The sequence below is a fragment of the Anopheles ziemanni genome, chromosome 3 (assembly GCF_943734765.1).
Source record: "Anopheles ziemanni chromosome 3, idAnoZiCoDA_A2_x.2, whole genome shotgun sequence".
Taxonomy (NCBI): domain Eukaryota; kingdom Metazoa; phylum Arthropoda; class Insecta; order Diptera; family Culicidae; genus Anopheles; species Anopheles ziemanni.
The window spans coordinates 18118561-18190287 of NC_080706.1; the positions used below are offsets into that span (position 1 = coordinate 18118561).

At 46.5% G+C, this 71727-nt stretch overlaps 5 protein-coding genes across 5 annotated transcripts; 3 read left to right on the forward strand and 2 right to left on the reverse strand.

Moving 5' to 3' along the window:
- The first annotated feature begins 5536 nt into the window (after positions 1 to 5536).
- On the forward strand, positions 5537 to 13629 carry LOC131288613 (putative uncharacterized protein DDB_G0268364). The gene is made up of 3 exons (XM_058317765.1): positions 5537 to 5554; positions 11562 to 11824; positions 11886 to 13629. The coding sequence occupies exons 1-3, from the start codon at positions 5537 to 5539 to the stop codon at positions 13627 to 13629; spliced, it is 2025 nt and encodes a 674-aa protein (XP_058173748.1).
- A 2597-nt stretch (positions 13630 to 16226) lies between these two features.
- LOC131286958 (probable cytochrome P450 6a23) lies at positions 16227 to 17802 on the reverse strand. The gene is made up of 2 exons (XM_058315969.1): positions 16722 to 17802; positions 16227 to 16645 (listed from the first exon to the last, which is right to left on the reverse strand). Exons 1-2 carry the CDS (start codon positions 17800 to 17802, stop codon positions 16227 to 16229), a joined length of 1500 nt encoding a protein of 499 aa, XP_058171952.1.
- A 2636-nt stretch (positions 17803 to 20438) lies between these two features.
- On the forward strand, positions 20439 to 26471 carry LOC131286957 (titin-like). The gene is made up of 4 exons (XM_058315968.1): positions 20439 to 20483; positions 20888 to 21047; positions 21384 to 25569; positions 25637 to 26471. Exons 1-4 carry the CDS (start codon positions 20439 to 20441, stop codon positions 26469 to 26471), a joined length of 5226 nt encoding a protein of 1741 aa, XP_058171951.1.
- A 10706-nt stretch (positions 26472 to 37177) lies between these two features.
- LOC131288408 (histidine-rich glycoprotein) lies at positions 37178 to 37843 on the forward strand. Its single transcript, XM_058317539.1, has 3 exons — positions 37178 to 37192; positions 37312 to 37545; positions 37643 to 37843. Exons 1-3 carry the CDS (start codon positions 37178 to 37180, stop codon positions 37841 to 37843), a joined length of 450 nt encoding a protein of 149 aa, XP_058173522.1.
- Positions 37844 to 38615: 772 nt separating this feature from the next.
- On the reverse strand, positions 38616 to 39295 carry LOC131288010 (uncharacterized). The gene has a single exon (XM_058317106.1). The coding sequence runs from the start codon at positions 39280 to 39282 to the stop codon at positions 38701 to 38703; it is 582 nt and encodes a 193-aa protein (XP_058173089.1). The 5' UTR covers positions 39283 to 39295; the 3' UTR covers positions 38616 to 38700.
- Positions 39296 to 71727: the final 32432 nt, after the last annotated feature.

The window sequence follows — 71727 nt, forward strand, 5'->3', positions numbered from 1 at the left end:
TTCCTGTTTCCCATATCAAGACCATCGGAAAACCACGAGCGTAACGCGACCTCGCGCAATAGGTCACGCAAATGGCGCAAAAATCGTTACGGACGCATTTTGGGCCACCACTTCTGGGATCTCATGTTCGGGGGGGGCGCTGTACCGTGGAGGCGCTGCTGGGGTCAAAAAGTAAATTAGGCCAACGGTGAAGAAGCGCGCGAAGCCAAATAGCCGAAGCCAAAAACAAAATAGTAAGATTTGTTCGAACCCAAAGGAGGTGCACGTGAAACGGCACTTAACAGCAAAAAAGCGGGGAATTAATGAGATGTCCCACGAAATTGGAAGTTTGCACGCACCCGCACGTCGCGCACACCAGACGCGGTACCATCGACACGGTCAGCGTGATTCCGGTGTTACGTGAAGGGGGTTAATTTTGCGGTATGAGAGATTTTGACATGATGCATTTCACACGACCCGAGGTGTTGCGTGGCTGTCGTGAAGAGTGTGAGCATCTTCCAAGTCTCCCAGGAACCCTGGATTTCTGAAGCTCTGTAAAGGTCATAAATAATCATCCATATGAAAATAACGCATTAAAGGAGATGGACTCAATATCTTGCATTGCAAGTTAAGAAGCTAAGGTAAAATAAAAATGTATATGGCGGTATCAAAGTAGTTTATTGCTGAATGCGTTCCTAACCATTTCAATTCCCGTTAAATGCATGTCATTTTTAAAGAAAGCGCCTTGTAAACCTCCTGCTCTTTTTGTCCCGTCAAACATTTACGTAAACCACGATTTCGCAACCGGGTTTGTCGAAAGCGACTGTTCCGACGCAATGGTGTATCAAAACAATGCACGGCGCCAGGTTCAGGGTCTCGGGTCGTTACTCGGTTGAAATGTAAAACAAACCAATCCCAAACACGACGCACACGCACACACACACCATGGGCGACGTTATTCTGGCTAACATTTGTAGACTTTTGTCCGTCGGACATGTCCGAAACGGAGAATTCTTTCCTCTCGGGCTCGGCTGGCTAAACAACCGAACAGCTGTACGTGCCGGTTGCGGGTCAGCAGTGGTGCGTCCGGAACAACACCGCCACAAAACCACGGGACGCGGATATTTAAGATATACCAGCAGCAGGGAACGCCTAGCCATTTCATTTGCCGTCGAGCGATAGTTGAGTCGGTGCCGGGTACGAACAGCGTCCACTTGGAATAAGAGGTGGCGTTGGTAGGAAGTGCGTTTTTAAGATGGCCGATTGGATGCTCCGTGCCGCGGTAGTGTTGTGTGGAATCGCACTCATTCCGAACAGTGTCGACGCCCAGTATGGCCTGCGTAGAACTCCGCATGTACTCAGTCTTGAGGACTTCGACTCGGACGAGTTGGTACCGGTGGTGCGATCCGTTGTACCGGTTGCTAAAGATGGCGGGTACAGGCGGAACTACCGGTCACATCCCACCGTTGGCAAACCGACAGTGTTGACTCCGGCCGAACAGCTACCGCTCTCTGACGATCTGATCGAGCATCTGGAGTCGCTGCTGCGGATGGCACAGCAGAGGCGGAAGAGGATGCGCTCCAAGGCAGTGGCTAGTCAATCGGAAGGAAACTCGGTTGCCACAGCAACCCCGATGCCAACTACCGGCGAGTCGATAAACCGCACGACGCCAGTATCTGCTGAGGTGACCCCGACACCCACGACCACTCCCGCAAGCTCCAGAGAGATTGGCAAGAAATGGTTCCCGGTGCTGCTGCAGGAAGCGATCGAGAATGTGCTCCGTCAGAATGACACCGACGACGAGCTGGATGAACTGGTCGATCACATTGCGGCCGGCAGTGGAACGTACCGGTTCGAGACAAGGCCGGGTGATCGTTTTGACGACGACTTCCAGCAATTGAACGAGCATCTGAGCTCGCGTCGGAATGAATTGCGGCGTACGGAGGAAGCGTCCGAAGGTCGGTACAATCCTCTACCCCAGTGGAGTAATGTCCAGCACCAGCTTGGCTCGGGAGTTCCGTACGTGGTGAACGTGTTCAACAACACCCATATCGGATATATCGTCATGAAGGTATCGAACGATTCGGAAATTGTTGTTCAAGAATCCCCCGAAGGTGAGATGGACGGGCCCAATAAAGGCACGTCCGGTATAGACTTGGGACGTCGAGCGCGTAAAATACTTCCCCCGGTAGTGGAAGAACATCTGGTACCTCGGAGGAAGTCTTCACTGGCGAAGGGCTATCAGAAGTTGACCACGCATGCTACGTTTAGTAGCAACCCGCGACAGCATCCGTATGTCTACAAGACGACCGCGGGAGTCCCGGGGGGACCACAAACACCGGAACCACCGTTTTTCAACCTCCTCAAGACGCCCGATACGGAGCCGATTAAGTATCGCGTCCTGTTGCGGAACAACAATGATATCCAGCCGGACAAAATGAATATGCGGCTTCCGCTGCACGGAAAGTCCAAGATCCAAGGACGCACGAACCATGGCCGTGGGAGACCAACGGTCCCAAAGCATCCGTCGATGCCCATACTGTACAGCCAAGGGCCAGGTCCGGTGATGGAACGGAAACACAATCCACTCGCTGCCATGGTAGATGTATCTTCGGTGGAGTTTGCCGTCGATTCAAGGCCGGCTGGTGGACATGGGCGCGTTGTGCGCCGATTCGACTACGAAAGCCTGGAAGAGGAACTCCCGTACGAGGAGGCAGAGTTCACCTACCCGGACACGGTGACCGAGCCGACGGCAAAACTTCTCGCGACCGGAAGGCACTCCCCATCGAAAAGTAACTCCATCGACGAACGGACGCGTGGGACCACCTGGGAACCGTACGCAGAAACCCGGAAGTACAACCTACGGCGCACGTTTGGCCCGTCGGGTTCGAAGGAACCCTCGGAGCGCCATACTAGCCCCACGCCACCCACCAGCCCCGTCACGACACCCGAACCGGACTCCTTCGAGGAGGATGAACCGTTGCACCAAGCCACCACGAATGTGTTTCTCAAGGCGAAGAAGGACTGGAAACGGGGCGACGGCCGTTCCCGGAAACAGCTGCAATCTGAAGACGCGTCAGAAAACAGGTCCGGCCCGCTGAAGGTGACCTTCGACACCAGGGAAGATCCATTGAGCAGTTTGTTCGAGACGGACGTAGGGAAAGGCAAACGAACCTTCAAGAAAGCTGGAAAGAAGCGACTTCCGTGGCAAAGCTCGGAGGAAATGCACGACGAGTCGAGATCGTAAGAGGAAGTCTGGCTTGGTCGATATTTTGTAAATACTTCATGCCATAACACGATACGTCCAGGTGGTTGTTATTGTTGATTCTAGGATTAGGTGATATTAGAGCGTTAGATCGACTTGTGGTGTAGTAAGGTTTTTATAAAAAATAAAATTTAAAAAATACAATACTAAAACATTACAAGGGATAATTATTCAAATAACAAAGAAGAAAAACATCACTTCACTACTTTTATTTTGAAAATGAAATGACGCAATCATAACGATGTGAATGTCGACAGATGTTATTAAATTTTGTAAAATCTATTCATATCATTCTGCATTCATTCTTACTCAGAATGTGGTTCCTTTTTCACTCTTCGGCATGAACAAAATGCCTAGAACAACAAACCATTTTCAAACTTTGTTGAAACAATACCCATGTACGAATTCACTCATCTAGATAGTCTGCAAAAGTGGCTTGTTGGCACGATATTTCAAGATACAAAGGGAAATTGTAGAATTGTGAATCTAAACATAAAAATAAAAATATTTAATACCTTCAATATCTTTTGAGGGACTCGTAAAACTTTATCTTGATGATCAAAAGGTTTCTTTTTAGAACTGTCTGTTGTTTATCAAACCATCCAGTTTTTATTAAATTAAATTAAATTTGGCTTGATTTAAACGCCTAATTTTCGTTCTACACCTTTCAAGTGCCCCAGCATGGTTTATTTTGTCAATTCAATAATCAAATGTGTTATTTATAAATAGGTCGTTCTGTCGAAGATGTAGGATTATCTAAAACAAGAGATAAACTAACACTATCTCGTTTGATCTGTGCAACTAAAGCACACAAGTCTTATTAATGGTACTTGTAGGTGGTTACGGACATCACCTTGTCCTAGCCATTCAGAGCGTGTACACTAACCGTTCCTTTTATCGCCATGTAGCAAAGGATGACGGCCCAGCGCTCCAGCACATGCCACATCAAGTTGCATAAGCATCATGTGGCGCGATAAAACCATCAAAGAAACGTACATTCTATGCTCATCCCGACGCGACGCTTGTCGCCATTGGCATAAAATGGAAAAAAAAGTGTCGCAATGCTCTCGGCATCAGTTTCATTAATCTTATTACCACTTGTCGCCACGGCCGATGTCGATTACTCACTTATCGTTCGTACCGATCGCGGGCGGCCATCGCAAGCAGGTGGCGTTTTGCGACGCTTTTTGCGAGCGACTACATTTGCGAACGCGCGAACGGTTAATTTCCCCGCGGTTACGTGAAGACGGATGCACCACCCTGTGACTAATTTTCCCGCGAACCGCGAACCGAAGCGACGAATGAAACGAACCACAACCGGTCGATCGCCGCGGCACGTCCCAGTCGAAGAAGCGACTCTCCTCCCGAAATCTCCGGCAGCGATCTTCGCTTCTGCTTTCCCTCAAACGGCCCCAAAACTCTCGCTGAGTTCGGTGGGGTGGGAGTCCGATGCGACAACGGTTGGCTCGTTTGGGGGAATAAACGGGACCGTCCCTTGGCGGAGGTTGGGGGAGGGACATTTCGCTCCCCTTCCGAATGTACGGAATCGAAATGGATGCACCCGGATTGAGTCGAGAGGAATCGGATTCGAGAAAGGGTGAATGAAACGAACGAACGTCTGCAGCGAAAGGCTCTACGGTCTCCCGGGGTGGGCACTCGGTGGTAACCCTTTCCCCCTGTCGAGCGCGACCCGTTCCAAGAGGCGCCGAATGCCGAAGAAAACCGTGCCAAACGCCGCGCAATTCGTTTAGACGCAAGCGAGCGGCCGAGGCGTAAGTGCGTGCGCATCGTTTGCTCCGGCAAACCGAACTGGAAAACTGACCGCGTAGGCGTGCTGCGTGTGTGTGTGTGTGCTTGTGCTTGGGTGTAGGTCCGTGTCCAAGTTGTAGTTCGCGAGTGTTGTGATGCACGAAAAGTGCACCGGAAGCTCTGGCCAATTTTTCCTGGTGTGAACAAAGTGCGCAAAACGTGTGGAGAAAACTTCCAAGGGGAAAATACCAACAGAACAGTGTCCAACGCAATCGATTTCGTGCGACGTGAGTTTTCCGAACCGTGTGGTGCGGAAGGGTTTGGCGGGAAAAAACCGCACGGACGGGTCGTGGCAGGAAAAACGTGTGCAGTGTAGTACTTTAGTACTTAATAAGACACCGAAGTTGAGTTTTTAGTTCCAGGCGAAAAAAGAACCACCATAAGGGATTTTCTTTGTGGCACATCGTCCTTCTTCGGATCGAAGGACATTCCACGGATACAAGCAGGTTGCAGATTTGTTGGAGCGAACGAGAACTGTGCAACATGAGGTGGCTAATTGTGGTAGGTTTCTAAAAATAAAAGTTCTCAATCGGGATGCAAAACATCCTTGTAAGCCAAAATAACAAAACAACAAATATGTAGAGTTGTGAACAAATTTAGGGATCCTAAATTGTTTTATTAAACGACCTTACTATCATTTGAAAATACGCGCAATTTTATCTTCACCACCTTCACCTTTCCGTGAGCATGGCCGGAAGTAGTTTGCCTGCCATTTGCCTTTTTTATTCGGCTGCTTCCGTTTCAATGTTGAACATCCGATTGGAAATTGCTCACTAATGGATCGCCACAAAACGGGTGAAGGACGATTGGCGGCGTTATTTGATATGTCGTGGTGGAAAAATGGCTCGATCGCTCGATGGGAAACGGTTTTGTTTCGTTCTTCTTTCGATTGCCATTTAGTGCTTTTTTTTTACTGTACCTGTGATCATTTGCATTTCCGATCGTTTTGGCGTCTCCTTGAGGATCACAGCATATCATTAGGCTTGTGTAGATTACTTAACACCTTTGAGGCTGTTGGGAAGCTGTGAATTCAATCAACCCGAACATATCATTTGAAAATGTTAAAATGTTTAATGAAAAATGTACATTCAAGTATGCTGGATAAATGAGTGAATTGATTATACTTGACCGATGTTTTCCTTTCGTATGTTTATCCATTCTTTTATTTGATTGTGTAAAATTCAGAAGTGTGCTTGCTCTGTAATGTCCAGAGTTAAATGTTGTTCTCTTTTTTTGACTCAAGCAAAAAGATGACCCCTTTTATATGAAGAAAAGATGTTTTATTAATGCATGTTTAAAATATTGAAATTTATACTCTCTTTGTCGATTATCCTTTCTACGACGAAAGCACATCTTCAATAAATGTGTTTCTCTACTTTTGTTACTCTATATTCATCTATTAAGCATACGACTGAATCCTCCATGAAACGAAACAAGTGTTTGTTTCATATTTCTTTTGATGCGAAAAGAAGCCCTTTTAACAACACTTCAATTTTTTACAAATCTCATGCAACCATTGAATAACGACCGATACAATGAAATGCCGAAGAAAATGGCTCCACTGACACACAACTATTGTTTACTCTTCCACCGAGCCCTGGATCAATAGTTTTGTTGCGACCATAAAATCCTCCCGACACCTTTGTGTCCGTAATCCAACCCAGCCTCCCGCCAACCCGTGTCCGAGTGGTTTTGCTAGGCGATATTTGAATGATAAAAAGGCGTTTACATCTTGATTCGAGCGTGTTTGCGCTCACGGTTCGACATCGGGTGGCGTATGGCATAACGGAACCAACCTCCTACCGAGTCAGGGTGCCCAGGAGGGGAGGTGGGTGAGCATCACACCTGCTGCAACCCTCTTCCTGCGCCAACACCGTGGAAGTTGCTTGCGTAATTGTAATCGATGGTCGTGTGCAACAACAATACCGATGCTATCGAGCCTGTTCAGGTTCGTCTTCCGACTTCACTGATGCCCGTGGGGGGTTGTATTTTTTTTTATCCCCTCGACGGAAGCGGCCATATGCCAAGTTCGATCGATTACCGGTTTCTGAGAGTAAAGCGGGCCCGTTTGCAGAGCGGCGCACGGTTGTAATCTGCCGTTGCAATTTCCCAGCCAAGATTAATGATATTGATTATGTTTAATATTGTTGATCATGCTAACAATGTTGGATCTTTGATAGTTTTCCTTGTGTACTTTTACACTGTGGTTTAAGGTTCACCAAAGATTTTAAAGAAGGTCGAAGACATCTGAAAAGCACTTTTTTATTCCGTAGATGCAATTCGATTGGCTTCTATATTTTGTAACAAATCAAAACAAAATGAGAAATTGCTCCAAGGGATGCTTTTCCACCCCGTACCTCCCCATTTTCCCTCGTCAACCGTGTCTATTACCTTTTTAAGTTTTTTACGCAAGTAAATGTTTCCGACAATACATTTTTCACGCACCCCAAATTTTTTGAGAATTTGCATTTTCGGTAGTTTTTTGTTTCTTTTTATTGCGTTGCCTAATTTGCCTTTCCGCCTGTGTATGAAACACCCCCGGTCCCTCGGGGAGACGGCTCACCTTTCCCCTTCCTAAGGGTAAGTTGTGCCACACTTCACATTACAATGATGCGTAACTTTATTTGAACTGGCCTGAAGCTACGGTGGAGTTTGCCGAAAAGTACGCAACTGACGCACCCCGGAGCTGAAGGGGGGTAAAAACCGCCGATATTCATCGGCAAAGAAAAACCGCCGACCGGCTGACAGCTTTTCCGCAGCGTCGCTTTGGTTGCTACGTGTGAGTGTGTGTTTTTTTTCTATTCAATTTTTCCTTTTCTTAACCTCTGTACTTTTGCATCGAGAGGGTGGTTGTATACGGAAGATTATTTATTTTTCGTGCTGCCTCGAAAAGAGCGCTCTCCATCGCCCTCTCGCCCGAACGCGACACTCCAACACGCCGGCTCCCGGGTCGTCTCCTGAGGCACCGGATGGTTCGGCGGAGAGGAACGAGGGAAACCCGCACGCAGGGGCAACACAATTAAGCCGCCGAAAGCGCGAATCTGATCTGACTCCACAACCGGTCGAGTAAGCGAGCGTGTGTGTGTGTCTATATGTTGTGAAATGGATGCTGGTTTGTGAGCTGGCGTAATTTTCCTCGGGTCAGTCAGTCATTCGTTCAGTGAGGAAAGTCTTCAGCACCGAGCAGCTCCAGCATCTGTCGAAGAAGAGATCAGTAAAAGTAAAAGAAAATAAAAACCAGGCGGAAGATCACCTCCTTTGAAGATGCGCCTACGTTCGTTTTTGTTGTTGCAGATGCTTTTGAGTCATCTTCTACTACAACCCATCCAAAGGGGGGGTGGGAGTGCTAATTAGAAGCTCAATTAGATTTCCTAACATCTTATGACCCCCCGACAGGTGGACGGTTTTTGCTCTTGGGTTGAAAATTTTCCAGTCAACCGGGAAAAGTGAAAAGATTCGTTGCAACTTGTACCCTACCTCCGTGTGGTGTGGAAATACTTAAGGGTGAAGTGGAAAAACTCTTTGTGAGTTTCGCAATGCGCGGTAAATTTTGCAATAATATAAAAATCGGTTTGATTGACAGTAACCTATTAATAACTGTATCAGAACGAAATTAATGTGAGTGAAACAATAAAGTTTATGATTTTTTTATTTACGTATTTACTTTGGAAATTGAATTTATATTTGGAAATTGAATTTATATTTGGAAATTGAATTGAATTTGCAATTCATTTTGACTTTCTTAATTGACACTGGTAATGTTTTTGCTCATCGCAAATTTAATCAATGTTTTGTACACAGAATAAAATGTCATAGGAAGACAATTATCAGTCTAACCAAAAATGTACAAAACAGAATCATGAATTGAACAACTTTGTACCCAAAAAAAGAGATATCAACTGCTCTCCAATTACTGCCTAACACAAGACGTAAAACCAATCTTGTTGACAGACCTCAAAAACTAATCTCAACCTGAGCAAGTCCACCTTTGAATGGATGAGCTTGCAAAGGACTTACTGTTTATCTGCTAATTAGCTGATCGTGGAGCATGTGTGGTTTTTTGCTGCTTCTATTACTTCCATTGCTTCTGTTACTTACCCACTCACTCAACTCCTCACACATGAGCGCTTTCTTTCGTGTATCTAAGCACGGACCAATTAAACCCACTCGTCGCGGCTCGAGTTCGCTAATGACCTTGTCCTTAATTGAGGATCGACTTCGGTGCGTCCTTCGAACTTCTTCAGATTTGGCAGCGAGCATCAAACAGGCGGTGGCAATTAAATTTAGCAAATGTGCCCACGATGGCGAAGCAACTATAAAAGGGCACGCAATGTGAGGAGCTCAGTATGACAGGTTGTTAATGTGGTTCTCCAAAAGCGAAAAAAGCCCACAGAGCGTGCGAGCAGAGCCGCTCTCGAGGAAAATTGTTTCCCTCCCGTGTGGAAGCATACCGCAAACACAGCATAACGATTGCGCAACGGTGATAGATTTTACAACGTCGTCGAAGTGCCTGACGGTGGGGAAAAACCAACGAAGAAGATGCGCCACCAGCTGGTCGATATGGCGGACAACTTTCGACTCACGCGATAAGATCGTGCCCGGCAGTTCCCCGAGGTTGTAATAACGTAATTTAAAAAAAACAACATTTCTCCATGCGAAAATCTCCAACTCTGGTGCAGGGGGGATGCTGTTGCTGGAGGGCAACAAAATGTTTGTGAAAAACCGGCTTCAACACACCGGCGTGTCCCAGCGCGAGGCCACACTTCCTGCTTGGCAACTTTTTCTTCGGACTTTTCGGACGTCGTGCTACTCCGAAACTCACCACCTTCGGAGCGGGTCGGTCCGCTGTGATCTAACGGTTGAAATCAAATAAAAAAGGCCATTACCCACCCGACCGCCTCGCTTCTTGTCAGGGAGAAGGGTTTTCACGCCTCCTGAAAATGTTGTCCCGCGCAATTCTGCCCGGCCTTCTACCGGTTTGGCTTTTCATAAGGAGAGGGACGTTTAATTCAAGTGTGTATTTTTCGAACTACAAATCGTAAGTCTGTTATACAATCAAATGCCAGGTAGGGATCGTATAGAATGTACACAATCCTGTCGATAGATCTCGACCCGAGTGTGAATAAGGAACAAGCTCAGCCTCAGCCAGTAGCACCAACTCCAACTCGGTGGTGAATTTCTCCAACGTCAAGGTGGAAAGTCGCCCACCGTTCATCCGTAACGTGCTGTACCTGGTTGGTGCACCCAGATGGCCGATCTCTAAGTCGGAAAGTATCGATTGCTGGGTTAAATAATATGTTATCAATATCACACACCCAACCAACGGTGTCCACCGGTCCGCGATCAGCTCCGGCGCTGTACTCTCAAACTCTGACCGTATCGTGGGTTTCACTTTTTCGAACTCATTTACATAATAAAGACCAGATCGTGGCCCAGGTCGGACACCGAGCTCCGCGCGCTCCCCAATGCCGGTGCTGATCTGATCTTACAGCGACCGAAACAAACGCGACGTAAAAGAAATCACATAATCTCGGCGTTCCGTTCACATATCGTGCGCCCGATTAAAAAGTCGTTTTCGGTGCGTCCGATAATTGCTCTAGTTTGCGGATTTTTATTGAACCGTGCTTGCGGAGGCCGATCACGCACGGGTCGAAATTTTCCCTCCGACCGACGACGACGACGACGACGACGTTGGAAGCAGTGAAGAAGCGTGACGAAGAAAGTGGTCAGTAGGGTTGATTGGCGGGGAACGAAAATCACGCCCAATAGCTAGAAAGACCCGTTTATTTTCTGCAACACGAAACGCGTGGCTTTGCGCTGAACTCACGCACGGAAGCAGTAAAAGCGATATGGAAGGTGCGGTTTCATGTCAATTTAACACTTTGTACTACGGTGTGTTTTCATGTGTGCTTCGAGCTGTGATAGCTGAACCTCTGGTGGGCGGGAACGGCGTGAAAGTGAAACCGTTAGTGGGATGAACGAAGCGTGTAGAGATAGATTCCTAGAATGTTGGTCCTTAAAATAATGCATTTCAAATTACCAAACAAGGGATGGATTGTATTTTTTAACTGTTTTCTTTAGAAATGTTCTTGAGCTCCTAGGCCTGATGCACTCCTGCAGACTGGCAGTCGGAAGATTCCTTCCGCCTTTCGAGTGTTTTGAACGGAACATAACACAACAGCTAAAAGTACAACTCAACAATCATTAGTATTTTAAAATGCACCGAGGCGGTAAATTATGCAATTTCACTTAGAAAAGTCCATTTAATACAATCTTATACTCGTGAAATGAATTTAAACATGGTGGTGTGCTCCTCGTTAAAATATTTAGCGTCAAAACCGAATTGCACCACTAACACGCTTCTTTTCACCACGAACCGATGAGTGTAGCACCCTTTGCATACTTTTAGGGGCAATTCGAAGCGGGAACGCTTTTCGGTCGTCAGATTAGAAATGCACCATTCGTAGCTGATTTAATCGTTACATTTATGTTTTGCTGCACTTTCCAGTTGCTTCTGGTGTCTGTGACCCTCGCCAGTGGGGAACGAAAGGTGGAAAAACGACCAACGAAAAAGGCCCACTCGGTGAAGCCAACGAAAACGCCCAAATCCATCGTGGAAGAGTTTACCGCGCTGCCACCGGAAGATGTCGACTTCATCAAGGAGCTGGACCGGCAGTTTAGCGAGCATGGCAACAAAATCCGCATCAAGGTGGAACGCAGCAACGGGACGGACGGGAAGAACATCAAGCGAACGATCGAGGGTGATCTAGGGTAGGACTGAATTTCATTGCAAGTATGGGCACTTCTTTATCACACTTATTATTCTTTGCAGTTATGGTCACTACAGCAATCAGGCTGAGACGGGGTATCATTTTTCCAAGCCGAAATACATGATCTACCCATACTCACAGCACGACATAGCGCCAGTCCGTTCGACACACAGCACCGAGACGGTGACGGACATCGAAATCACGCCCTCCCACAGCTACGAGCTGAAACCGATCGAAGAGGTGTACCAGATCTACCCGACGCAGCAGTACTCGCAGGAGCAGCAGCAGCAGCACTACTATCACCAGCAGCCGCAGTCGCAACATCAAGCGAAACAGCTCTATCAACAACAGGACACGCCGGTGATCGTGCTCAAAATTCCCGGCCCTTCGAAGTATGCCGCCCATTTGCAGGCTTTGCTGCAGCAGTATCTCGAGGTTCGTGCGGCTCAGCTGTACAAGGAACTGGAGGAGCATGAGTTGCAACAGCAGCAGCAGCAGTTGCAGCACCAACAGCAACACACTCAACAACATTATGTCCAGGAACCGGAGGCTGTCCAGCATCATCATCATCACCATCAGCAGCAAGAACAACACACGAAAACGAAGTACAGTCAACCGGATCCGGTCTACCCGACGGAAATTGCGTACGTCCCAATGATACGCACCAGCCACAACACGTACGTGCCCCTTCCGGAACAGTACTACGACACGCCGAAGGCATCGCCAACTGCTCGTCCTACCAAGCGTCCGAACTACCGGAAAACGACCGTCACTCCGACGCACGTCACGTTCCACAGCACCGCCCAACCAGAACCAGCCTACCACTACCAAACCTACCATCCGGAGCAGCAACATCACGCGCAAGTTCACGACCAGGGACACACGCAGATCCAATATCAGTACGTTGCCGAACAACCGACAGCGCAACAGGAAGAGGAGCACGAGCCGCACTACGTCTACAGCAAACCGGTGGTGAACTTTGTTACTCCCCTACCGGACGGAGGACATCACGGGCATGCCGACCACTACCATCAGCAGCAGGAGCAGCAACAGCACCACCAGCACCAGCCGGCACAGAAGTATCCCAACTTTGCCGAGTACCACCATCACCATCGGCCGCAGCAGCAGCAGGAAGAGGACTACCTGCCGGAGCCCAAGCTGGTCGAGAACTATCCGAGCCACAAGCATACGCGCGTCGTCTACAAAAGTCCCTCGTTGAAGGCGGAACTCCAACAGGAGGCGGCACAGCACGAACATCAGCAACACGAGCACTACCACCATCATCATCAGCTGGACCAGCAGGAAGTGGCCCATCACCTGCACGAGCAGCAACAGCAGCAGCACCAGCAGCACCAGCAGCAGTACATCATACAGGAAGTGTATCCCTCTCAGGCGTCCTACTTCGAGGACAAGTCATTCGTGGAGTCCCCTGGCCAGCAGCAGGTGACGACGGATCGCAGCGAGACGGTCACACCGCACTACAACAGCGAACCGGTGGTGGCGATCACGCAGAAGCCGAAGCGGCTCTACAACTACCACGCACACTCGTCCGGTCACCATGGCTCGGGCTCGCGAGGTTCACGGATGGCCGCCAGCTCTGGCAGTAGATCCCGAACGAGCGGAAAGAGTGCCTCTAGCAAACGGGACGCCGCTGGTTCACCTTACACCGAGGAGGAGTTCCGCAAGGTCAACAAGATGGTGCAGCGTATGAAGAAGAAGAGCCGCACCACGGTGGACGATTCCGGGATGACTACCATCGGCATGATGGCGAGTCCAACGAGCCCTAGTCCTCAGATGAGCGCGTAGGACTCAACCAGCCGTTAATAAGTGAAGAGTCTAGTGAATCCTTGCCTTTTTTCAAAGCTCTTTTCTGGCATGTCTTATAGATCCCAAGAGAACCGAATGTCACAGGTGACATTTGTTCCCTCCCCCACTTTCTTTCTATCGCTTACGTTTTAACTTCCAGTGTTCTTTTTGTATTTAAATTATTAGTCGTTAGTAGGGATGCTTTTAGGAAAAGTTTCAGAGCCGCGGTGGTTCAGGAACGTTCCGGTTATTGGCATTGTTAAATCAATATATTGATCGACATGTGCAGAGAAGATTGATTGACGCACAAATCAGAGAGTCAGTGGAATAGGGAAAGGAAGCAGAAAAAAATGCATTCGAGATTGAGGAAGAAAAACTCCGTGGAGTAAAGGAAAAACCTTGTAACTATTCAATTGTAAATGATACGCATACCTGGAAAAAATAAATAAATGTAGATAATCGTACAATTAAACAAATGATTTTATAAATGTCTATCAGATACACAGCAAAGTGATGGATAAATTTATCGAACATTGACGATTTATTATATCCTCCATAACGCTTCTGTATCTCTTGCAACAGGGAAAATCGAAAAAATGGAAGCCATAGATCAGGCATTTCGTTAAAGGTTGGATCCATAATTTGTTGTTGTTCCTCATAACCTAAAGCAGCTCCGCTATTCCATTCATCTGGACCCGGCTGGCCAACACGCACGTAGTAATTCCGGCCAACACACTACACGTTCGTTCGATTTAAAAATACCTAAATTCTCATTTCACGAACAGTGCCCGCACAATCTCAAAGTCCGACCATTTTCTGCGCGAAAGTGAAACGCGCGCACAATTGCGGCGAACTGAAACCCGACTCCGGCGTTCACTAACCTCACGAGACATCCGCACGAACAGAAATGGCCAAGTCCAGTGTTGGGTGGTGGCGAGTGAAAAGAAAACGCTAGGATTCGTAAAATCGCCGTCCAGGGATTCGTTTCGCAGACCCTTTGGTTGTTCGAGTGGTGTGCATATTAAAAAAAAAACAGCAACACATTCATGATGAGCTCCTCAACTTGGACGTTTTGTTTCGTTTTATCATCTACCCTGCTTCATTATATCGGCGGCACCGGTGAACATATTTTTATATATTTTTTTTTTTTCTTCTGTTCAAATCCATCACCAACCAACGAACCGTGCGTCCGAACCGAGCGTAGGCTTTGAAATTGTTTCTTTATTTTTTATATATTTATTTGATGATGTTATTAGCTGTTAAACAACACATAAAATAATGACCTACAAAGTGAGTTGCATGGACAATTGCAATGAAGGCATTTACAATATTGCTTTTCTTTGTTACAAATTATTTAAAAGATTGCTCTTCAGTTGAACTTGATAGCTTTTATGTTTTCATTATTTTGAAGTATGTGTAACAATCGAAATGAAAGCTGTATTGATAAGCATTTGCATAAAGTGGTTCCAATTTGTAACACTTTTGTATGCATTTACACAATTCGTTTGATCTTTACGTTAGAAGAAAAAATGTTAAATTGAAGAGTCTTATAGTACGCAGATAATTCGTCGCTGTATGATGCGACGAAGAAAAGCATCTACAGGAAGGAAAAGGAAAGTTGAGAAACCATATTTTGGCTGGTGGCTCAATGAGAGGATAAAGTGATTTGCCCGCATGTGCAGCCCATCGTGCCAGTAGCCGACTGCACGGACGCAAACAATCACGCACGTTGAGGGATGGCATTGCACTTTCTTTTCGATAAAAAAAAATGCTAGCATAAACCGCTAAGTTTCGCCACCGGAGACAGAGTGTTAACATAGGCCCCATCGTTTGGCTCATACTTGTTTTGCAACAACAATTCGACCGTGTTTGATGCTCGTACGATCAATATTATCCTTTAGCAGGGTATAACCAAACAACAAAGTTTTCTTCCGCAACAAAGATTCATCTGCAGGTGTACGACACTCCCTACGGGAAACTTCACAAGTCTTTGCCCCCCGGCGCCGTGTACCGGTAGGTTGGTTTGGTATCACGCCTTGCACGATAGCATAATGATGAAATGCTACGCTAATCAGCATTCGCATGGTTAGATGGTGGCAACGATAATGTTAGTGGCGTAGTGGTTCGGAACAGCCATTCCCGATCGAGCATCGAGGGAATTTCAATGGTCAATTGCGTAATTTATGAGGTGTGTCCAAGCAAGCAACATAAAAAGAGGTTTCTCTTCCCTACTCGGGTGAAACGAAGATGCGCAAAAATGGAAGGGATCAATATTGTTTCAAATTGATCAAGACGCTTCAAAATGAAGTGATAGTGAAATGTACGAGATAAGTTGACGACGTGATTTGACGATTGATTAAAAATAAGTCACATTTATCTATCAATGAAGTAATACGAACTAAAACTATACTCCAGCATATTTGATTTAGTGCAATAACAAATTTCATTTTCTACTTTAAATTTTATTAATAATGAGAAATTGTCCTTTTTATTTATTGTTAAAAATATTTAATTACTTCTAAATGGCATCAGTGCGTCTCGAAATAAACCTTACAAGTATTTGTTAAATTAATTTGACTTCAACTACTGTTGGATATTCACTTGATCTTCTCCACCTTCAACCACATGCCTCCTTCCGGGGACAGAATGAAACTTTTGATGTCTAACTTCATCGGCACGACGGTCTTGGTGCCGGGAGTGAAGCGGAAGTCCGTGAGCAAAAATGCCAGCCCGATCCGGGCCTGCATCATCCCGAAGCGAAGGCCCACGCAAATCCTCGGTCCCTCGCCGAACGGTGTCCAGGCGTACGGATGGCGCTTCGCTTCCTCTTCCGGTGTGAACCGTTCCGGATCGAACCGGTCGGGATCGGGAAAGTGTTCCGGATCGCGATGAATCGCGTACACCGGAACCATGACCGATGTTCCGGCCTCGAGCACGGACTTGGTGCCGGGCACCTGGTAGTCCTTGGAGGTGATCCGGAAGTGGATCGGCACTGGAGGATACTTTCGCAGCGTTTCTGGAGTGACAAAGAAAAATGAAATTAGTAACGCCAATGTTTAGTCACGGTAGTACTCGCTTATAGATGCACCTACCTTTGAGGATTTGATCCAAGTAGTCCATCTCCATGACGGCGTCGTAGGTAAGTTCTCCGTTGTGCTTCTCCAGAACTTCCTTCACGCATCGTCTTCCCTTATCTTGCACATCCTGATCCAGCGCCAACTCGTACAGTGTGAACGTGAGCAGCGTTGAAGACGTTTCGAACCCGGCCAGGAAGAACACGAATGCTTGCGCCGCTATCTCGTTGAAGGTGAGGGTGCCATCGTCCGATTTCGTATCTTTTTCGCCTCGCATTTTGATCAAGATATCCATGAAGTCGTTGCGCTGCACATTATTCTCCACCCGATATTTGATCGTATCGCGCACGGCACCCATAAAGAAGTCCGACACCTCCGGGTCCAGCGTTCGCAGGCCAATCACTTTGGCCACACTCGGCAGGGAGTTGATCAACAGGCTCTTCGCTTTACCCCTTGGCTTCTGGAAAATTTTGCGTCCCATCACGCGAAACTCGGCGTCCGGATTGCGCATACTGTTGCACTCGATACCGAATGCGCACATCCCAATCACGTCGGTCGTGAAGCGGGCCATCACATCCTTCAGCTCGAAGTCCACCTGCTCCTGTACGGTTTCCTCCATGAACTCCTTAAACTGCTTGCCTGCCGCCACGATCGTCGGGAACATCATCTTCATCTTGCCCGAAGTGAACGTGGGGGACAGTTTGTTGCGCAGACTCTTCCACTTCTGACCCTCGATGTTGAACAAGTGCGCCGTCAGGGGATCGTGCTTCTCGTTGTAGTACGTCCCGCGGTCGTGAAAGTACTGGAAGTCCTTCACAAACACACACTTCAGCAGCTCCAGATCGGTAATCATGGCGACCGGTTTGAAGAACATGTAAAACCCACCGAACGGATGCTTGCCTTTGAACTCGTGGTACATGTCACGAAATTTGTCCGCTATATGCATTTTGCGACCAACTTCTCGCATGTTGCCGAATATCAGCTCCGGCTGGGATTGCGGAACATCGCGTCCGGTCCAGTACTGGAATCGCTTGTCGAGCAGCAGGTACACGACGAAGCAGAGCATCACCACCGAGATCGCTACGTCCAACGGTTCCATGATGTGTTGATTTTGTGTGCCTCTTGTTTTCCTCACAGCGACTCAATCACTCGTACCGCACAATAACCGGAAGTATTATCACCACGCTCGTTGACGCACACCTCCGCCTTTCCCTACAACTTCAGCGGCACCAATAAAACAACCTAACGCAACCAGATTAACGATCACACAACGCGTCGCGATCCGCACTCTGCGACAGATAGTACTCGACTGACGGAGACAACAACCAATTATAGGTCACTTTATACTCCATCCTGCCGGTATATGCTCCCATACTAGCGCTCGAGAATGATTCGACGAGTTTTGTTATCTCTGTTCGTCGGGGTTGAAGTGTGGTTTAGGGGAGCCGGTGTCCCAGTAATTTTTTGTACTGCAACGTGCACCTCGATATTCATCGTGACGTGGCAATTTCTACCAACACCCAGCAGTACAGCATCCAGAGATGGTAGAAGTATAGTCCACATGGATTCGTAAATCTTAAGTATCTTACATTCCTTTCCTTAAGTCATGGATCCTCTTTACTAACAACATGTTTCAACAGATGATAAGAAAAAAAACATTGGATGAGACCCAGCGTGAATCACAAACCATGATACCTTTGCCTTTAAGTCCACTGCGTTGTTCAAATGGAATAGTCCAGGAGAGATACGCTGCGTTACAGATAAGACATGCTGAGATAGATGATTGACCATTTGTTTTTTGTTTTTACCTTTTTGATAATATTTCCAGTTATTATCATGGTTGAACTTTCTTCTTCGAAATCATGCTTATTATGAATCTCGTTACAATTCTCACCGAGTTATGTATTCAACACTCTTAAGGTACGAATATTTGATTGCTAAGTAACGTGCGTTTTTGCTACTGCACACCATAAACCCTTGTTGAAGTGGACGATCAATGAGGTTGAACTTAATCTAGTTTGTATAATGATAAACAAGTAATGATAAAGAAGATATCTAGATAGATTGAATATTCGTCACGGCTGCTATCTAAATGCAATTGAAAAATAATAAAAATTACAAATGTAAACAAATTTCCATTTAAAGGAGGAATCACATACGTTTTTGTTTATTTAACCATCTGCCGTCTAGTGATCATTTTTGACGAATTGAATTCATTTATCAATAGTTACGCACCCAAGACAATCCCCAAGTCTAGTCCCAGGTCAATGGAAACTCACGAACATTTATTTTTAACCATCGTTAAAATTAAACAATTTCGTATGCGGTTCCACCTAAACGTTATTCACCTAAACGGTAAACTGGAGGTGCCCATGGCGCAGTGGTAGCGCAGGGAAACTCCACGCCATCGGTGTAGGATTGAATCCCGAGTCGGGCACCTTCCGATATTACGAACGGCTGGCCACCGATCCAACTCTCTAAAAAGATAGGCTCAGTCCCACTTGGGGATGTTGTGCCTACTGCAGAGAAACTTTAAATAAACTGTATGAAAACAAATTTTATAAAAATAATTAGTTTTACCTTGATTTCGCTGTTGGAAAAAGTATAAGAATATTAATTTGAAAAGCAAAAGTTTAAACCTTATTTGTAAATGCTAAACATGACCAACTGATGTACTTTGAAGTATTGACATATAAAAATAAACACCATTTTTAAGTTAACAAAATCCAATCACCTCACAGAAAGTGAAACATTTCCACCGGCTCCCTACTACGCCAATGCCACATATTTTCCCCGATCGACGCACGCAACCTTGACTTTCCTTCGCCCTCCCTCCCAAAATCGAGTCCGCAACGGCCCGAATGGCCTCAACAAACCTTTCATAACCGATTCAAAACACATTTTGCATCATTTCCAATGGCGGCAATGAATGATGGTTCAAATTGAGCTGCTGATTAGCTGACGTGCGCTAAAACCACCCCCGTAAGGACACTTTGAGGCGAATGCAGAAATGCGAGCCATTGGCACGAGCGAAACGATTCAACAACCTCAAAACATACGGACCCGGCGGGTAGCATTGCCCTGCATTTGGCTGCCTTGGTAATCAATCCGGGCTGGGTTTTTGGGAGGGGAGAGTATGGGAAGGGGGAAGGGGTTTCATCTCCCATGCAGGGCCATGATCACCGCTCGTGAGGGTAAGTCGCATGCCGTAAGATTGTTAATCCTGCCCAAGACGCAAACGTCCGACGGACGGTAGGGTTGAAAATTTCATTGGGGGAAAATACATTGCGGAGGAGTTTTCCACATGAAAGGAAAATCCTTCGCAGGCTGCCCTGGCGTGCGGTGGGCACCCACAAACAGCAAACGCAAGCAGCGGCTAGCGGATTAATTTGTATTTCACACGAAAGGGCGCACGGGGCCGGCGGGAACCGAAGCGAGTGGGGAGTGCCAACAAACGCTCGAGATGCCAAAGACTTTTCTTCTCGCGCCCAGTCTGGCGTTACGGTGGGCGCCCGGGTGTAAGGGGGCCCGAGCGTATCGCAGACGGTCACTGATTTCTTTTGCACCGATTTCCCGGTAAAACGGAGAAGGATGAAGCAGGATGGAGACACCAACGGCACGGGCGGATCCTACCGAGTCCATCCGGCTGAAGGCGCAGAAGAGAGTTTATATAAAACACGTCCGGCTACGGTTGGTGCACAGTCAGCAATGGTTCGGCAACCGTGGCGCACTACGATGAGGACCACCAATGCTCGTGCGCTGCTGTTGATAAGCCTAGCCGTAAGTGTCGATTGGTGATTGGTGTTGTGGTGAAAAGCTCTGTGTTCTAGGTGTAAACAGGACAATATAAGGTGCTGTTGGAAAAGCAATCCATCGTGCTGGAGTTCGAAGATAAACAGTTGTGAAACAAACCTTCAATCTGTGAGACTTTACTGTCTTAAACTAGTAACCTGAACTGCTTCAAACAGTGAAAAATAAAAGTGGACAAACAGATCAAGTGAACATTCGAAATGGAACTACCAATGTTCCTCAACGATTAACAAACCGATTCGATTCTATGTTTCGTGTTTAAAATGTACCTTTTCTACTGATGTTTCCTTATAAAGCTTAATTCTTGTATTCTCTTTTCTTTCTATCTCTGCTTATGTTCGGTGTTACGTGCGAATAAACCAATATAAAAAAAGGTGCTAATTTGCGCGGTCAGCGGTGAAAGTGGAAAACACAAGAAGAAAAACCGACGATACGAGGACGACCGATCAGAACAGGTTTACTATGTCGATCAAATAGCATCTGCTTCTGCAATTTCACCCTGGACATCGAACCGCATCATCGCCAAAACTACTGGTAAGAATGCGTAAGAAACTTATGAAGTCCAAAGGATTAGACACACAATTCAAGAATTAGAAAAAAGTTGCATAAGAATGAAAATAAAAAAGCCTTTTCATTGCATCTCTCCCGTCGCAACATTTTGAGAAGCGGGTTCTCAATCAACTCAAGTTATTGTTTTTAGTCTAAAAACAATCTTAGTTTATTTAAAATCGTAGTATCTGCTTTAATTTTTACCTTCTATCCTTTGTCGGCACTTTATTTATGATCTATAATAATTTGCTTTCTTGCCTTGGGTTCCTATTTCACGACCTCTTTTTCTCTGAAATTCCCACTGATCACTGATCGACTCAGAAAATGGTAGAGAATCCCAGTACGTGATCAATGTAGCACCGGAGGACGAAGTAATCATACACGAAGGAAGCGCAACGGATCGCGTTTCCGACCGGGGTCCGACGGACGAGCAGACGCCCCAGGACTTTGTGCATGAGGCGCTCCGTCTACGCAAGCAGTACATGCAAAACGGTCCGAAAGGGACGACCGCGATGCCGGCGAGCTCGTTCGTGGAGTACACCACCGTCAAGTACGATCACTTCGGACCAAGCAAGGCCCCGGATCGGGAAGCGGAACCGCACGTGATCTACCATAGCAAACCTGTTCCGACGAAGCCAGTAGCGGTTCCGGTGCACGCTGCACCGTCCTCAGCGCCACCAGCGGTGCCAACGTACCGGCCGAAGCACATCAAACCGAAACCGACCAAACCGATGCTTGTCCACACCGTCACACCGTACGTGGCGATCGAGCAGGAGCAACCGGAACCAGCGCCAACGGTTGGCTACCGGCCGAAGGAGTCCAAGGTTGGCCCGAAGCCGGAGCACGTCTCGAAAACGGTACACTCGTCCGCGCCCGGCAAAGGTGCTCCGATCAAGCAGCAGGATACGGCCGCCTCGAACGTGTACGTGCACGCCGTCCGACCAGATGAGGCATCCTTCGGGAGCAGCTACAGCACGCATCACGACTCGGGTAGCAGCTACCAGGAGTTCCACAATTTTACGCCATCGGCGGCGGCGGCAGCGGCGGCTTCCGATTCCCATGGCAGTAGTTCCATTCTGGCCGTCCACAAGGTGAGAGCTCCGCTCGAGTCGTTCCGTCCGAAACATCCGTCTAAGCCACCGCGTGAAGCAGAACGCCATCGGGAGTACGTTGCAAAATCGCCGAAAAAACCCAGCGTGCCCGCTCCGGTCGAGTTGGGTCGGTATCGGCCGACCAAAGGTTTTGTGGAGGTGGAGGAAGAGACGGCTCCCAAGTACCGCCACGAGCAGACACACTACCAACCGGAGGTGGTGCCGAACCCACACGTAGAGTACGAGAAAGAGGTTGAGGCTAACTTTCACAAGCAGCAACAGCAACAGAAGCTGCAGCAGCATCAGCAGCAACATCAATACCATCAGCAACAAGAGCATCAGCACCTGCACCATCATCATCAGAGCTACGACACGCCACGACCTGTGAGAAAGGAGAAACCTACCGCCCAACCCACTGAAGGACCGAAGTACTATCCACCGAAGAACTACCACGCCATCGAAACGATCACGCAAGTACAAATGGAACCGGAACCGCAGCCTTCCGAGGAACCGTACCGCTACAAGCCGATCAAGTCACACCATGTGGAGAGTCAGTTCAAGCCATCGCCGATCAAGTACGAGCGGGATCCGGTTCCGGTTGTACAGCATAAGGAGACCTATACCTACCATCCACCGAAATCGTACCATGTGGATCCTCCCAAACCTCTTCAGCATGAGTCAGTTACGACAACCTACCATGGATCCAAGTCTCAAGACACCCAGGAAACACGCGTGCCCGAGGTTTCACCGGATTTTCTCAGGTTGGCTACGGCGCGTCCCGCTAAGCACAAGTTTGCCGACCTGCCCAAGCCTTCGCCGGCTCCAAGCTACTCCAAGGTGACGAGCTATCCGACGCTACAGTCTACCAGCTCCCAGCGGGACACTCCAGCATCGCACCAACGTGAAAAGGTAACGTTTGATCCGTACAAGTATCGTCCCAGCCCAACGCCGGAGATCTCGAGCGCTGGCCATGGCTTCCAGAAGATCTCCTCCTCTCCGGCAAGCTACCCCAAATATATCCCCGCAAAGATGCCCAGCGAGTCGGCACAGTCGTCGGAGTCGAATGCCGCGTACAGCTTCAAACAGGCGCACCCTTCTGCTGCCGAGTCGTTCTCTAGCTATCTGCCCTCCTCTACTCCGGAATCGTTCAGTGCAGCGCCGCAAGAGTTCCCGAAGGTATTCTCCGCCTCGCCAACGCCGTACACGAAGTACAGCGCAAGCCCATCCCCGCCATCGCCATCGGGAGAAACTCTGTACGAGTTCCCGCATATGAAGGAAACTCCGAAATCGTTCTCCAAGTTCCAGGAACCGAAGTCCTACTCCACCATCGACCCATCGGAGCAGCCGTTCAAAACGCTTAGCACCACCATCTTCATGAAGGCCTCGCCGTCGGAGGACAGCTACACGCCACCGGCGACCCCCGGCAAACCGATCCAGAACCTCACCACATCGATCGCCTTCAAGCCCTCGCCGAGCGATGCGACCAAGACGGAGTACTTTTCCAACCCCGAGGTGACCACGTACTACGTGTTCCCGAACGGAACCGAAATCAAGCTCGGGGATGAGCCGGCAAAGATTCCGCACGAGTTCCGCATCACCGCGGACGATGGCTCGTACCTGGATAGCAACTACACCACCAAGCTGGCCGAGGACTTTGCCATGAAGTACAACTGGGACAGCCTTCACACGGTGGCGGATGGCGAGTTCTACCTGGGGTCCGCATCCGACGCGACACTGAAAGCGCACAGCGGGTCCACCCCGAAGTTCCACGAGCCGATCGAGTACGTGGTGCGGGACAAGAAGAAGATGAAACCGCATGTCTTTGCCAAACCATCGCTGAAGCCAATCAAGACGGTGACCATCTACAAGTCGACCCACCGGTCCTCGGATGACGGGGAGGGTGGGTTTGAGCCGATGGTCGGTGTGGCACCACAGATGGACAAGAAAAGTGAGCTGCCCGGTGGGGACGACGAGTTTTACTACACCAACGAAGCCACCGACGCCGAGGAGAGCCCGTCGAAGGCATCGAAAAAGAATGCCGTGTTTATGCCCGGACATGGCATGGGCGGACGTATGCCAGCACCGGGAATGATGTTGAAGTTTGCTCCAGGACCCTCGCAGGCACCGCGCGAACCACAGGGCCCGCAACCGGTGCAAGACATGGACATGAGTGCGGAACCGTCGAAGAAGCACCAGTACTTTGTGCTGTACCACATCGAGGACAAGGAAAAGAAACCGATCCGCCAGCACGTCCCTCAGCAACCTCCGGCGCCCGTCGTACCAAAGCAAGAGATCCACTATCACTACAGCGAAAAGGAATCGGAGGAACCGGAGGTTACCCACGAGCACTACAACTACCACCACGAGGAGACGATCGAGGACTCGGACGATGACATTCAGCATCACTACGTGAATCCGAACTATGGCAAGTTTAACTACCGCCCGAACATTGCGCATCCCTCGTACCAGCGACCGCTGCGGGACAGTATGGCCGCCGGAAGTGAGACGACGCTGAAGGTGGTCGATCCGGAGTCGAAGAACACACGCCCGCTGGAAATTACGAAGCAGGAGTACATGCGCCATGTTCAGAACGCCGTCATGCGGTACATGCGACAGCTACAGGACGAGGGACGCTTGCCGGTGATCGCGTCCCGGGACTCCGATGACACGCACAAGATGTTTGAGGAGCTCGATCTTGCCGCATTGCTGGGTGGTGCCGCTGCTGGTGGCGGTGGCGCTGGTACTAATGCGAAGCAAAAGTTCCAGCTAAATGGACCTCTCCGGGCAAACGTACCCACGAACCCTAGTCACTACAAGCCTATGAAGTCAGTTCCGAGTTCGTCGACGTACAAATCGACTACTCCAGCCCCACAAAACGCCGTTAAGCTGGGCAAGAACACGTACACCGCCGGAAAGCCACTTAAGGTGGCGATCGAGAGCCTGCAGGATACGCTCAGCAGCAACGTGGATCTCACGGTGAAGGGTAACAAGCAGCCGATCAAGCCGGACCTGTCGGCGATCGACGTCGGGCAGTCGTACCTGCACGGACCTACATTCGAGCAGAGCTCCCCGAAAGAGTCCGGTCCATCGCCGAAGACCAAGCTGCATTTCAACCAGGCATCCCACCACGACATCAACTCGATGCTGAACGCCAAGGACAGTTCGTTGCGGACGGGACTGAAGGGTTCCTACCTGGACCACGGCTCCAACCATGGTTTCGGCTCGATCAAGGGTGGCTCAGCGAACGTGGGTGCATCGATTAGCTTCGGCAATGGAGGAGGCCTGGGCCTTCCGAAGGGCATGCAGGTGGCTGAAGACGACAACAAGATGGCACCCGAGGCGCTCGATGCACCGATACAGATTATCAACGGTATTCCGATAACAAATCCCTACAACATCGATATCAACACATTAAGGTAAGGCGTTATAAGTTGTTTGAGGTTTAATCTTATCATTGGTGGTTGTTTGATCTCCTTCTTGCAGGTACATGCTTGGAGGCCTGGCTCAAGCTCAAGCCGAACAGCAGCAACCTCACGCTTCGAAAGAACCAACGTTGAAGCTCAAGGGAACCAACTGGATGTCTCTTCCTACGATGTCCAGCCCGTCGCAGGTGTTTTCTTCACACATTCCCACCTACCAGCACCCACCGTCGGAGGTGAACAAATACAAGTATAACGCCGACTTCGACGCGAGTAACTTCAAGATCAAGTTCCCCAAAAACATGAAGCTGAAGAACGCTGGTGGAGCATCGACGGGTGGTGATGCCGTTGCTAGTGGATCTATGAATTATGCCTCGTGGGGAGAACCTCCTCGGACACCGGGGCAGGGTAATACCAACCATTTCCATGGCAACGCAGCCGGCAATGGTGTGAACCAGAATCAAAACCTTGCCATTGGAAACAACCGCCCCGTGCAGAACCATCACCATCAGCAGCAGCAACAACAGCAGCAACAACAGCAGCAGCAACAGGTACACCAACAGGTACAACAACAGTTCCAACAGCACATCAACCAACAGTTCCAGCAGCAACAGCAACACCTTGCCCAGCAGCACCATCAGCAGCAGCAGCAACACCTACAGCATCAGCACCAGCTGCAGCAGCAGTTCCTTCGCTCGAACCGGGAGTTCAACCCGGAGCTGTACCTCAACCCGAGCGGCCAGTTGTTCCAGGGGTTGCTGAAGCAGAACGCGATCATGAGCAAAAAGGCTGCCACCAGCGACTGGAAACCAACGACAGTCAAGCCAACGACGGGACCCTCGAAGGCAGTGAAGATCGATACTAACCTGCGGCCACCGCCACCTGTCGTGAAGGGTTAGGCGCGTACCATACACAGTATGGTCATCCAATATTCCAAAGATATCCGCCACATAGTGTGGTGGAGGTAAGTTAGGCCGCGTCCTATGCATTCCAAGACTTTTTTAAAAGATCCAAACGATAGAGGTTACAATGTTAGAGGTCCTTCTGGAATAAAGAGACGTTCCCACGACTCTGCAAGACTCAGAATGTAAAAGAGATAGAAAACAGGTAAAGGCCACTTCAGCATGATTTTTGTGTCAGTCGTGCAGACGATGAATTGAAAGTATTTACAACAAGATACTACGATATTTCTCTCCCACTTGAGATCTCCACATCTCCTTGACAAAGACTTTAGGACCCTCCGTTGGTGCAAAATCAATCAAAGTCTGTTTTAGATAGTTATTTAATTTATTACAATTTCGAATATTTAAAATTCAGGCCGCTTAGATTTGGGACTCTTTCGAGGTAGCAGCGACGATACGTGCGAGTGACTCAACTAACGCTTACTGAATCTGATATCTGATTTGTGTACCTATGATATGTTATAGCTAGTAGATAAATAAAAATAGATTATGTATTTCAACCGCTGAATGAAGGTGATTAAGGGGAGTGCTAATGTTTGCAGTGATACACCACACGATAATCACCGACTTTTCGGTCATTTCTTTTCTGTATCTCGAAACGATAACCCCTGTTGGAAGTATCTCTCGAGAGAAATTCGGTTTGGGATTAACTAAAAGATTTCGTTAATTGTGGGTTTCAAGAAATACTTTCTCCGAGATGACGACTGACAGTGAACTTGGCGACCATGAAAGCATGTAATTTAAACCGTATACTATCGTAGATCGCTGAACTTCCACGATCAGCATAAATATGTAAACTTATGGTTGAAAAACTACGCTTGACCTGCCTCTCGCCTTGCCTTACACCAGACGGAACATTGGTACAAGCCTTTGTAGTGTAGTAAGCGAATGTTGCCAACAAATCCCTCGCGTTGATCATCGTGGTGTACGAAAGTGAAAATCCCTAAACACCAACTCGCGATCCGAACTTGACACCGATCCTCAAGCGTGCCCAATTAGCGCCTCTAGTTGGACCGACGCTAGTGAAATGGGAAATGCTCAGCGGGCGTGAAAAGCTGTCCGTAGCGTTTTCCCGCGCAGCGATCGCGTGCGCTTAAACATTCAAAGGAAAATGCAACGGTCAAGAGTAGGCGTTCGTGTGTAGTGGCAATGAACAAGTGGCAGCGGACAAAGAGAGAAAGAGATGATGCCTTTGAGCAGGTCTTCTACATAAATTAACCAGCCTCAGAAAAGCGTGTGCAATATGTTTATGCATTCGTTAGTGCTTGTTTTGGGCTTGGTTTACTGTTTTGCTGCTGTCTGATCTGCTATGCGATCGTTCACAACGCTTTCATCCCGTTGGTGGCAAACGGAAGGGGCTAGGAGTTGATGCTGAAATACTCTTCAGGCTTTTTTCGGAAGCAGCCATTGCGTGCATTAGTCTATAATTTTTTTTAAAGTCTCCCCTATCATTTGTTTTCGTACATGTATCCTGCTGGTAGGTATTTTAATTTTATTCAACCCAACCCTGTACTATTTACACGTTAATCGTCTGAGCACAGTTTGCTCTTGAACGACCACGATGCACTGATAAGCTTCTGCCTGGGTTAGTTTTATCGTTGAGAGCTTCGATCAGAGCAGTTTTCGTTATCGACACAGACGAGAAACGGTTGCAACTGGAGCACAACTCCCTTTTATGGTTTCCGCTAACCATTGCTTTGGTTCATACTAACGGTTCGGTAAAGCTCTTTTAAATCATAACATAATAATTAATCTCCTGCAAATGAACTGACACAGATGAAACCCGTCACAGATTGCAGTTTTACGAGAGTGTTTAACTGGACCAGGTAACTATCGTAGGGTACACTTAGCTGGCATTGTGTATGAGCATCCTATTTAACATTGATGATGCGGTACGAATGAAACAAAAGTGTCTAATGATCTTACCAAGAGTTGTTCCAATCTTGTTGAACAAATCTAGACAACTTTTTGAAGTTATTTTAACTCAAAAAACAATACTTCTTCTAAGGACTAGATAAGGACATTCCAACTGTAAGGCACATTGTTCCGTTGTAACGGTTTGTTTAATTTGTAATTTTTGGTTTCATCTAAGTTGTTGTTTCTAACGAACATTTATCTATTTGGTTTTTTTTATTTTGTTTGATTTTTCCAGTGAACATCGGCCGATTTCTTACAGAATACCATAATTTTCCAGACAAGAGGGATGGCAAGATATCAACAAATGCAATCGAGCAAATAGTCTTCTTTTAGTATAGCATGCATCTTTGTATACATCTGTACTGTTAGTTCATCGATTTTTGGAAAACAGGAAAAATTTGAGCTTTCAGTGCAAGTTGCAAGGAAGATAGAAGCTTTCGGCCAAGAGCTTTCCCTCAGCATAAAAATCAGCGCTTCTCACAGCGACACTAATTTAAGCTTTTGTCTGTTTTTCCAACCGCATTGAAATGAAATTTGGAAACGAATTCTTTTCCGTAAATAGTAGATCAATTATTTATGGAAATAATTATCTTTGGAAACTATGGTTTAGGGAAAAAAACTATTCAATTATCATGGAATTCCGTATACATAAATACACAACAGGAATATTGTCTGAAGCATACAAAAGTATTTGCGAAAGATTGTACAATATGAGTAATATTTGTGTAACTACTACGGTTGAATCAAATCTAATAGGCCAAAACTATTTCATCTTTCCTGCGGAAAACGGTTCGTTAGACTGCGCGACCGAAACGTGACCGTGATGTGTACCTTCCGTACAGCTCCCGACCACCCTCACCCATTGGTGCTGGTATGCACCTCCGATGCATTTTAATGTGCACTAGGAAACCAAGCAGCCTCACGCGGGATGGAACCCACCGCGCTGCGCAAGAGAATGGGAGAAATGTGCATAAAAAAGTGAACTAGAAAACACAAAATGAAAGTAAACGTCGCTGCATGCTGGAGCGGATGCACCGCCGGTGCAACCGTGAACGTGTGTTCATTCGACAACCGGGGAAGCGGTTAAAAACGCGTTTCCTCGGCCGGTTATGCAACGACGAAAAAGATCTCCCGTTCCCTCGCGCGCGCGCGCGCTCGTTTTGAGTTATGAAAGCAGGGTTCCAAATGTTGGCCAAACCCGCGGAGATACCGGCGTGAAAAGCATATCCCGAGGGTGATGCGGGTATCCGTTCCAAATGCAATCGACGGTAGCTAACGCCAGCACCGGTTTCGATGGCTATTGCGCGCCAAATTACGTCCCCAAAATCCGCAAACCTCCAGAGACACATCGAATTGGCGACTCACCGGATGTTTACAGCCCGAGGCAGCTGGTGGCACTTTTGGCGCACCATTTTTGGCCCCGATTTGGGGCCTGCAATAACCCTGAAAAGCTTTCTAATTTCTTTTGGGGGGGATGGATTAAAACAAAACGAAAACCAAACTTTTAATCTGTTTGAATTTTTACGTTTTATGGCGATTCGGGAACCCTTTCGCCGCCGATGATCGAACTGATTAATATTATGCCCTCCGGGGTGATGGAGAATTGTTCGGAAAGTGGATCAGCACGTTTTATGTAAGCTTGTGCGATGATTTTTGCGTTTGTAATTTTGCCAGCTTCAACAAAACATGGTTTGAAAAATGATAGAAAAACCAATTTTTCAATTTTTTTTATTCACGATTACTGAGAAAATCCTTGATAATGAAGATTTTTTTTTTCAACAGCTCGTCTCTTCAGTTGTCAAATATCTTATGAAAATGACACTACACCTCATGATTAATTTTGCACCTTCACTCTAACGTCATTCACTTTTCGTGTTGACCAGACGGCCCACTGCTGCCGGGTGCACTTAAGGAAACCAAGCACGAACCCACCACGCTAACAACGCGCGGAGGACGACTTTCTTTCCTCCAATTTCCTTGCGAGCTGCCCGTCCTGAGGGCAAACCTGAGCAACATAAATTATGTCAGCAGACCGTTGATGGGTCTCAATGCAGCGAAAGGAATAAAAAGTGGAAAACAACGCTAATCCACGATCAAGATGCTGCAGCCCACCAATTTCCCAGCCTCCACCCGACCCAAACGCACAGTTGATCGACTGTCAACGTGATTCGTTTTCCTGCCAATCTTCAAGCGTGGTTCCTCGTCTGTAGACTACGGGCTATATTGCGAGCATGGGATGGTTCGTCCCAATTGCATCGAAGAGGATGGGAAAATGGTGGAAAAAATGGACAGTTTGTGACATGTCTTCGTTTACGCTGGTGCGAACGCATGCAACGAGTATGACAACGAGACGTGCGCATGTCGACTTCCTTATTTTGCTTTTCCTCTATATCCGCTCGCGTGCTTACATTCCCGTGCTGCGCCAAAGGTGGGAGGGGTTGAAGTGCGCAAATTAAACGAGCTCAAACATTGATCCGCCATATTTGAGACAGTACTTTTTCGATTGGATATGTCTAAGCAAAGTTGAAGACATCCGCAATAACCTTGCAGACCCGCTTTTATCTTTTCTTTTGAACGAAAACGTGTACTTTGCATGTTCTGGTCATGTTTATGTTGTGAATCATGTTCTGCCTGTCCGACGAACCCGGTGTCTTGCTGTGACGCTCATTGAACTTGACATTTCCTTGCGTAACGTCGCTTTCCACCGAGTCTCTCGAGTGGTCATTTAATTTTTCTCCTTTTTCCAAAGCCCCTCCCAGATTAACCACTCTTTGGTGGAGTGGTTTTTTTTCCGTTCCAACAGTACCGAACCACACCGTACAAGTTCCCGTACCGTCTGGGATTGGTCTCTCCCGTTCTCGAAACGATCAATGTGTTTTCGCTACTTTTCCACACTGCAAACAAACCGGCTTCAGCTTCCGGCTTCCGGCTCCGTACGCTCTGGCCAAAGATCGATAAATACCGTTTTCCGCAAGACCCGGCTTTTCAAACGACGGTCGACGGGTTCGTCGCTGGGAGCAGGCCGCACGAAGTCTCCGCGAAATGCAACCTGGTGGCCATGGTTACCACATGGCACGACGTTTTCCACATATGTTGCCGTTATATTTTTATCTTTTTTTACTTTGTAGCATTTCTGCTAATTAGTGGCACGATCCGACGCTCGGCCGCACGCAATCAAGGCGTTCGGGATGACAATGTTTGTTGTTTTAAGTATTTTCATGATTCGTGGTTTAATTGGATGCAAATGGTTGCATAAGCATGGTTTTCCTCGAACCTTAAAAAAATTCACAAATTGTGTTGTGATTTCCTAGTTCCACGAACATAACGGATATTCAAACAAATATTTGAATTGAAAAAGCAGCACGTTTTCGTCGCGTTGGTTGATCAATTAAAAATAAAAGATAAAAGTTTGACATGCAATGCATTAATTGCCCACCTGCGATTATTGATATCAGATAAAGATACTAAAATAATAGTTCCGAGATTGCCAACGGCTTCATCAAGAAGTTTCAGGTGAAGGTTTTGGCCTTTCTTTCTACTTGCAAAGCGCACGCAAACGCCAAAAATAAACCGCAAGGCAAACACACTTCGACACACTTCACGCGTGACCATTTTTTTCCCAACCACCAACAGGTTGTGTTTTAACTTTCATAACGCACCCATTAGGCGCCACCGTTATCCCACGGTTTTGGGGGGAAAATAAAATGCAAACGCGAAGTGATTAAACGCCGGTGCATAATAACTCGTATGAATGTGAATAAAAAATCATAAATACGAAACCGGGCGCGATTTCGTGCAGCAGGAGGAAAGCCGGTGCGGGCATTTAATTTCAAGCCTCCAAAACACATGGGGTTTTCGGTTGCATTTTTCGCATACCACACGATGCACATGGGTGACTTCTGCGGTCACCCGAACCATGTTTCTTCACACAACCGAAGAGGCCGATGAACTGCCTCGGCCAAGGAAGATTTAATTATAAACATAACTTCGAGGTAGGTGTAACCATGGAGCGCTGATTTTTTTATTGCATACTTCAACACCTTATCAAACGTTCAGTCCGTATTGGTAGTAGGAAAATATGGTTTGGCCTTTTGAACTCCCCAACGACCTAAGTCTGGGAGTCGTTGGAAATTCCGACCTCTTAGGCTCTTTCACATCAAGCAACGTCCGTTTCGCTCTCGATGATTGACGGTTGGACCGCTTAACAACAGCCCGGCTACGTGCAAGCTCCATAAAATCGGCTTAAGCTCATAATCCGTTTCAAACATCGGTGCTGAAAATCGGTGGTCCGTTGGCCAACTTCTCGTGGGTGGCATCCATGTAATGCGCCCGTTTTGTGTCTAATATTTATGCAACACAGCTGTTAAATTATTGCTAGACTTTGATCAAAACAAGAAAACAGCCCTACAACTTCTGGTGTGCGCTTGGAATTATGTTTTCCCTCTGTGAAGCTTTCGCAGATTTTCTATTTTTTCCCTCAACTATGAAACCCAAAAGGCTGTAACGTTGCAGGTTAGGAAAGATGTTTGTCTCCGGGCTTCAAAGCGATCGGTTTGGTCGTAACTCGTAACACCTTCCTGCTACCAAACGTATTTATCTTCGCGAGTCATCTTTTCTAATCAGATCTGTTTAGTTTGTTGTAGAAATAGGGATCTACATATCTTGGATAGGGTGCACAAAATGCTCTGTTTTACTGAGAGCTTCGTAAAAGTGGAAAGAAAGACTGCTGCATGAGTCGGGAAAACACTATCAATTTCATCTTGAAAACTCCTTTATGCTGTCAATTTAATGGTACTCCTTCTCTGGATAAAATTGATCATGAGTTTTATTACATGTCGCTTTCGCTGAGATGTCAAAGCAAATATACAATGGACTAGGGCAGGAGTCGGCAATGTCCGATCCGCCAGTTCCAGCTTTGTTCACAACGTCTCACCGGATTTTCCTATAAATGTACGTTGAAACGTTGCACGAGGTGTCTAGTACCAGGCGACATCCTCGTATTCTTTTATTATACTTTTCGATCGCATTTTTAATTTTGATCGTTCTCTAATATTCTAGCCTCGTAAATAGCTTAGTTAAAAGAATTCAAATTTCGACAACCATTGAGAAACAAAATATGATCAACCAATATTGAGAAATTGCTTGTTTGGAAGCGGTTTAATTTCAAGTATAATAATTAATGGCTAAAAGTAAAAAATTGAAATACTTTGTCTGATGTAATTGTGAGATTCGTTTCGACTTACGAAATTGATGCTCCACTTGTTTCATATCAGTTTCAAAACATTAACCTATCGTTCGTTTAGGAATTTGGTCTGCGGTTTCGGACTTTGGGTTATCATGTGGTCCTCTTCAGGAATCGAGTGCCGACCCCTGATCTAGGGAGAAAGAGTATAAGGAGCCTCGTAAGACCGAGGTTTTACAAAGGGGATCCCAATGAATGGCCGGGGTTAAAGTGGCATATGGCCGTTGCTGTTCGAGGGCAAAGAACAATTTCTACTGTTCCCGTGATCGGTGCTGTTTACGGTTTTATTGCAGCGCCACGCGTGCCATTACGGCGATCGCGAGGTGGAAAGTGCTACATCGATTCCATCGACCGGCGTGGAATCTCCCATCGCCATTAGCCATTTGCGGGACCCTAATTCGAGCATATGCGCCTCATATCGCGCCGGTGCCGGTCCCTTCGCCGTCATCAGTTCCAGCGCAGCTTCAATTACGTGATGCTTTTGTGCAAGGTGCGATCATCTCTCATTCGGTATCGTTTCCCTCCTATTCCTTACCGATGAGTCTAAAATGGGGTAGGAAAAATGGCGAATTGGGAAAAGCTGGAGAGCTACGTTTTTTTGCCTCCATTTTTCACATGGTGCCAACTCTTACGACGAGCTCACGAACAACCAACCAGTGTGGAAAGATGTATAGACCGCTGTTATTAGTCGCTTATTTTCATCGCTCGAAATTGGTACATCGATTATGATTACGATGGTGTCTCGAGTGCAAGAAAAGTGCCGCTGGGAAGGAGATTGTAGGCGGATAGGATATATATATTGTTCACCGAAAATTTCATGCAACCCGATGCACAATCGTATCAATTATGCTGGTCGCCAAGCCACGGTCTTCACTGTTATGCACCATCGCAAATTATAATTGCGAACCGCGTCTCTGGTTTGATCCGTTTTTTACGGCCACAACCTGTCCGCTGGAATGACGTGACTTTGCATACGACTATCCATAACATAAAATTTGATTCCTAAACAATCAAAACTGAGACCAAGCTGCTTTGGATCTAGTTGATAAAAACAGCAATAACATTTTCTAGTTTTTACCGTATTTTATTTACGGTTCAAGCCACATTGCCTCATAGTCAGCCCACTTTGGGTTAAAGTTAATTAAAGTTTACTCATAATTACCACTCTTGATCTAATCGGTCAATTATATGTTCCTGTTTAATCGGGTGCTGCTATCAATCGAACAATTTACGCTGTTATCGTACAATTTACAATTAACAGTCGTGCGCAACTCGAAAGATGAACTCTTAAAACCATCCGCTGCACAGGAAAACAGGAACCTCGTTAGCTTTGCGGAATTGGTGCAACACTTCCCTGAAGTACGGTGCCGAGGGCGCATTCGACCTGTTTTGCATCGAAAAATAATAAGACACATTCCGAACCGGTTGGTGGCCGTCTTTTTCAGGATGGATGGCACACTGTTTGCACTTCTCCTTTTAATGCCAAAGCGAACGTGGTGTTTTGAACACTTCCTGCTTTTGTTGACTTACGTTAACGATCGTCAGGTTGAGACAATGTAACACACATGAAATATTTCTGTCCAGTTAAGAGTATTTTGCAATCACCTACGAACATCTTCATTCATTTCAATTTTAAAATGAAAATCTAATAAATAAACTACATTGTATAGCTCATAATCTCCTTCACGTAAGCAAATGATTATAAAGTCTTAAGATCAGATCGATACAATTGCCCCCCGAGGCTCGAAACATCCCGTCCCCAAAAATCGAACCCCGGGCAATCAACGGCAAACAGGTTCAGGCCGATTGCACCTTTTCACCAACTATTGATTGATATCGGCCAGTTGAGGCCAATGCATCGGTAACTGCCCGAACTGGGAAACTCCCGTCTTCATTGGCGTACAGGTCGATGTGACGGCTACCGATTACCCCAGGAACCTGTTCGGTGGAAGAAAGTGGTACGGATCCTCAATCCATCGCTTAACGATAGCACCTAACGAGTGCCACAGATACCGGGAGCTTCGATCCGTAGGTTGTAAACCACAACGGGCTACCGACCGCATGACCACACGGCCATCAAAGGAGCGCTGAAGCTCTGAAGGTTAGCAGGCGCGAGAGAAATGGCTTTCGCCACGGGCCCTTTGGGGTGGACACGCCCGGCCAGTCGGACCTCGGTGATGGTGATGATCAACTCTTCTGCCTTCGCTTCAGCAAGCGGTGACAGCGATGCCCGCGACTAATTCCTCATGCAATCGGCCTGTCGTCGGGCAGGCCTGTCCGTTTTAATCAATAAACTGCTCACGTGCGATCACGATGGGCGTTCGTCACCGAGGAGCAGACCGAGGAGCGCCTTTCTAACTCCTGCGGAGGGGGAGTGTGTAGACAAAGTGCACTGGGTGCAGTTTCCGAAGCGTGGAAAATCACCTGTCTGCATCACGAGAAATCGATTTATTGAAAAACAGGGTACCCCCGTCCGATAACCGTAGCCTTTGGAACGAAAATGACTGCAGTTGCCCAACTGTGTGTGACTAACCTTTTGCGTAAGTGTATCACACAAACCCCCAACAAAAAATTGGACCCTTCATCAAACTGCCGAAAACAACTCGTCAATTATCTCCGCTGCTCTAGCACACATGAAGCTTGAGAGCATTTTCCAACAAACCATTTATCAACAAAAGTCTGTGACTTCGCTTTCCTACGCAAAGTATTATAGAGGAGACATTTGGAAAGGAAATGTAATTGGACCAAATGGAAATGATACATCAAAGACTCGACACTCATTACCGGTGACAATTACACTTGGACTACAATTGCGGTGTAACGTTATAGCTTTTTCCTAGACTCTTAACGATGATCATTTTAGTTACATAAGCATGATAGACGGCATTTTTGATTGGCTCACGACATATCTAAATGTTACTTGATCGGAACATTTTATTAAATGGTAAAACTTAAATATCTCTATTTTTTTTGCAACACCTACACTTCCTTTATGAATGATTGGTCATTTTAAACAATGATCCTCATAAATACGTCATGCCTGAAACCTCTTTTACATGTCATGTTTACCTAAATTCTCCCACATGTTCTTCATCTGTATCTCCATCCGTCACCATGGATACTAGCACTGGAACAGATTTTACTACCGCCTTCCACCATCTCCCCCATTTCTTCCACATCATGCCGCTCATTTCCATCGCATTCACTTTCGCTTTCGCTCGTTTGCAGCGGTTTTCCACCACCGTGGTGCACCATCCGCCGAACCATACGCCCATCGGAAGGGATCGTTTGGAGGGGCAGCTCACTATAAAGCCTCTATACACGGACTACCAAAGACATCACAAACCATCGTGCCCCATCCGTGAGCAGTCGACGTCGTCTAAGAGCGTTTGTGATCGTGGTGCGTGTAGACAGAAGCCAGCGTTTGCGTTTGTTGTTTGCGAGAAGTTCCTCCCAGTGTTCCGTGCCGAAAGTCAAAACCAAAATGTTCAAGTCAATTGTGAGTAGTGAGAAAAGATGATTGATTTCCTGTGATGAAAAAGTGATCCTCCACCAAACGGTTGGTGGCTAGAGTGAAGCAAATTTTAACCAACATCGTGTTGTAATGTGTCTTCGCAGATCTTCGTGACGCTGTTTGTGGGCGTTTGCTACGCTGGCCTGGTCCATCACCACCAGGACGATGACGATGTGTCGGAAACGGAGCACCATCACAATATCGAGCATAAGCATGCGACCTCGCACCAGAGCTTCAAGTTCCACCATTTCCACGCCGTCCCGGTGTACGTGAAGAAGGAGGACCAGCAGTTCCTGAAGCACCCGGTCGAAATTTCGGGACTGAAGCATAACCTTAAGGTAAGTGTTATGTTATATTCTGTAGTAATTTATGTTTGCAAGCTACCATGATTGAAAATGATCCAATTCAATTATTCGTCTATTCTATTGTTCCTAGATTGTGCACCCGGAAACCGAACAACACCACGGACACGGTCTCACCCTCGAGAACCACAGTGAGTTCGAGAGCAAAATCCATGGTGGACACGGGTACGATCTTGGCCACGCCGGCACTGAGCATATCGGCCAGGAGCACTATGGTGGCCACGAGTACGATCACCACCAGTTCGGACACGAACTGGACGAGCAGGAGGAATGAGCATTAGACCCGCTAACGAGCGGAAGTCGTTCCCATCCGTCGACATCATTGCTTGAAAGGTGGGCTGAGAACGGTTCACCCCCCCACCCCCAACTTACTCACTAACTTTGCGCGGTCATTACGCATCGCATGTGTAAAATGTGATATAGTCAATTAATCTTTAATCATCCCATCCACCAGCATTGAGCTGAAGATCATATAAGTATTATTCATTTCGTTTTCGACCATCCACGTGCTAGCAAAATTAAATCTTTTGCTGGTTTCATACATCAACTGAGAGTTTCACAAATTCCATATTGGCCATTATTGGCTTTATTTTAGGCTACAGTAGAATCAGTTTGAGCAGACATTTTTAAAAGCGGAAGTTAATCTTTTCTCTCGATTTGGGGTATTACCGTTCATTGTTATCTCTGTTGTAACTTGTTGCTAGTTCTTCTTCCTTGTTATTGCCAAATAACCAATTTCCCGAATTTGCGAAAAGTAATATTGTGAATGGAAAATTAATCTTGGATATCAAAACCTAAAAGAAAAGTGACTGATAAAAATGAACTATACTATAAATGATCAATACGAATAAAATCAAACAAAATGAAACGATCCTGTTAAGCTTGTTGCCTAGAGGAAGATGAGAAATATCACATAAGAGAACAGAACAAAACCGAAAAATCACGTCTTTAGCATTGTTATCCAAGATATACGAATCTATATTGTGCTAGTATGAAAATCATGTTAGATGTTTAATGATATACATAATGCAAATAGGATTATTTATTAAATAATATAGCGCCACTCATCGATTATAGGACTATTCCCGGGAAGTACACAACCACTTTCGTCCATGCCCCTACGGACCCTCTTCAGATGTCTTTATCTTGCTTTTTCTTTTGCGCCAGGCGGTCCTCCAATTGATCCAAACGATCGGTCATGGCTTTGAGCGAATCTTTGATTCCGCTCTGTATCTCACTGTAGCGTTGCATCGCTATCACAAGGCTTTCCTCGAGCAGTTCATTGGCCTGTCTCTGCTCGCCCGTAGCGGTGGTCATCGTTTTCAACTGCTCGCTAACATCGGGCAGATTGCGGAAGTACTCCGCACCGAGGGTCGGTTCAAGGGCCTTAATTTTCTGCAGAGTCTCGAACGTGCCGGCCAAATCGTTCGCTATCGTATTGATGTACATTTCTTTTGCTTTGATATCCTGCTTCTCTTCTAGGTAGGCTGGATCCAGGTATGCTTCCAATTCATCCTTTCGCTTGAACGTTTCCAATATTGCTCCCCGGGCGGCACCATCGGCCAGATGGCCGGTGCTGGCCGAGGGAAGGAACGACGATGCCGAGAGAATGGCTTCGGTTAAATTTTCCGACTGACTTTCATCGGTCGGGAGCGGCCCTAGCAGTTGGGTGAGGGTTTCGATTCTTTTTTCAATCACGTCAAGCGCATCCATTGTAGAAGTTTTATTGATCTGGGGTGAAAATGGTACCGTTAACGTTACTGTATCGATCGATCCGATGCAATGATGTCATCGGGACACCGTTATTGCTTTCGCAACATAGTCTTCAGGCGCCTTTCAACAAACCTTTACGAAAGGAATTAAGCTACTTACCAATAATATGACCGCTGTAATCAGTTCTTTTAAAACCTTTTCGTAAAGTTCATAAAACACAATGATTTCACTAAATTCACTAGATTATTTGCTTCTTATTTCTTCGTGATGTAAACAAAGATACTGTCAAAATCATTACACAAAGTCCGTACTAAAATAAGGTTAGTTCATAATAATAAAATAATTTTGAACAAGGTGTGTATTAAATTATTTGAATCCAATGCGAATTTTTCTTAAAAATTTTCTTAAAAACTAAAAGGTACGAAAACTGTTGCTTTTTATATGTTTTTTCGAACATTTGAGAGGTCCATTGATCATATCCTAGAATAAAATTGGTGACCAAACCACTTATAGAACCTTGGTCCCTTTAGGATTACGGAAAGGTTACTGGAAGGTAGCGGTTGGCTCAACAGCTTTAGTATTACGGCTGGTTCTACGCTTTTATACGCCTCATTATTGATGTAAATATCCTACATGTGGAGTGTTCCTTCGGATCAAGTCAGAACCAAATCAAATCGAGTCCCAAACAAATCACATCTGATACGAATCACAGACAAATCAAATCTGATTCAAACCTCAATCGAATCAAGTCTTTAGAATCCCTCAAATGGGATTCAAATCTTTAGAATATGTCAAATAGGGTTCAATTCCGAATCCTAATCCGTCATATCATACATGCACATCTAACTTGCCGATTTTTCATATGATTAGTTTAATTCATTGAATTATTTACGTTAAAAAATTAACATTATTCTTCTAATTAAACTCAAACAACACGAACACTCTAGCCAACAGATTCAAGTTTGATGAACCCACCACTAGCTCACCCTTTTCGCCGCGTTTTTGGGGCGAACAGGCGAATTCTCTCCCAAAATACGGGCGAAATTGGCTCTTTACTCTAAATCGCAAATCAAGGTTGCTTTACCTTTCGCCCTTTGGGCGAACCGTTTCCATTCTGGTTTTTTATTAAAAAAAGAAACGACAGTAAAATTTACCTTCAACAAAGTTACGTGTCTTGGAAAGACCTTTCATTTAAGGGGTCAATCGTGCAAATCGGTCGAAAGAATCGATAGTTATTAACAAATTGGCAAATTTTCGCCTTTTAGCAGATTGCTAAGTTTATGTAGACATGATGCGCCACAACATTTCACGTCAGTTGCAAAAGAAACGCCGTGCGCGAAGGACGTGCGTGGATCCGCCGCTGTTCCGTCGTCCATCTGTAATAGTGTGTGTGCTAAACACGGTTTGAAACCGGTTCAAAGTGGCGAATGTGTTCGTTAAACAGCGAACCGGGTTTGCAGTTTTGAAATAGTGTTCGTGCATTTCCATACAAAACCCGGTCCTCGGTGTGAATCGGTTGAATTCCGAACCGATTCGGTGATGTATACAACACACATCTCACACAACTACAGTTTTCGGGTTGCCAAAAGTCAGCAACGAAAAAGCATAGCAGAGAAAAGCGAAGGAAGCAAAAAGCTATCGTTTTAGCGTGAAAGAAGCGCGTATGGATAGTGGCGCTTGGTGGAAAAGAAGGAAAATCTAGAATCGATCGTCTGGCACGTGGAATTATTGTGCCCGCGGGTGGTGAGTGCATTAGAAAGAATTGTGCGTTGCTCGACAGCTGAAATCATCTCCGTTGGTGTGCTATTTTGTGTTGCTCGCGCTTCGAGAGCGTTTTGTTTTTCTTTTTGTTCTCGTCGAAATCTGCTGGTGCTGCGAGCGCGCGTTTACATTGCCGTGGCTCGCAACGTCAACACAAAGCGCCAGCGAAGAAGAATTGCTGTCAAACCAGGCGTAGCAAAATATCGAGATCCGGGAGTTAAAAAAGTAGTACCAGCTGTGCGCAGCGGAGCAAGCGTGTCCCAGTAATATCCAGTGCCGAAACGAAGTGCGTCAGAGGTGTTGTGTGCTGAGCGAAACGTCAAAAAGAATCCAAATAAAAGAAAAATTGCCCGTGGGCTGCAATAAATGCGCGTTTATTTCGCGGGTGGTCTGCGATTGCGTTATGGATCCGAAGTGAGCAAGTGCGCCCATGCCAAACAAATGCTGGATGGAGCAGAAAGGGGAGCCAATCAGTGAATGTTCCATCGGGAAAATGCCCACCATATACACAGAGTGTGTTGCCAGTTGTCATTCCGTCAATCGTCCGTGTCCCAGCGCCACGCATCATCGTTTATCCGTGCGGCCGAATGATAAGGAATAAAATGTCGACCAAAGAGAGGTGATCTTAGCAGGCGCAGCAGTTACAAACAACATCCCGTGTGAGTAGAAATCATCCCAGCAACAACCAGTGAGAAGAAGTGCAGCGCGAAGGAGCAATGCAAGTGAGGTGCGTGATGAGCAATAGCAAAAGCAGCTTCGGTGTGTGCTCGTCAGTTGCGCTGTGCGTGCATTGCGCTAAATAATATTGCACCATCGTGAAACCGTGTCACTAGGTGCGTTGAATGTTGGTTTTTTGTGTCATTCACTAGTGTGGAACCAGTGACGTAGTGTTGTGATTTTTTTCGTTCCTTCGTTCCCACCCCGTGACGAATGTGTGTCTCTGTTTACCCTGCGTGAAGGTTCCTCCACCCTCCAGCCTCGCTCCAGCGTATCCAGCAACTTTCCATACCCGCCCCTACCACTGGCACACACTGCAGCAGCTCGGCGTCTTTCGGGTCCGCCTCCGCGGCGGTGGTAGTTGCGGAGAGGAATGTGCAGCAAATTCGCGCCCGAACGCCGCCCTCAACGTAGCCGACCATGGGAAAATCCAAGTTTCCCGGCAAACCGTCGCGTTTGGTGAACAAGAAGCGCGTCTCGGTCCTGTCGCCCGCCGGGCTCACGCTGAGCGATGAGGACAACCAGGAGAATGGCCAACAACAGCAGCAGCAGCAGCAACTGCTACAACAGCAACAGCAGCATGCACTCGTCGCATCAGCTGCTGTCGCTTGTACGGCGCCAACCGCCTCCCCTTCCGGCGGTGCCGCGCCGGCGCCTACCGTTGCTTCGCGAACGAGCAGTGAGAAATCCACCTTCGCTCACCGAAGGGAACACCACTCATCTGTGACGGCAGCGCGAGCAACAACAAAAACGTCAGCATCGTCCGGCACGTTGGTGGTAGAGAACGATAATTGCAGACGAAACGGCAGCGCCCGAAACGGTGACGAACACGAATCAGCAGCATCAAAGGTACGGTTCTATTAATTTGTTTTATAAATTCACACAACCCAAGTTTCCAGTTTACTCCAACCACCCAAAATGCATCATCGATTGACAAACGACGATTTGACAACGCCTGTGTCGTGCGGGATGCTGCTCAATGCCCAAAGCGATGGTAATAAACACCCTCTCAAAAAACATTTGTGAGTGTGATGGCCATCTTATCTCTACCCCCTCGTGGTCGCTATATCAACTCACTGCACTTGGTTTGATTAAAATGTGCATTTCATCTTTTATGTTTATTGTCCCTTCCCAGGAACCACAAAGTATCATTAACTGTGAATTTAATCACTCGTTATGATTCTTATTCAATTCAAAGAACCAGAAATGAAATTGAACAGTCATTTTTGTAAATTGAAACGTTCATAAACATGTGATTACCAATTTTGGAGCATGAATAAGTGATCCATTTTTTGCCAGTAAACCGTTAAATTATAATCATCTTAGTGATATTTTATCTATGAAAATATCTTTTAATCATATCAAAACCCGTGCCTTAAATATTGAATTTGGAAAGTAAGTTTTCTTCTTGAAATGGTACACTCTAATAATCACAATTTACTTTGGATGTGATAAACATATTCTCTAAAACGCTCTTTATTATTTCCCACGAAAACATTTTAAAAGGCTCTTCTGCATTCGATGCATCTGTACAATTTTCTTCTTTTCCGCTTAACGACGTTTTCCGGTCAATTTTTTAATCCACGGCGGGATGGGCTTAAAGAAGCGATTCCAAAACCTACGACAAACACATCTGCCTCTACGCTCGATCGGATGGCTCACTTTCTTGATCCGATAGTCACAAGAGCGCGCCCTGTCTGGTCTGGTGCCGTTTACTTTGCCTACTTTCTTTGCTGCCAAAAGCTGCACGAAGAGAAACAGTATCTGCCCTCCGGAGAGAAGGGATGGGTTTTTTAAAGGCTGTTTTTTTCGTTTCGTTTGTCCCTCCCCGATGCAAAGGTCGAGTTCAATTTGTTTCGTTACCTATATCTTACCTGCCGCTCTTTGGCGGTCTCCCAGGGGCTAGACTTGGCCGCTTTCTTTTCTTCCCACTTCCTGCCCTCCGCCACTTTCGGCCTCCCATCCCTTCGTTCGTTGTCTTCCCTAGCTTTCGGTCCTTGGCATCGTGTGTTAACACATGCTCTCGCAATAATGCGTACGACGACGACGAGGAGGACCATCGTCGTGTTCCCTACTGCGCCTTTCTTCCCTAATCTTCCCAAAAATTGAAGTCCCAGACGGCGACCCCCAGAACGCGAACCGGAACCGGCCGACGAAACGCGCGCACAACGGTGATCGTGTCGCTTGTATGTGCGATCATGGGCCCGACCGAACGGCACCAAAAATAGAGGAGAGAAAAAAAATGCAGGGAACTGCATCTCGGTGCGCATATGTTACGCGTTGTTGCGTCCACGGTCTCTCTTTCCCTCCTCGAATCCGTCATGTTGTGCCAAGGTCTGTGTGTGCCGTCCTTCCCTGCTGTGTTGCTGCACGCCACGGGTTGCATTCCGGCTGTTACCGCTCGAGAGCCTACGTGCGACCATGAGCAACACGAAAACGAAACGGTCGCTCGTTTCGTCTATGCCCGGAACAGCGTAGGAAAAAGGAAAACCGATCGCACAAAGCGGGGGAAAAGCGGCGCGTTGCAAACAGCTGAGTAAAAAAGGGGAAATTCCATCGGATGGTAGGGCTGGAGGCAATCCCGGATCGCAATAAAAGAGGTTTTAAATAGATATCACCTCGAAATGTCTTTCCACCGTGTGCCGCCAATGGCTATGGCTTTAATCTACAGCATGAATGCATGATTGGAGGCATGTTTCTTTCAAGAAAAGGTTGGAAACATGATTGAATTTATCAATCAAAATAAACCAGTAAGCGCCAGAGGGGGTCCCATTTTCATAATTTCCCCATAATTGATTAAAATCCATTACTTCAATTACAATTAAGTGGAACATGTTCCGTTTTTTTTTTCTGCGGCGCCATCGAGCGAAAGACAAACACCAAACTGCGATAATCGATCGATCAACGCCTGGTCCAGCAAGCTTCGCACTCATTTCATTAATTTTCGCCAGAACCCATACACAACCCGACCGCATTGTTCAACGACGGCGGCCGCAAATTAAGTACGGAGTACGGGTTTCCTTCTTTTTTCCCCCTTCCTATCTGTTGTTGGCTTTCCATTTTTCTGCAAAACCGTCATTGTGTTCCGTTCCCGGGGCTGGAAACAAACATCCATCAGCCATCCATCCATCCATCCATCCGTTCGCTGCAGCACCAGCATGTTCCTGAGCGCCGGTAAGCGCCACCACGTTTCATTCTAGGTGTGTGTGTGTTTAAGGGGTAGAACACGGGCCATACTGGTGGTGTATCCCTTTTGCTTTTATAACGAGGACGTTGACAGGGGCGCTCGCTGCCGAACAAATCCAGGTGCAACGTAACGCGAAAAGCGTTTCATAAACTCCGCTCGAGTTTTCCCTCCGTTTCCCCTCAGCCCGGCCAGTTCAATCCCCTACGAAACCTTCCGTCCGTTCGTTCGTTCGTTCGGATTTCCATCGCCACAGAGGAACTGGTTTCCTTCTCATTCACTGGCATTCCACTCCGCATGGCGTGTCCCTCCGTCGAGTTGACGTTTTCAGCTCGGCCGTTTTCACGCTCGTTGTCACCACACCGCAGTCTTTGCGTTATATTTTATGCAACAACAACAACAACAACAACAACATTGACGGCAACGAGCATCGGAACACGAACTCGGAGCAACACTCTCTTGCCCCGGGAGCTATTATTAATCGATGCCGCCACCGCCGATGCCGCGTTTTTGCCTCGGCCAGATGGACGGATGGATGTGTTGGTACTTTCTTGAAGTTGTGTATGCAAATGTGTGGCAAGCGAGCGGACGGGGGAAAAAGAGGAGGGGTTGGGAAACGCTTCTAGAACGCCCCTTCTCAGACGGAAGGACTCGTTCGAAGGAATCCAGTGGCGCCCCGGAAAAACTGGCTTGAGCGTACGATGAGCGAAACAATTTGAGCACTTGAGGTAATTTGTGTACGTGTGCGTGTTGTCCACTGGATATGACACACTTTTAATTTGAATGAATTTTTAAATTTTTTGAACTACCTCGAGATTGATATTTGCCTCATCGAAATATATAGTAACAAACGATTTGAAAAACACAAATAGTCGTAACTAACCGGAGCACAAATTTGTTTACACCAATCTTGCGTGTAGCTAAATCAATCAAGTGGCGGTGAAAATTTTGCCCGTGAAAGAAAATTACACAAAGGGCACCGTAGCTCATTCATCGAAACAGCATCGCCGTGCAGCTTTCCCGAGGCCACACACACACATACGCGAACGCTCAGTAAATTGACCAGGTGCGTTTACGCTGTCTCCGACCCATTCCCCTGCCGCTTTCCACAACCCCCTTCGCCAACGCGGGAAGTTTCCTCGTCGTTTCGGATCAATTTTTACATCCAGCGCGCAGGGCGATGATTACCCCACCGAACAACCACCGAAACACAACACAACACCCCACCGGTGTGGCGGTGGTGGACGCGCGACCACCCGGTTGGCCCTCCCCCCGCCAACCCTGCCCTTAGGGTGGCTCGACAAAACAGAGAAAGAGCGAGCATAAAAATGAGCTGCGTTCGAGAGCACGGAAAAGGGATCGCGATTTCGTGTCTCCCGGGGAGGAGAGAGAGACAGAGAAAGGAAGAGTCGCGGACCGCGAGATTTGGTTTCTCGCGACGATGAGATTGAACTCTTTCTCACCACGACCAGAGAGTTTCTTAAAAGGGTGGTTGTTTGGGGGATGGTGGCCTAAGGGGACGGAAAAGGGTAGTTTGTAACGAAACCGTTTTCCCTGTTTGTATGCGCCGTTGTAATGCATTTGCTCACTCTCTCGCTCTTGTTCCACAAACTCATGTGGTGTTGGTGTGTATGTGTGTGCTGGACCACCCTCCTGTCGGCCACCCGGCCGCTTCTGGAGGGTGCAAAAGGAAAGAGCCACCCTCCGCCATAAGAAAAGAAGTGTTGCCAATGTCGGTGCGACCAAGCAAAAAGTGGGAACAGGAGTGAAGGGGGCAGGGGAACCGGATGGGCAGAACGGCCGACGAATGTCTGCGAGTGCGCATTGGAGAAACGCGCGTCGTGGTTGTTGCTTTTATTTCACAACAAAACACAACTAACACCCCAAAACGAAGGGCGCGGCGGAAGGGAGGGAGAGGGTGGCGGTTAGCATTTTCCTCCGAGATTGGCCAAGGGCATGAAAGGCAGGGTGGGGAGGCAGGGTTGCCAAAAAATAACAACAACAAAGCATCGCTTGTAAGCAACGCTTTACCGATGAGCAAACGAGAGAGAACGAGTTCTACGAGAAGGCATGATTTTGATGGTGGAAAAACACATACAAAAAACCGAAAATGCTGGAGGAAAATTTGGGTGACACACTAAAATCTCCGGACGAAAAAGGCCATTTTCATTTCCTCAGAATCAGGCTCGGAAGAGGCCGATGAAATCCTATCAAAACTCATCCACCAAACAAAAACAGTTGTTCTAAAAGTTGGATTCTAAATTCGTTACATAATTTTTCTTACAAACAAATCAGAGATGCAAAAAATACCAATGAAACGTCAAACTGACAATGCAATCTCCGAACTGCAGGAATGTCCTTTTTTCGGTCGCCATGGTTTCCTTTTCCTGATTAATTCTTCCTCTCTCTCTCGCTCACTCTCTGTCGGCTTTCTCCTATTATGTCCACGTTGTGAATAACCTTTTGACCGAACGATGAACTGGAGCGCGAGCCACACGAAAAGATACCGCCAGGAGAGAAAATGGAAAGATAATCGAGATGACGAGGCGAGATATATTCCCCAGAACGTACGAGATGACACCGCGAGAGCGGAGGAAAACGCAAATTAGTGGTACATATTAAATGAAATTATAATGAGAAATTTTGAGTTGATACACAACTTCTTATTCGTTCATTTATGAAGATAAAACGAAGCATTCTAAAAGGGGTTTGATTTTGTATTGTTACACTTTGTAACACGTTTTGACTAATAGCATTTACCACTTTCAAAAGTGGTACTTTGAAATAACATTTGGTGTGGGAAGTGAATGCAAGTTTCGCGGCCAGCGGGAATGTCGGGGTTCGAAGGCGCAGTCAAGGGCCAAGGCACGGTAGATAGTAACAACTTCCAATAGATAACGATAACAAGCCGTAGACATACGCTTGCCTTCGTAGCGTCGCCCCGTCTGTGGTGTATGCGCCTGTTAATGGCGTAATGTTTGCCGTCCCTTCGTTTGCCACCCAGTTTTTAAATGCCTTCCCTTGAACATCAGCTACGATAAGGCGCTGCAAAAATCACCGCAGAAGGATGGTGACCGGGCAGAGTAAGAGTGGAAATGTTGGAAAAAGAAAACCCCCAAATGCAGCACCGAAAAGGAACATACTTTAGTTACTCTCTTCCTCCGGGCGGCATCTAGCGGAATGCCATTATGCTCTCATCAAAATTCGAGAGTGAAGCCAAAGTAGCTAGCTTGCCTCAAGAAACATCATCTCCATCATCTTCATGGTCCATGTCGACGACAACGACGGTGTGCAAATGAGCCGCGAGCTATGCTTCCCTTTGTGCCGGGGACGGGAAATGTTCTAGAATGTTGCCCTTTTTTACGTCATCTTATGGATTTTTTGGTTTATTTTTTGACACACACACACACCACCCTGTTGTGGACCCCTGCATACCTTGACTCGCGCGAAAAACCGTGTAGTTCGGTCGCGAATTCCTCCGGGAGAGACGAGACAATTCTCCTCGATTCGCATTCGGCATTCGGAGTTGATAATGGAGATAAAAGGAGGAGAGCGCATGAGTGCGAGAGACAATGCAGTTTACTACGGTCCGGGTGTCGCGGCACTGGAGGGGACAGGTGAACGGAAGCAAGAACACGCGCGAATGACACACACCAACACTATCGTGGACAGCAACACTTTTCCTCGAGGGCGAGCGAGTTTTCCACGCACTCATGAAGCTGCTGAACGGAAAATGATCCTTTTCTGTTCTGCTGCAAAGGTGCGCAATCGTGGTTAGAATTTGCATATCAATTTTGACGAATTTGAAATGCGATGCAAAACTAACTTGCAAGTACTTGTGTAGAAATATTTAAAAAATGATTTCCACGTAATACTAATCGCTTGATGTCGTTTTGTATGCCTTATTTTTCGATCAGTTTATTTTTTGATTAAGAACAGCTCTACATCATTTTCCTCCGATAACGTTAAACACAAACAAAGTCAATGTTTATATCAACAATTTAATCTCCAGTTGATGCAAGCACAAAGCAACTCCAAGCTGAAGCAAACGTTTTTAATTGTATTTATTTATTTCACAGTTGCAGATTGTTTGGGAATGACTCGCCAATCTTCAAGTGTGCGATTTAAATACATGGTTTATGAACCTATTAGCTTGTTTACCATCTTGAAATCGCTTTTAATTCGTTTATTTCCAGGAAGGAATGTTTAAATATTTTTACGAACGATTTCAATCGCTTGGCTAAACTTCAACGATAGAGGAAAACATTCACAAACATAAAAAAGTAAACAATAATCGTTACCAATAGGATTGGTGATTAGTGAACAAACCGTAGCATGTTTTCAAAGACAAGCTTTGTAAATGTTTTCTTCTCCACCATTTACTGGTGCGGATAGCTCCAACTAACGTAAAGAGAAATGCAAATCGTAGGGCGTTCCGGTGACATTTCAATATCCAAAATCCCGCAAAACCCACCACCACATCCACTCACGGTCTCGGATCCTGTCAAATCCCATCGTTTCGTCGCTGGGCAATTTATTTAAGCCTTCGGCCCTTTGCCTTCGGACACTTGAATGGATTCGTTCTATTTTTTTCCCTTCACATTTTGCAACACTCTGGCATGGAAATTGACTTGCTATCGGCCGGTTCTCGATTCCATCGATGTATTCGAATGAGGGAAACTCGAACAAACAAATCCCATGCCCGGGACATCCCAGTGGCGTTGGGGTTTCGATGACGATTTCGCTAGCGGCAGATTTTGGTTTTTGTGGTTGATTGTATGGAAACAAAAATTGGGAATTGGAAAAATCGTACCTCTTTTTTTTATAACAACAGATCCGATCGATCACTAGTTATCGTTTAAAACCTCGTCCAAATTGCACCAGCATCACTCGACATCACAACTGCATGTACCGAGAGTTTTTTTTTAAATCGTTTGATGAACATCTTTTTCTGTTCACGTTCTGTCTTTCTGGTAGAAGAACTGCAGTAAAATAGAATTAAATTAGCGTTAAACAATCGTTTTAACGCTCTACATATTATCCCACTCACGTTCGTTCCAAACCCGATTGCAAATGTGCGATTGCACGATGATTCAATCGGATTAAAATTATTAATAATCCCGCCTTCCGTAAGGAAGCATATCGAATTGAATTAATTTCTTAATCACCCAACTTTGCCGAGAGGGGGGGGAGAAAACCAGTTCAGCTGAAGGGAAAAAGCACTTTCGTCCATTCTGTAACGTCGGGTTTTACGAAAGTATCATCGATTCTCGTACCAACGAGCAATCTAATTGCAGCCACAATAATGGCCGCACAATGGAAATAGAAATTGTATTTGATCATCCCCTCGGAAAGCAGCAGGTTCTGGTTTTGGTTCCGGCCGAGAACCGGCATGTCACCCTCGTCCTTTTCGAAATGTCTTTTTTTGCCAGCAACGACTCATGCTGAACGGTGTGGCGTTCATTCCGCCAAACGCCGGTCCTTGCACTCACAAAATATCTCCGAGAACTCTGCCAGTAATTCCACGAACGATTCGGATGATCCGGACAGAGTTTTTCCTCCCCGCAAGTGGAGGAGAGTGGAGATTTGCGGGACGCAATTCAATTATTCTCATAAACCGCTCACTGCCGGAGCGAAAGCACACCAAACGGAGATGGGAACGATTTAATCAAATGGTACATTTCGCAGCCAGGACATGCCGCCCCCGCCCCCTTCCCGGTGGTTTTCCGGCGTTTGTCAGGAGTTTCTCGCCAGTAATTGCACCGGAGTGGCATGCAACGATTCCGAATCGATTCGCCGGATCGAACGAACAGGACGAAAGGTTGGAAAATGCGTCCTTTTTTACCATTCGAACATTCGAACGCCGTGTGGTTTCATGCATCTGCACCGATACGACGATCCATTCCTGGCGGTGTGGTGTATTGGATAAAGTTTTCCCGGGTGGTATTTTCCCCAAACAAAACTTTTCCTCGATACAACATATGTCCCAGCTTCTCACGCCCGAACGGTCAACGCTAGGCGCGCCCCCTCCAGTCTGCCATCTGGAGGAAAATCACTAAAATCATAAACCACCCACCTCCTCCTCTTTCCTCTCCTCCCAGTTGATGCCGAAATACGAATTATTTTCCTAACAAGGAATAAGTTTTGCCATTTTCTCCGCTCCCTCCCCTCCTCCGCCCTACCACCCCTCGGGGAAACACACACATGTGGGTGCGAGTGTGAAAGTTCGGCAACCCCACGAAGCTCCCAATTTATAATCGCAGGATCGGTGTGCGCGGCGCCGCCCGTGTGTGTGGGTGTGTTCGGTCGATGAAGCATCTGTTTTAGCACCTTCTCGCAACAACGCCGGTCGGTAATGGCGTATGTTGGTCCGGGGAAACAATTGTTAGAATTATTTGAGCAACGGCATTTCGGGGCTGCAGGGATCTATGGACGAAACAGCCCGGAAGCTTATGCGGACTGGAGATGTAGGAGTTTCGTTCTGTTTGTTGTCCCGATTATCTACTTACTGGACGTGCGAGGTGTGCACAAATGCTTGCGGATTTTGCGGAGTGCATAGAATCGGATTAAGCTGTTTCGGATATAAATTTCCGGCCCGGCGCCGCTGGATATGCTATTTGTGATATCGTTGTATTCATTTATGTTACTCATTATTTAGTTTTGAAAAGTTTGTCCATGGTAAACTGATGTGTGTTCCAAATAGAAAGTAGTGAAAGAATTACTAAAAAGAATAATTGATTTCAAAAAAAGTTCGAGTTTGACGACCGCTGATTTAACAACGAAATATACTTTCTTTTTCCCTATCGAAATATTGTCCAAATTTTGACAATCGTCATGTTTTTTAGTAAAATATCTACACAAACATATTTAATCGTTAATCAATAATCTACCCAAGAGGAAAAGCTGGCCCCGATTGTTGCACAACAGATTTGCATTCGACGTGCCGTGCCGGGTTCAAGCGAGCAATCATGGCTGGCAAATAGCAAGTTTGCAGCTTGATTAGCCACTTTCCGCCCCCTTGGAAAAGTCGTGGAAAAAGCGCTCACTGCATTTCCCAACAAGCAACACAACTAGCAATTGGCTTCAAAACGCCCCGCGGAGCCCGTTTTGATTTCCAATTTGTCGGTGCTAACGAATCACAACGAATCTCTTGCGAGTGCAAACGGGCGAACACCGATATTGGCACATTTCACTGCCTGCCTGAATAACCGTGTCCATGGCCGTGTGTGTGTGTTTGGCGTGACCGCAAGGACTACGACTCTGGTTGTGAATTCAAATATCGAACGTGGCGAATCGGTGAGTTCATCACAGTGGGTAAGGAAGCTGGTGTGCATCATCCTGAAAACCCTTTCGGGTGGGAGCAGCCATTTTGACGTCTCATTCTCATCACCTCGACAAGGGCGTCGTGTGTGCATGTTTCGGTTCTAATCGACGCTGTTTGAATATTCTACAACATACGCTACTGATCTCCCACAATACGATACAACAAACGTCATCGTTGGGGAAGTTCGTTTGTGTCATAAACAAAAACGTTCGCTGATTCATCCGATTGTCACGCAGTGAAGTATCGCGCGGACATGCTACAGATAAATTGAAACGAAACCCTTTGACCGCGTCGCCCTTTTCCTGTTTCGCCCGCCATCACGTGACGTTCGGTGGTTTACTGTTTTGACAGCTTCCCGATGGCCATCAAATGCAATTCGATTGCGCTCGAAAGCTTTCTCTCGGCCGAGCGGAACGTAATCTGATGATGCTTTCTGACGCGTGGCATTAGTTTTAGAACGGAACGCGTTGAAAGATGGCACCGGGGAAGGGATGGGAAATATTTTCCACCGTTTTTGAGGGGCGGAAAAATGATGCCAATTACTTGAGTCAGCTCGCGAAGGGACTGGGGATTTTCTTTTTGTCTCGTATTGTTCTCCGAACAAAACGAAGGGCGTTGGATGCGATTTTCAATCAATTTTTCCGCCACGCTAAACAAAACACTGGGAAGAAAATCAAATGTGACCCCCCCAAACGTCGACGGACGCATTGTTCGCATTCTAATTGAACGAAATCTACGTTCTGCTTGGATGGAAATAAATCATCGGACTCCCCGATCTCGTTATAGGTTTTGTTCGTTCTGTTGCAACGCTTCGGTTTGATTTTTAACTGAAAACGGAGCAATTTATTTCGATGCCATTGTTTTTCCCCACGAACGCGCTGGTGTATGTTATTTTTTCTTTCATTGAACGTGTGTGTCTGTGAACATCTTTTCAGCGTGTTCTTCTTCGTGCTCCCGTGTATTGAACCCTTCGGTCGGGACGTGTTTAATGGATAACTTATAAATACTCCTATTTGACCAGCACTCGAACTGCATCATTTTGCCCCCAAAACACCGCACGAACATCGGTTCGGTTACGGTTTCGTAACCATTTTTGCGCCGAATTAATGCCTATGAACGTGCGATCCCCGTGGTGGTATTGAAAAATGTAAGAAAAATAAATACAAACATCAACAGCCTCTTCTTCGATCGCGGGGTCTCATCTCTCTTTTTCTCCCTCGCACTCTTTCGCTCTGTATATTTTTTTTTCTTCTGTCGTACATCTCCAAAATCTCGACGCGAACACTTTCATCTTTGCCACGGATTTCGGTGCAAAAGTGCTGAAAATTTCTATTTACCTTCGCAGCTACCACCGAGCGGCGCAAATAAATGAGATCATCATCCCCGACCCCGCCCGCCTGCCACCCGAATGGGGTGGTGGTGGTTTTTTTTTGTGGGTAGAAAAAGATGGCGAGGGGGAGCTTGCGGGAGCTTTCCCCATTGCACCTCCACCGTCGCCACATCGCCAGCGGGGTTTGCCGTTTCGTTTATTTTCATTTTCAAATTCGCCGAATGGTGGTCATTGGATTTGATGTGTTTTGTTGCTGGCAACAGTCGGTTGGCTGTATGTCAATGTGTTTTTCCTTCTTTTTTCTGCGATCCTGCAGTCACCTTTGCTTTATAGGTTCTCCACTCTTTTACCTCATTGCCTCTTCCCGTCGACGCTCCGAAGCGAGAGAAGATGCGGTACGATTTCGTGCAGCATTCGCGCATTCGAAAAACGACTCAACCACGAAAAACCAGATACGAAAAACCCAAACGTCCACCTAATCTTTCCTGCAATTACTACCGTGCTGCTGCGCCACACAGAGTTGGTTACATTGGCACGTTGGAACGATACTTCTACTATTCCTTTTTTCCTCAACAGTTTTTTACTTCGTTTGCATCTCATCGCCTCTCCCACGCTTTTCACCCTTTCCGGCAGCGGTCGTTCGTAAAATTTTCGCTCGAAAAAAGCGTGAATGGGATGGGTGGGGGGAGGGGGAGGAAAAGGTTAATGCCAGACCGAGCGAATTCCAGCCAGTTTGCGGATACACTTAATCCGATCGCGAGCAACTGTTCGCTTCTTTTCATTCTGTTTTGTGTGTGTGTTTTTTTTTCTCCTTTCGTTGGGAAACTCGTTGGCGCACAACCGTTGAATGAATGTGCACGTGAGACTTTATTTATGTACCTCCGCCGGTGGTTTTCGTATCAGTTCTGGTCAGTTTTTCCTCGCACACCCTGATGTATCGCCAATTTTTGGTCGCTTTTCGGTCGGTCGGACGATATCGATCGTTTTTCCTTTTTTCCTTTAAATTTGTTTTGCACCAATCGGAACACTGATGAAACAGTTTTCCAAAAATAAACTATAAAATGCACGAATAAATTACCGTCCTTTTCGACAGCTGAATAAAACATTTCATCATCACCCGGGTAGTGTTAAATATGTATTCTCTGGCATCGATCACAGATACAGCTCCGGGCACACCGTATTAATTTTTTCTCGACCGACGCCTTTCACGTGAGCGGATTTTCAACCGTGGAGCTAATTGTCGTCGTCGTCGTCGTCGTGTTCTGCCTCGGCGTGTGCACCTAATATTCACCTTTGATATTCAACGGGGTTTTGATCTTTCCCTTCCGTGCCTGTCATATTTCCCGTTGGGATTCGTGTTTCACGTGCGGTGCCCACCACCCGTGGTCAGCACAACACCTCCTCTTCCGCGCTCTGCTCGACCAAGTTTGTATCGAACCACGCTGCTGCTTTTCCACGTTGCTTCAAGCCCATAATGTCCATTCTTTACCGTATATTCATCTGGAGGAGATAGAAAAGAAAGATACTAACCCTATCGCCCGATTTGTGAGCCGTTGTTGGCACACACACACACACACACACACACACACAAACACACGGACACACAAAACGGTACCATCTCGCGTGCAGATAAACGGGTTTCGGAGCGATCGCTTCCCGGCCTTCGATGATTCAGTGCTCCGTTTCTCCGAGATGGGTGACGATTTTGGCGTGGAAGGGAGGAAGGTGGTAGATGTCGAGAAAAAGATCTGATCCGTCTTACCATCCACCCTTCCAATCTTCCTCTCTCCCCTCGCAACCCACGATTGGGGTGTTGGAGATCGAAGAAAACGAGCCAAAACGAACCAATTTTCATTCGTTCTCCCGTTTCTTCGACGCGCAAATACCGTTTCGAATCGATTGCCGGCGAGCGTGGATATGTTTTCCGGGTGCATGTGGCTGCCCCCGGGCCGCACTGCCCTAAGGGGGCAACGGTGTGTTTGTGTGTGCTCGAGCTTTCATTTCTTGCTTTCGCGTTTCGCGCGTTTGCCCTTTTGCTTGAAAACTCCCGTTTTATGGTGACTGGGCCACTTCGCTTGCTGGACGACTTATAACACTCCCACGCGCTGCAATCGGTGGAAAATGTGACGTAGGGTAGGGGAAGCCTCGGTGCTGTTTAACCTTTCCTTTTTTGTACGCCCGGAGATCGGTATGCCGATGATGATTATCGGGCAGTTGGCGTGATTTATATGAAAGCTGTAAAGGAAAAGGAGCGTTTCCAATCGTGAAAGGATTGGAGTATGACATGACAACCTTACCGCTTACTAAAATCGATTAGAAGGGGGCAGTTTTCCGGGAAAACGTTTGACAAAATTGGTTATATTTAGGGACAAGAAAAAGAGTCATCATATAGACAAAACAAATAATTTTCCTGCACCGATTTTCTTCTCGTGTATTTTCTTTACCACTCGACCGATAATACCGAGACTCCCCTTTCTAATCCTCCCCCGATGTTGTCGTTCCGGGAATAAAACAAACCCCCGGAAAAACCGATTATCTGCGTGATTGAGCTGTAGACGAAAATAATCGCCCACCAACCAACACAACTCTTGACGGCCCATGGCTCATTGCCTTCGACTCGGAAATGCGTCTCAATTTTCCGACTTGGATTACCGTGTACACTTTTCGACGTTTTTCGTTCGGTTTCGTTTTCTTTTTTCGGGAAACCGTTTGAGGAAAATTGAGAACCCCCCGAGATGAGCCAATCAACTAAAGACTATAATCTCGGCGGGACTGGAATTATTTTCCAGCCAAGGGGTGGGTGGTCACGTTGGCGTCACAGAGTGAGATTGTTTTCATTTCGACGGTTTGAAAATAAGTTTTATTATAAACCTATTCAGCCAGACAGTCGGGGGCGAGACTTTTGCTGAATTTTTATATATAATTAAATATATTTCATATCTTTTTTGAATCGACCATTATTTGTTTTTATTATTTCCCAAACAAAATATCTTTCGGCAACTCTCTCTAGCAAACCGTTTGTATCGTCCTTCCGTCGTCCGTTATCTGTTCTGCTTGGAGTCATTTCCATGCCAAGAGCCATTTTTAATGAGCTAAGGAAAACTTTTACTTTCCGAGAGTAATTGCCCTTTTTCCATGACTTTTCGTCGGCGAATGGATGCTGGAAAAATAAAACCACTCGAGCGCTACAGACAAAACAAATACCGAGAAAAAGACATCTGCCAAGCGAAACCCCTCGTCCCCACCCCCACCCCCCCATCCTCGATGTTGATCGGATTAATTCGATTAAGAACCATCTCCGTACGTCCATCCGTGGGTGGGTGGTTCTAAGGCCCCCGAGGGTGAGCCAACCACCCCTTGGACGGTTCAGTTCTCCTTGGCGACGGAGAGATGAACGACTTGTGCACAAACAGCGCCAGCAGTTCTCTCTATGTGTGTGTGTGGGTGAGTATGTTTGCAAATTAATTAAAGCTTTTATGTTACGCTCTTGCCGGCAAAAGGACCAACCGGTCCCCGCTAGCCCAGCGTCTCGCGCCTTTGCCGCCGTTCGTCGGCCGGAGACTGCCCGAAGCCAATGCTACGGTTCAATGGCATCTTTATGTAATTTGGCTCCTTTATCCTCGTCATTTTCCAACTACATCCCATTTTAATGAGATGGCAGCGGGATGAGCACGGGAGTGAAAAGCGCAGGTATTTCCAACGATTTCACTATTCAAATGGCGCAAGCAAAGGAGTTTCTCCTCTGCGCTGGTTCGAGCGAATTTTTCACCAGAGTATTTCGTATTAGCTCGGTCGTCTCATCATCTTACCGCGCTGTCATCGCGGTCGGGAGGTTACGAAATTTCATTAACATGCTCCATGTGCTGTGAATAATTAACTATTTGCACTTCCTTTCCGCTCGGTAATTTATTTTTTTCGAGTTGAAAAAGAAAAGCAAACTTCAAAATGCTGTGGATGTGGGGATGTGTTGAAGGTTGTCCCCACCGAATGATGCTGGATGAGGTTTGTTTTTTACTTTTCCTGCACAAACTAATCGGAAAGCAGCAGTTTGTAGCGTCAGAGCGCTGTTTAGTTATTGATTTTATTTTATCCAGAAACAATTTCTAACCATGCCAGTCCCTGCTGTTGCGTAGGTTTATAATCGGCCCTAGTCGAGTGCTCCAAAAACCGGCGTCCGGATGCGAACACGTCGCAATGACGCACTTCAATCGGCTGACGTTAAATGACAACTTAACACACTCGATTATTTACTATCGACAGCATATACGCCAAAGCTCGGTCGTTCTCCTGCACATCCTGTACACACCCGTCCCCTCCCCCCCATGCCTTAGCAAATGCCCCGGGCGGTGGGTAATTAAACAGCCAGGCCGGAAAAGCAATTTAGGTGAAACGTCGTTGCGCGCCACGAGCCAAAACCAAAGTGTCAACCAGAGTGTCCAAAGGAAGGAGGGAGAAATTAATTCCCTATCCTGCCGAATTCCCCGCCCCCGTTGGATCGTCATTAAAGATTGTGTGCTTTGCCTTGGGAGGAAACCCGTCCCGAGACCCTTGGGGAGTGGTGGGATTAAATTAATGAGAAATGGCAAAACCACGACAAAAGGGCTGCCAAAAACCGTTTTCCAACAGGCAAGGCACGGGAAAATGGAAAATGGTGCGTTTCTGTGTGGCGCGCGAAGGGAGGAAAACTTTGCGCCAAAGTTGCGTATCCTTTACGGTTGGCCACCGCCTCCCCCCACCTTTCCCGTCTGGCGTCTGGCAAGTCGAAAGCCAGTCCGTTGTTCGCTCGTCCCAATTTGCTTATTGATCGATTTTGTCAGGTCCGTCGACTTCTTGCCGCCCGGATGGAGACACTGTGTCCATTGATTCGTTGTTTTCGAGGGTAGCAAACTTTGGCGAAAATTAGATTTGGTTTCGTTTTCTTTCCGTTAAAAAGTTACTCCTGGTACTTCGAGTATGTGCTTTTGTTTCGGTGAGAATTTGTTGTGTTTTTGTTTCTTGGATCTTTCGGAATAAAGTCAAACACCCGACGAACACCAAAGATAAATCACTAGTATCATTTTCATGGGCGCACACAAAGGTGTTTGGATGACTTTCGCAACAATTCTCAAACTGTTTACCAAGGGACGGTCTTGAATAAATTAACATTCGCAAAGCAGACACCCCCAGTTTTACCCCATTTTAAACGGGATTTAATTCAAGCTACTGAGAGCGTTCTCTTGACCCGATGCGCCCTCGTGTTGTGCACCGTTTGTACTGATTGCAAAAAACAATTCACCAAAGTTTCCGCCCGGCCAATTTTCCGAATGCAAATTTATTCGGCCCAAGGTGGCACTTTTCTAAATGACTCTTCCGAAAGCGTTTCTTCAGTGTAACGGCGTTAGTTGTCGCCCATTAGCGTCTCCGGTGATGGCGTGATTTAACGTTGATAATTTTCCCAAACCCAGTCATGTCCGACGCGTGAGGTGGAAGTGGGGAGGACACTCTAGATTGATCAATAGCAATCGTGCCATTATCCTGCGACAGCGAAAAGCGAAGGAAAACTCTGACACCCGTGTCCGAAGCGGGAGGGGTTGAAGGATGGGTGGAACGCGCTTGGTCAATGCAACATTAAGTAGCATTAAGTGCCGTTGGCCTCCCATTAGCGTGCGGTAAAAAAGTTTTTTTTTTTTAATTTCATAACGAAAACGCAACCCGTTCCGGCTGCTTTCTTTGCGATACGAACTCAAGATACTCCTAGAGGTGGTCCCAAAGGGTGAAGGGAGGGATGCAAGAGGGTATGTATGTCCTTTTAAAATGCAATCATGATTGTTATTTACTGTACCTGCTTTGCACGACCCTCCTCGTTCCATCGTTCGGTTCGTTCTGGAAGAAATTCTTCTACCAAGAAATACGACCAAACTCTCCAACCCTTCCTCCCCCCGGGGAGGGAGGTTGCTAGTTGCGGGCGCATAATTGATGCCCCCAATCCCCGCCACCCGTCGTCCGCATGGTGGCTCCACTTTAAGTTAGTTAGGGAGAAATTAAACGGTACCACAAATTACGGGTGTCGTGATCGAAGGCGACCCTCCTGCTTCGTCCACTCTTAATTGGAGGCTTTTATTTACTCAAATACACCGCAAAAGGACCCTTCGACTGTGAGGGGGTTTTTCTCCAGAACTGGGGCCGGGTGGGGCCGAAAACGATGCAGTTTTTATGCGGCTCTGATTTGGCATCGGACTTGCAAGCGGGAGTGAAATATGGATTTTTGCGTTTATTTATGTTCACCCTGCAGTACATCGATTTGAAGGAGTGGAAAATGCAACATGAAATTGCGGTTCCATTGGTTAGACGTTACGCTTTTTGACCCGATTCAATCTAGAAGGTTTATTTTTTTTATTTTTTCTGACTTCACGTTGAATCGGTTTGTGAGTTCGCAACGGAAAGTCCAACCCTTCGAATTGCCAATGAAAAATGGGACCTTTGTTTCTGATCCCGTTTGCGTGTAGCGTCCGAAAGGCAGAATGGTAAATTCGCAAAAAAATACCCTGCGGTTCGGCAAACTCCTATGCTTCGTTTACAAGCCTTTGTCATTGTGCATAGGTTTTATGGTAGCGCTGTGTTTTATTTTTACCATAAAACATCCCTCCCAACAGTGACCAATTGCTGCGTGCATGTACGCTGGTGTTGGTGGTGCTCGTGCAACGAACCTCTATTGGTGACTGAGGAGCCGGTATCGTTGCTTGTTTGTTGTGGAAAAGCACAAGGATACGGTCACACGGGCGAAAATGACCGCAGTCCGCGAAGTCCTTGCATCGTTTAATCCGAACACGCTTCATTAGGGACGGAAAAATGGGAAAGCCAGCACGGGCTCGTCAATCTTGGTGGTGGTTTGGCAAACGATGATAGTGTTTAAATTCGCCGGCTTGCAGTTGGATTCGGTGCAATTGCATTTGAAACTGAATTTCTTTACCTAAATCATTGATTTTCGTTTTCGACCATTTTTGAAACATGTTTAAAACGTTATTAGAAATGTGGTAGAAATTTTCCCAACATGCAGAAATATATAACAAAGGAGGGTCAATCGACGAGAGGACCAAACCAAGGGTCAAGCAACCTTACAAAGATGTAGTCCTTTACCTTTTGTAATGTTTTTAAAGAAGGTTCAACATCCCCACACATAAACCACATTGAGTGGTCTTTAGTAGGGACTTAAAGACCCTTTTCAAAACAAATGTATAGCATTCCGGTGTCGGTTAAAACCAACCCTGCTTTTCACACAACTCTCATGGTCGTGATGTTTTTATTTTTAACATTTGAGTGTTTGAGTTAAAAACCGTTGCTGCAGAAAAATTCGACGGCTTTACCATTTTTCCAAGTTTTTCCGCATGTCTGGCAGTTCCAATTCGCATACTTCGTTTTGTTCCGGTATGCCTCGTCCCCGGTAGATTGGATGGGTTGGTGGTCCCGCACGCAACAGAATTTCATTTCATGGTTTTCCACATCGGCGACAACAACAGCAGCGAATCCCGGAATGGTTTTCCACCGCTGCGCGTGTGGTTATTCATGCCCTACCGGTTGTTTGATCTTCCAGCGCGATGATTCTTTCGCACACACGCACATTCTGCCACCCACCTCAAAAGTCACCTCCCGAAAAAGGAAATACAGAAAACCTAGCACGCGAAATGTCGGTACACTCCAGTTGCGACGGCGGTACTGTTTTTCTTTGTTCGCCAGACGCGTTTGCTGTTATTCTACCGCAATTTTTCGAATGGAAAATCTGCTGACGGATGTGCGTCTCGGGGCGTGGAAAGTGTTGGCAACAATGGGGGAGAGAAAAAAAAGACACACTCCGCCGCGGCCAGCGGTTCGGAATGGAGATGCTTTCCTTCAAAGTCCCGCAAGTCGAACGGTGGTGCGAAAAGCATGCGAAACGGGACGAAACGATGCACCAACGGGTGGGAAAAGTAGCGAAGAAGTAGCGAAAACAAGTTAAGGTAGCGGAAAGACAAACAATCAGACACGGCCCGGGCACAAAGGAAGACGGACGCCATCGCCACGGTCGTCACGAACTCTCCGCCAAACGAATGGTGTGCATCGCTCATCCTCACACCGACTGCGAGACGACAGAGTTCGCGAACCGGAACGTGCGCCGCACATACGTGCGTTTTTGGGAGGTGCGCCACCCCAGCCGGTGGGTGGTGGAGTTGGCTTTTTTTAATTACAACAAAACCAGGAAAAATGCTACATCCGTAGCGGGAAGCGGACAATGTATCGCAAGAGAGCACTGTCAGACGCGTCGAAAACTCTCCTTCCGTCGATGATGCCGTAGGAAACGTAAATAAAAATGGACACAATACTGAGCGAATGGATACTTCTGAGGCTCTAAGAGGGGGTCTGGGGGGGAGGAAATGGGGCATGAGGTCTCATCATCCGACACTTCAAACCACTAGAGAGCCGATGTGGAGAGTTTTGTCGTTCTGAGTTGAAGTTTGTAATTAAATCATGACACGGTCATACTCACATTTAAACTCTTTGTTTTAGAAAGATACTTCTTGATTTGCAATAGTTTTGGTTTTTTGATTATTACTGAACAGTTTTATATAATTTTTTTGGTACCAGAAAAATCTATTACATATTTTAGGTTTCTTTTTATGTATGGAGTTCTGTGTGCACTAAAAACTCGACCAATACTGAACCGTTGCTTCTGAAACTTTTCACAAAATAAGTTTAAGTACTGCAGATGTTGTTGAAGGTTTGTTTGATCACTATTTTTTGATAAAATCATCTAAATTTTACAATTTTCTCAGTGTTAAACAAGCATTTAAACAAATATCAAGGTGTTTCCAACATAGTTACCCTAAGGTTTATACATTACGGGGAAATTGATGAAATATGAAATTTTTTAAATATGTCGTTATTGTAACTAATCAATTCAAACATATCTCCTCAAGAATTAGTTAAAACCATAATTCTTTTAATATTAATAATTAAACGGGAACCATTTTCCTCCAAAATTTAATACGAAAGATTTTCGTGGAAAGATTATCCTTTTGATGCCTTTGACCGATTTTAACATAATCCTTTCGGCTTAATTAAATGCGCAAGAGTCGCTGTTCGATGCAATTTTTTCGTTTTCCCGTATCCGTTCGCAACGTCGTCGCAAATCGAGTGGAAGATTATCCCCGATTACGTTTCACGCGCACCATCATTCACACACCAAGTGCCGCAGTTCGGAGTGAGTGGAGCGGGATTTTAATCCTTTTCCACCGGCGGCGAAATGGTGAAAATCCGAGAGTCGCCGTCAATGATGAGATATTGATGTCTTCCGCAAAACGTATAATCCTCGATTATGTAAATTTCCTTGCGAGCCGGGCGCCAACCAGCGACTCAAACAAACAAACACACTAATTGACACCTGAAATCCTTCCGCATTGTGGGTTTGCATAGGTGTGTGCGTGTGTTTGGGTAGAGGATTTCTTTCATCCAATTTTGCTTAACGCACCGGTAACGGGTAAAGGAAAAGTCATGCCTGTGTATGATAAGGGTATCTTACGGTATCCCTCTTAAGAGGTTTTCCTTTCGGCTTTTCCCCCGCACCACAATGTAACCCATCCCGCTCTTAAGGCGGAAGGAATTTATTTTCTTTCCTTGCTTCCGGTAAACCAACCAACACGACTAAATTCTGCAGGGATTTCCAGGGAAAGTTTTCCCTTGGCCGTACGGGAGAAAGTTTCCATTTCGTCGAGGATCTGCGTCGGGGTGGGGTAATTTCTTTCGGCACTTCATCACCGTCTGGGATGTGGGAAGTATGAGTAAATAATACAATTTTCTTCCCGCACACCAACGTACACACCATGGTGGATGTGAAGCGAGGATAAAATGCGTCCACTTAGCAGCAATGGTAGAAGCATCTTACGGAAGCGAGAAGCACACTTTCCTTTGGCAAGGATTTCCGCATTCCCATTATGTGTCTGCTTCCGGGGTTTTTTTCTGCAACCAGCTTTCGAAAAAGGATTGTGTAAAACATTCCTGGTTGCGTCCCGGTCACGGGTTGGTGGCGTTGTCCTTTTCTTTGTTCCATCAATTATGGTCTCCCGGAAGTTTGCTTGTGCATTTTCCCGCGTTCCACTCCCGTCATGGGGGGCGTCTCCAAGTGGGTAATTTGTTTTAGTCCTGCTCACCTTCCACACGGAATGAGTTGTAAAATATTTCTTTCGTTGTGTTTTCCGACACACAAAAGGTCCCGAAGTAGAAACCCAAATCCATCACCGACAGCAATCGGATTTGAGGTTTACTTCACGTCACTTCCCAACCTGAGAGTCACGAACGGGAGCATATTTTTCACCGCCTCACACTCGGACAGCATTTCAAGAACTTCCCCCGTCCTTCCCGCATGTTGAATGAGAAAGGAAAAAGAAAACCCTACCCCTCGGGACCATCCCACCGGAAGCTTGCCGACCGTGGGAAAACCGAGAGCGTCCCAAGTGGGAAAAAGTAATTCGTAAAAACGAACGATGACACCGAAGGCATTTGCGGGCAAAGAAAGCTGCCCGCCCGCCCAATGTTTGAACGTCGCCCCCCCCGATGATGTCCAACAATCATCCGGGAAAATCCTAGACAAACAGAGGCTGACCAAACGAGTTATCGACTTTTGGAAACGCGGCCGAGGAAAACCGTAGCACGGCTTCGGCTCACTACATAACAATTGGACCGTAATGTCTTCTGGAGAATCCTGTTAAGTTGTGTTTCTTTTCGCTCGTCGCCGCTTTTCCGCTTTCTCGTTATCCTTTATCTTGCACAGCGGGAACGTGCTTCCGGCGCCACAGGAAGTGAATCCTGTAAACTTGACCAGCTCGTATTCGTTTCTTCGCTTTCTCGCTCGCTCATTCTTTTTTCCCCCCCCCATCGATGGTTTCTTCCACTTTCACCCACTTCCGGTGCAACGCCACAGTCAATTTCGTTTTCTCGTTCGCAAACGAGAACGGAAAAGGGCTGCTGCGGTTTGTACGAAACCGGGGTTTGCAGGGATTTGGGCTCCGGGGCATGCTTTCTTCCTTTTTTCCATCCAAGGAAAAATGATGGAAAGATGCGGCAAAGAATCCTTTTCTGAATGGATTCCTTTCCTTGTTTTGTCCCTTAAATCACCCTCAGGTGTGGTCGTTCATTGTCTGTATTTTGCAATTTGAATTTGCATCTGTTTGTGTATCGAACGAATCATTGGTGAAGAGTTTTCGCAAATGAAAAACTACTCTCTTCCCTCGCTTAAATCCCGGCACGCTATCGTAATATCAAATTGTTTCGGCAAACACACGATGACGACATTTCATCCCAAAGATTTTCCCCCAACCGTTTTTGCATTCTTTTTCTCACGAACATTTTCTCCACTTCTTTCTTTCCAGGTAAGGATAAAGCAACTGCAAAAGGATTGAGCGTTGAAGGTGTGAGTATCTAATCCTTCCGATCCGAGTGCGGTTGTTTCCCGAAGGAAAAAGGACGCACAATACCCCAACATGTCAATGACCAACCGGACCCGGGCGGTGTACAACAATGCAGAACTTGTTTGTCATCATCCTTGGCCGTAATGCTTGGGCAAACTTTCGCATAATGGTTTCACCGACGTTGCAGCAATACCCGTTCCAGGGGGAGTTTTTCCGTGCGATTGGAAGACGAAAATGCTTCGACGCACGGCACAAAAAAAAGGTTCAACAAACCCGATCTTCATTCCTTCCGGTACAATTCGACCACAAACCGGAGTGGAAAAGCCAGCCCGTACACTACTTTTTCGGTCATTTATATTTTCTCCCCCGGTCATCGTTACCCGCAAAAGCAAGGAGGAAAAAGGACACACCAGTCTGGCTGTTGTGTCGATATTAAGTGTACCGGACGAGACTTATGCTCGCACTCAAAACCCATCTACGGTGGGAGCCAATTTTCACCCATGCTTTCTGGGTTTTCCAATACAATGGCGCAGCATAAAAGGATTTTCCATCACCTTTTCCCGTTCGGACCGTACCCGATCGATATTCCGGCGGCGGCGAAGAACGATGCTTATAACTTCAGATGGACAATTTGTACTCGTAAACTCTTTCTGGTTGCTTTTTGCGAATGGAAGTCACGTCCCAACGGCCCCCCGGGTTTGGATGCCGCTGCACTGTGGAGCGGCTGGGGGCCCAGCTTAATCAACCATCGGCTGCTGCCCCCGAGGAGTGGGTTCTGGTAATGCAGCAGTCCGGTCACGAAATATCGTCACGGAAATTGACAGTATTTTAGGAACGTAGGAAGTGGAGCAAAAGTAATGCACAGTTTGATTAAAAATGAACCGTACCCGACTTATCATACTTTGGGGCCCATCAAACCCTTCATTATGGTGCCGGGAGGAGAAGATTGAATTCCCTGCTTGGGGTTTTCCACAAACGTAATTACGGTGGGTAGTTGGATTTTTTTTAATCTTCCCAAAACACGAAACCGAACACCTAATGCATCGGTAATGAAATCTTGCGCACCTGTTTATTTATTTAGCATGTTTCCGTGTTTTTTTTCGCATTACAATTGAGAAAGATTTTCGGCAAGTGGGTAATTCACTTTTCCTTGGGTGAAAACAGAGAAAACTCACGGATTAACTGTAGCGAAATGGTATCTTTTGTTTCCCTCAAAATTTCCTGTCCACTGCCGAAAGATTATACCGATTACGCAAGCGAATAAAATTTTACCATCTTACCTTTTTTCCTTCCCCCCTAACCCGAAGCTGTTTACAGAAACCCTACGAGCCGTTTCCTTGCCTTTGTTCATTCAATTAGAAGTATGCAGTCAACTTTTACGGTACAAGGATCAAAAGGCCCTCGAAATGGAAAGTTAAAACGTTCCTTCGATGGTGGTGCCCTTTTTAGCAGCAAAACCCCTTAAACCCTTTCCATTATCTCTTTTATGTTTTTGCTCACGCACTTGTTAACGGAGAAGGTGGAGGTGGAGAGAGGGGGGATGGGAAACGTTAAAAGAATAATCCATCATCTTCAAACATATTATTTTAACTCCCTGGTTGAAGGGGTTAGAGTGGGGGGGGTGAAAGGCCGGAAGGTGCTACCAGAAACATGTTTACGAAATCTGAATCTAACCTCTTCACAGATTCTTCATCTTTTCGAAACTTCAAGTGTTGTGCCGAGGACTTGCGCAATCTTTCGCTTTCGCACTCGCTGTTTGGCTTTTCCCAAATATTTTGTTCCGCAAAATGGCGCTATAAACCTCTGCCCCGTTCTCCGGGGGGTGTTACAAGTGTAACAAGGACGAAGTAATCCAATAAAGGCTGTGTGCGTCGCCTCTCGCCGGCATTTGAATTGATTCTCAACCACATACACACAGAAAATTATGCATGCAACGTAGCGTGTCTTTTTTCGCCCGTAGAACGTTTCCGAGCAAACGGTACGTTCCTTTCCGGTTGCCTTCCGAGCTACTTACGGTTTTCCATCCTTGCTAGCGAAAAACCATTTGACCGAAATTTATGTCACAAAACACCCATTTTATTCTACGGACCGGAGTGAAAAATGGACTTCAAACCGACGGTCTTTCCAGTTCCTCAAACCGGTCGGGGGGCAGTAATGATGGGATGATGTGACTGCTTCAAATGAAATTTGCATGAAATTACAATTTTCCTCAGCAAACACAGCATCGAGGACGACGGGATTTATCGATTTTATTATGGCTGGTTTTGGTTTCTCCGACTCCGACTCGGTTTTGACTGCACGTGTCACTTTGTTTGTTTCCCTTTTCCCTTTCGTGCCGGTGTGTCAATCTTCTTGAGCTCTTGAACGGCGCGGTGTCCCAGCTGTTGTTGGTGCGAAAAAGAAAATTCTCGAAATTATTCATCATTTTAATCCCCCCCCCCCCCCCCCCCCCCCACACTCGCGTGGCCGGGAAAAGTTTGGGAGACCGCCGGTTATCGCCTTGACTCCCGCGAGACAACACACAACAACAGTGTGTCGATCAAAACAACTTCCCACTAATCTGAACGTGACCGGAAACATAATAATAATAATGTATCTTCCATTGCAGGCGCTTCTTTTTATTTTCGAAGGGAGTTTTTTTTTTATTGTTACAAGAAACAACATTTCTAAACACTAAAAAAAGGTCCCTTCCACAAAGTTCTGCTTTTATCGTTCGTTCTGTGGAAACAAACGCAATTTGACAGTTTGTGAATGGCTTTTCCCTCTTTCTCTCCCTCCTCTTCGGCGAGGTGAAGTGTTTATGTAAAACTGACAGCCCAAGTGGTGAGCCCCGATGCTTCGCCGCCTCGTACCATTTTCCGACATTGCATGTCATCGAGCTGTCAGTCGTCGAGTGCTGGAGAGTCGGTTTTTCGAGCACCCTTTTCGTTTTGTTTGTTTGCTGGCTTTCGTTCGTTTGTGTTTGATGAGTTTGGCAGGAGTGTGCAGATCGAAACAAAGGATACGCACTCGTATCCGGGTTCGATGAGGATGATTAAAAAAACAATCGATTTGCGGCGAAGAAGGTGTACTTTAAACTCATTTCCATATAGAGGTTAAAATATCATACAACATTCTACTCATACTGTGCAAACGTACGGTTGAAAAACCAGATGGATCATATTTGGAGAACATAATCTCGTTACATTTAAAATAGGGTAAGCAAACACCCTTTCCCCGAGCGAACCAGATACCATTTCCGAAATCTTAAAATACCAACCCCGAACACTCATTCGCCAGCGGAAGAATAACCTTCTGGTTCCGACCGGTGAGTCATTCACATCGTCTCACACGCTCCGTGTCAACATTAACATAATTCGCCGATCCGTTGGCCTTTTTTGTACTCTCCCCCCGTTCCGGTGCGAAACCGGGAACGTCGTACGGGCATTACGGACGCATTACGACGTGCGCGACAATGAAGACAGGAAGCACATAAAAATATAATCTTAATCTTAAACCTCCATTGAGCGCAGCTTCCGCCAAGGGATACATGATACATGGTGTACCGAGCCGTGGCCTCCGACGGGAGGAATCCGTTTATGTACGGTCGCACGGCCGTGGTCGGCTCTCGGAAGGCGAAAGGGATTTTATTGTATTTTCCTCGCTTTGCTATGTTCCGCGGCGTAATGTCTGAGGTGGATAGGGTTCCCTCCGTTGACTCGTCGTTCAAGCCGTTCAGGTCTTGGGCCAGGGGGTTTTATGCCGATCCAGATGTGTATGTGTATAGGACGTGTGGTTCCGTTCTCCTTCTACTGCTCGGAGCGTTTTCTTTATGCGTGATGTGTATCCTTGAACTGTCTGTCGCTTCGTTTCCGTTTCGCTTCCTACCCGGTGCCCGTTTTCCACCCCATTCTCAACGTGTGTGTGTGTGTTTCGATATTTCTCCCTCGATACCTTCTACGGATGCTTATTGCGTACAGTCTGAGTGCGAAGAAAAAAACAACGAACGTCGTCACACTGACGTTTTGCCGAAGAAAATACTCTCGACCGCACGACCATATTTAATGCCTTCCTAATGTGGTCCCGACCTTATTTTTATGGTTCCTTCGCTATTATTAGTCATGCGTAAATTTCGACACCCTACGAATTTTCCAACGATGACGAGTAGTTTTCCAGCCAGTCCAGGCCTTCTTACCCCCTTTTGGTAAACGAAAACCCGCCGAACGCACAAATTAATCACTTTCGCTTGTGTTTGGGTGGTGTGAGTTATTCTAGCCCCCTTCCGTTTTTCCTTTGTGTCGCTAAACGGTCGCTAAGGCCACTTCCCTTTTTTTTCTTTCTCTCTCTCTCTCAACTCGCCCGAAGGCACTCCAGTGTCGCTGCGAGATCATCTTCGTGTGACTTTTCCTTGGGTAAATCTTGACTAGTCGCGCTTTGCATTAATCATCTTCTCCGGTAGCGCCCGCAAGGAGGAGTCATCCGTCTCGTCGGTAGAGGTCGCATGCGTAAAATGGCGAACAAATTTTGGTCTAATCTCGCGCCGATCGGCGCCCTTCATCCTGGCGTTTGGTGCTTTGATCTGTCGCTTTGTGCGAAAGTGATTCTCTAAATCCAGATATGACACGATTCACAAACAATAAATAATGGGTTACGGGGGCAGGCGGCATCTGTGCGTGTGGTTCCAAGGTTTGGTTGACGAAGAGAAATGAGTAATCGAGTTTAATTTATCTGCGTGAGAGCTGATCAACGATTTGAATGCATAATTTTTCAAATTCTATCATGTTTTTCGGTAATTAATAATTGTTTTCCACATTGGATCTCTTTAAACAGATTTGCAAAATCATAATCAGATACAATAATAAACAACCAGATAAAAACATGTGAAAACGGACATTTGAAGAAGTGGTCGAAAACATAGAAAAAAAATCTAATATTATCATGTAGCAAAAAAGTGTCCTTCATTTCGCTCAATATTGTTTTAATAGAGTCAAATCGTTGCTATGGTTCTCGTGGTTGTTTTTACTTTTCATAAAACCACCATGCTACCGCTAAATACCGTGTGATTGCTTGTTTGTTCTCCCTTTTCCGGTATTTAAACCTTTTTGCAAAATAATTATTTTTTCCTCCCTTCCCGTGGTTACCCTCTTTACAAGCAATAAGAGGGTTTAACAAACTGGAATTCATTGTGTTATGCCTTCATACAAGTTCTTCCCAAATTGACTGGATACTTTCAATTCATTTCACTCTTTCGCTGAATTATGTTTTCCATCGTCCGAGCAAAAGAAAAAAAAAATAACCAAATTGGGAAAATCCATGATGAAGTTGTCAGCATGAATCACTTCACCAAAGCCATCGTCAACAACGACGACGGTGTAAGTGGCGGGGCAAAGGGGGTTTCGGTGTACGTTGGCTTCTTACCTACCCTAGACATGCTCGTCGTGATATGGTTTCCACGCTTCATAGGACGCAATCGCGTTATCCTGCTCGTCAAATACCGCCGCCCCTCCCTCCCTCCGAGGAACGCGAACGAACGTTCACCGTCAAACGGTGACTGGCGGGAAAATCTCCCAACCCCGAATTCCGCCACCCAAGAATCCTTTCGACGTTCGTTTCGTTCGACGTCGGCGGATGAGGAATTGAAAATTTGACGGAACTTTCGCTTCCGAAACCGAGGGAAGGACACGGAACACGGTCCGCCAGCAATATTGAATGATTGGCTTTGGCAGGAGAAAAGGGTTTCGGTTTGTCATAAACTCTCGACAAAAAAGGGTTCTGTCTGGCGGACAAAAACGGATCAAAATCAATACAGCACGAATTCCAGGTATGTGTGTGTGTGTGTTTGTGTACCCTTATGGGTTCCAAGAAAAAAAGCGGAACGCCGAATATTTTTGCGACGTATCTTCTTTTGGTAGAGAAGACGGGATAGAACGAAAGTGTCTGAAGTAAAAAGTAGAAATAAATCTTCACCCTCCAACGAATGAAACGAACCTAAACCCTAAAAAGCAACCCGAAGAATGTGGGCAGAAAAACTACTTCAAACACCGAAAAGATCGCCCTCCATGGAAAGTGTCGATTTTTTGACGAGTGTATCATCATCTAGTCAATTCACCTCAGCGTCAACGTTTGCGAAGATTCGATTTCGATCGGAAAATTCCACATTCTCTCCCTCGAAGTCACCAGTTCGAAGGGTTTAGATTGCGAGTTTCTTCCGACGCGATAGAACCGTGCTTTTTCAAAGTTTGATTTTTTTTATTAGGGTTGAAAACCGGGAAAGGCTTACCCTTGCCTCCCGATCAGTTTTGGGAACGCAATCATTTTGAGAAATATGTTTCACCCCTCAATCAAGCCAGGTTACGATACCTTTATGGCGAGTTAGATGAAAGCATCAAGATTCATAAAAAAGTAGCCACTTGAGAGTTTCCAACCGAAAAGGTAACTCCCGAAAAACGATCGCGTCTCGGAAAATCCCGCACAAAACATTTGCCAGCACGGGGGGAACACCCTTCGTAATGGCATTCCATTTCCCGCCGTGAAAAACTGAGACAATTTATTCCAGACGATGGTTTCCGGGTGGCGAATCGGGTGACCAGAGCAAAACAAAACCAAAAAACAAGTCCTACCGAGCGAAGAGCCGCCGGAAAACCGGGGCAGCAAATGGGAAAATGGCCACAGCTGGGGCGGAAGTTGTTCAACAAAGTGACCGAAACGAGAGGGTCAACCTTTTATCGTTTTC

Coding starts and splice junctions, on each gene's coding strand:
- LOC131288613 (XM_058317765.1), top strand. Junction 11,825..11,885: donor ACGATCGAGGGTGATCTAGG/GTAGGACTGAAT, acceptor TATTCTTTGCAG/TTATGGTCACTACAGCAATC.
- LOC131286958 (XM_058315969.1), bottom strand. CDS start 17,802: ATGGAACCGTTGGACGTAGCGATCTCGGTGGTGATGCTCTGCTTCGTC. Junction 16,646..16,721: donor CTTGGATCAAATCCTCAAAG/GTAGGTGCATCT, acceptor TTGTCACTCCAG/AAACGCTGCGAAAGTATCCT.
- LOC131286957 (XM_058315968.1), top strand. CDS start 20,439: ATGAGGACCACCAATGCTCGTGCGCTGCTGTTGATAAGCCTAGCC. Junction 20,484..20,887: donor TGCTGTTGATAAGCCTAGCC/GTAAGTGTCGAT, acceptor ATATAAAAAAAG/GTGCTAATTTGCGCGGTCAG. Junction 25,570..25,636: donor ATCGATATCAACACATTAAG/GTAAGGCGTTAT, acceptor TCCTTCTTGCAG/GTACATGCTTGGAGGCCTGG.
- LOC131288408 (XM_058317539.1), top strand. Junction 37,546..37,642: donor GACTGAAGCATAACCTTAAG/GTAAGTGTTATG, acceptor TATTGTTCCTAG/ATTGTGCACCCGGAAACCGA.
- LOC131288010 (XM_058317106.1), bottom strand. CDS start 39,282: ATGGATGCGCTTGACGTGATTGAAAAAAGAATCGAAACCCTCACCCAA.